The sequence below is a fragment of the Gymnodraco acuticeps genome, unplaced genomic scaffold (assembly GCF_902827175.1).
Source record: "Gymnodraco acuticeps unplaced genomic scaffold, fGymAcu1.1, whole genome shotgun sequence".
In the NCBI taxonomy this organism is placed as follows: Eukaryota; Metazoa; Chordata; class Actinopteri; order Perciformes; family Bathydraconidae; genus Gymnodraco; species Gymnodraco acuticeps.
The window spans coordinates 1,903,582-1,971,845 of NW_022990346.1; the positions used below are offsets into that span (position 1 = coordinate 1,903,582).

The 68,264-nt window shown below is 40.6% G+C and overlaps 2 protein-coding genes across 5 annotated transcripts; both read right to left on the reverse strand.

Moving 5' to 3' along the window:
- Nucleotides 1-14,362: 14,362 nt before the first annotated feature.
- Nucleotides 14,363-55,240, reverse strand: rad18 (RAD18 E3 ubiquitin protein ligase). Of its 4 annotated transcripts, none has more exons than XM_034223913.1 (13): nucleotides 55,078-55,240; nucleotides 52,887-52,965; nucleotides 52,407-52,468; nucleotides 52,167-52,237; nucleotides 36,047-36,483; nucleotides 35,156-35,255; nucleotides 32,640-32,827; nucleotides 32,083-32,153; nucleotides 31,176-31,236; nucleotides 27,083-27,214; nucleotides 26,274-26,388; nucleotides 18,139-18,183; nucleotides 14,363-14,767 (listed from the first exon to the last, which is right to left on the reverse strand). In XM_034223913.1, exons 1-13 carry the CDS (start codon nucleotides 55,126-55,128, stop codon nucleotides 14,662-14,664), a joined length of 1,518 nt encoding a protein of 505 aa, XP_034079804.1. In that variant the 5' UTR covers nucleotides 55,129-55,240; the 3' UTR covers nucleotides 14,363-14,661. The 4 variants fall into 4 exon arrangements, with proteins under 4 accessions (XP_034079804.1, XP_034079805.1, XP_034079806.1 ...); XM_034223914.1 differs by having other exon boundaries at nucleotides 52,887-52,981; nucleotides 55,078-55,204; XM_034223915.1 differs by lacking the exon at nucleotides 27,083-27,214.
- Nucleotides 23,488-26,190, reverse strand: LOC117551172. The gene has a single exon (XM_034223917.1). The coding sequence runs from the start codon at nucleotides 24,151-24,153 to the stop codon at nucleotides 23,533-23,535; it is 621 nt and encodes a 206-aa protein (XP_034079808.1). The 5' UTR covers nucleotides 24,154-26,190; the 3' UTR covers nucleotides 23,488-23,532.
- Nucleotides 55,241-68,264: the final 13,024 nt, after the last annotated feature.

The window sequence follows — 68,264 nt, forward strand, 5'->3', positions numbered from 1 at the left end:
GAAGTTTAAAAGTGAGACAATCATCAAGCCAGATACCAAGGTATTTGTAACAGGTAACCACTTCAAGTTTTATTCCTTGCGTAGTTACAATATCTAAAAGAGGCTCTGGTGTCTTTTTAGCTTTAGAAAAGAGCATTACCTTGGTTTTCTCAACATTTAAAAGAAGCTTTAGTTCAGAGAGCTGAGTCTGAATAGTGTTAAAAACAGCCTGTAATTTAACACCAGCCTCCTTAATGGAGGGACCTGCACAGTACATCACGGTATCATCCGCATACAAATGTAAAGTAGCTTCATCCACATTTTCACCTAAACTGTTGATGTAGATGGAGAATAAAAGTGGACCTAAAACAGAACCTTGGGGAACACCATTTGCAATGTTCAACCACTCAGAAGACAATGAACACATTGGGACCTTTCAGAGAGGTAGTTTACAAACCACCCCACTGCATGGCTGGACATGCCTATACTGGCTAGCCTCTGCTTTAAAATGTGATGATCGACGGTGTCAAATGCTTTTGAAAGGTCAATAAATAGAGCTGCACAACTCTGCTTATTATCTCAAATACTCGCCACATCATTCACCACTTTCATTGTGGCAGTGATGGTGCTATGTTGCTTTCTGAAGCCTGACTGATGTTTAGACAGGATGTCATTTGTACATAAAAACACCTTTACCTGTTCACTCACTAAGCGTTCAAGAACCTTAGCCAGAACTGACAACTTAGAGATTGGCCTATAGTTATTTAATAAGGTGGCCTCCCCTCCTTTTAGCAAAGGCAGGACATACGCTGACTTCCACAATTTTGGAATTGTGTTTGAGCTGAGGGAGAGGTTAAAAAGAGTAGTGAGAGGTGGAGCAATAAAATCTGCAGCTATCTTTAAAAAGAAAGGTTCTACGTTGTCCGGGCCAGCCGGTTTCTTAGGATCTAAAATGAGATCAATTAGGGAGGATTTATTAGGGGACTTAATGTTAGGGTGAGTAGGACAGTCCACAATCTGAGTAGCATTTAAAGAGATACAAAGGTTTTTAAAATCCTCTGACACTGCAGTTAACCAGTCCCAGTTAAAATCTCCAAGTAGCACTATTTCCTTGTAGTCTAGTTGAGATAAAAGATTTGCTAGTGAAGACAAGGAGTCTTTGACAGCTGAGGGGGGTCTGTAACAACTCACTACCAATACATAATAAAAATATAATTTAATTTCACTGCCGATATGAAAATAGAAAATAGCTTGGTTATTTCCACATTCTTCACATCAAGAATGATGTTAATGCTGCAGGCACATTATGCCTAGTGGAGGCACAGGAGAGTATAGAATGACTGGAATAGCAAAGACTTAACAGAGAAAGATCCGGCAATGCAAGGCAAATATAACATACAGTGAGTTAAGCTTGACATTGTATATTTTAATATCAAAACAGCATATTCAGAAGGACCCATGTGTTATTGCTCGTTTTGTAATACCAATCACTGTAATGCAGATGATATAATGTAGAACTCTGTTTGTACATGGCTGTATTACATATTGCTCACATATAAAACAACCCTTCAACACATCTATACTGTAATTATATATAAATGTGCATCACTGACCAATAGAAACCCTATATTAACCCTTATTGTGCACTTTAATCATATAAATGTGTTATTTTTGTAAGAGTTCATCACTCAACTCACAATGATATGGTTATCGTTGATTGTGAATGTATCTCATTTGTACTGTACAACTTTGGTATTAACACTTTTGTCTTGCGTTCGGACTCCAGGAGTAGAAGCTGAACTCGTGGGGATCCTAATAAACACAAAATGAGATACAAAATGCACAAATCGACGTAAAGTGCTTTAATAGCTCATTTTGAAATAAAGATGGCTGAGGGAAAGTTGTGCTAATAGATGGATTGGGAACAGTAGATCTTCTCCAGTGTTTATTTTTAAGCATTTCATTTCCCCTTCAGTGCTTATTTGTCTATGGTTTGAAAGATCTTGCATCTTTTATCCAATCAGCAAGGGGTAAAAACTGATTGGTTTTAGAGATTAAAAAAACCTTGAGGACAATGTATTCCACCTCTAATTAACTACTCGTCTGCCTCATTAGCCAGTGTTACGGCTTATTCAGTGAAATTCTCTCAACATATTAAACATGCTAACAGGCACTGAGGGGAGATTAGGAGAGAACACATGTTGTGGTGTAAGACTTTTTGACAGTGTGTTGTTAGTTAAAACCACAGAACCACTCAGAACTGTGGGTTAACTACGGGGTCGTGCCATACTGCTTCAACACTCCAGACACAAACAAGTCAAATGAAGGTGATGTTTTGAAATATTATTGATCTCTGAAATGTCATCTTTTGCTTGATTTCCTCTGCAGGGAGGTTTGTGACATGTGAGTGCTGCACGATGTGTTGTTCACATTTTCCAGATAGAAAAAAAGGTCTCTCAAGTCATTACACAGCCTGCTGCTGAGCGACCTTTTCATGTCTCTCAAAGTCAAAGAAGGACATCAAAAGAAATATGGCTTTCTAATTCATTTCAGTAAACTTTGACTTCTCTCAGAGGGATAATTGAATTTCTGGGCACCCCCTGGCAAAGAAAACACAAAACCACTTAGCAGATACAGTACATTACCTTCAAAGTTATACAAGCATGGCTGGGAAAAATGTGAAGATTGTTTTAATTGTCAAGAAAAGTACTTAAATTAGGTCAATGTAACAATTCTATCCAACAATATTTATTTTAGCTGTTTGTTAAATATTGCTCTGGGCAGTTTTGGCATTCATTGGCGTTGCCAACTTCTACTGAATTACCGCTTTATCCTACTGCTTAAATAACTTTTGTATGAGTACGCCGTATTCAAAAATTAATCTCATCCAATGTTAATTGATTCCTAGTTTTGTATAAACACAAAAGCCAAAGATAATTTCAGTTAATTCAATGGGATCTCACTGAACATCTTTGACAGATTTAATGTTGATATCTATTGAGTAACGCTGCATTCACATTTTTGCATAGAGGAATCTTTTTCTTTATGTATGCATATTTCTGTGTCCGAAAATGTTACAATAGCCATTGTACTCTAAAACTCCCATAAAGCTCTGATCATGATTGTAAGGGAAACTTCTGCAGCAATGGAGAGTCAGGATTCAGAGAGACACGAGGAGAGTTGGAGCTTTGATGTCAAACAATGATAGTTTATTGCAAGGATACGGCCGGAGAATTCATATCACAAGTCACAGCAGCAAAAGGTTCTGACTGCACGGGTGGGTTGCCATGTCAATTCTGATCAGCCTCACATCTTGGTAGACCTTTTAACTAGTTTACAGAGAGTCAACCCACATATTGGGGATGGGTGTAAACATCTGCAGACACAGGAGATGTCTCTCACATCTGTGGAGCTTAGAAAGCCAGCGTTCTCACACTCACAAAACCCCCCTATGTCCGCTAGGTCAAGCCATAAAACGTATAGTATCAAAATACGACTGCATTATCACATTCCTTACGGAAGATAAGAAGCAGGGCTGATCGTAAATGTCAACACACAGAAAATGTTTAAATATTTAGGAGTGAAGACAGAACTATTCTCTAACAATGATGACACCAGCCATTGGTGCAGGAAACTGATTAGATCATCTGGTCAGATCTACATAAAGAAGCCTCAATATCAAGTAGAACTAAATGTTCCAATGCAAGGCAGGTGTCTACACTCTGTTTAACTTGCACAGGGCATCTACACGTACATGTTTAAGTTGTCATTTGTATAATGATATTTTGGGCTAATAGCAACGTTAGATCAAAGTGTGCATCTGTGCTAAAAGGCAAATTCCTGTTGAAACTGCAACAACAGATTGAATTCACCATATTGTTGACATTATTATGGCTTTTCTGAGCATTTTCTTTGAATCTAGCATCTGTCAGTCCACATTAAACTTTTTCAACATGCCTGCATTGCAATTGCACACCTGATGGCCTATTCCTCTTACCTGGGGACTAATTCACTAAATTGCTATTCACCCATCTGGTACAAAATTGAAATGCATAGATTCAAGTTGTGTTATGCAACGACTGCTGACTGATATACATTAAACTGTAAGTATAAATTCAACTGATGACAGGACTTGATGACCATATCTGAACAGTTTAGGCTTACATGACAAGGCAGACTCAAACAGGCAACACACTTTCCAATGTCTAACAATCACAGTTTAACATAACTTAAAGTTGGGCTTTGTTTAGGAAATAATCTAGCGATTTCTTACATTTTATAATACTGGGGTCAAGATTCAATATATTGCGACACTGTAAGAAAGGTGATATATTGGGTTTTAAATCGTGTTTTAGGAAAACTGTCATAGAATAAAGAGCACAGCATAACATCTGAGTCAAAATAATAGTTTAAATCAGAATTTAGGGAGAAGCATTTGCATTTCTCAAAGTCCCTGTCACTACGACAGTGCACACTGAGAGTGCATTTTTGCAAATGAAATAAAGTATTGACTTTATTATAGAAATCTTGAAGCATGATATAAATAAAAAATCTATTGTGTTTTTGAGAATCAGTACAGTATAACAAAAATGATATTGCAATACTGTATTGATATTTTCTAACACAGAAATAAGAAAACTCAAAGTTAGAAAAGTATCTTATCCAACTTTTACAAAAAGAAGCTGTTATGACCTGGCTCAAAAGGCCACAACAAAAAGGAGACACACCATGTCAACGGTTATCAAAATATGTTTATTTAAAGGAAACAATCCAAATTAGCCAAATTAAATGAAGTGCAACAATAAGTAAGGCATGAGGTGTGGACGTCAGTGGTATCAGTAGTGTAAATGCAGGGTGAGGGTTGCATGAATGTGTATGTGTGAGAGTGTTGAGGTGCACAAAGTAAAGCAACTAAAGTAACAACAACATATACTCAACAAAACCGGGAGCCTGTAGGGAAAAGCAGAGAGCCCACAGAGAGGAGCAGAGAGGCTCTAAATAGCTGGGCAGGACACCAAACCCAGGTGCCCTGAGTTACTGTAATCTACTGATGCACCCACAGGGGCATCACAAGCCAATAAATCAACTTTTAAAATCTATTGTAAAATAAACATCCTTGAATAAAAGTACACATTATTCATATATACTTCACAGACAGTTTTGTTAATGGAATGGGTGACTTTTTTTTATTATCATTATTAATATTAATATTGTTATGGTTATAGTTATTATTTTAAATACTTTTTTTCAGTTTCTTGGTTTTTACAACTACAACAAAATACGTCTTTCTTGCAACCTTGATGTGTGAAATTGTGAAGTGATGTCTACTGATGTTTTTCTAGAGAGGAAAATGAGGCATCGAACAGGACTCGTGTCTCCCTTTTAAACTGCTAACACTTATGATAAAAAATAAGCACTCTCAGGAGTACTCTTGAGACCTTTCATTACTGCGTACTTTTGACAGCGTTCAATAGTTACCAATCGCAAAAACTAAAAGCAGGTATATACTCAAAATAAGTGGGAAAGTGTCTTGAATCTCAATGTGTTTGTATTGGGAAAACCAATATTTTTGAGAACCCTCAAGGATGCAGGGAGCAGACAAGAAGGCCAATACTGCCCAAAAAGAGCACACTTAAGGTGGTGTGGGTCCTTACAAAAATAGTAATAGCCCAAAAACACAGGAAGAATCATAAATGTAAACAGATCAATCCCTTTCACAAATAACAAGCGTGCTAAAGTTTAATATAGGCACATGCTGTCTGGGGAGATTGAGTAAAATGTTGGCTCATCTCTAGAGACTCTGTCTCCTCTCGCTTTTTTGTGTCTAAAAGTGCTGCTGGTGTTACATCCAACAAGGTAGGTAATTGCATTAATTTGGCATGTGTCTTAATCATTTCCTTTTTGATTGCAAGGAAGGGAATAATCACAGCTCCATTGCTGGATCTACTGCCAAACTACACAAATTAAACCATATTTCATACTAAGCTAAATCATTTTTGTTGTAAGGAAGTTCAATAAGTTAGAAGGAAAAGAGACACGGGCCCTCATAACTGGATTAGATCTTTCCACAAAGTGAATACTTGGATGTGTCACAAAGTTTAAAGCTAATAATGCAGAGCATTAAATTAATCATAATGGAACATTCCTTTAATATGAAAGCATGGATCTTGTTTTATTAGTTTGGATCATCATTCCTTTCCATCATGGTTGCATTTTAATCATGATTCTTATTGCTGAGTTCTTGATTCATCTTGGGTCTAAAACTTAACAATAAGGGTCCAAAACAGAAAGAAATGCAATGACAATAAAACTGATTTTACCCATATCAGATTATTGTTATTGTTTAGAACAGACTCATATCTCCGTATCATGTGATTTGACTTGTTTGGGGGACATATCCTACAGATGCTATAGAATGAAAAACAGTACAGTAAATCTCCAATAGAGTTGTTTCATACACAAGGCTCAAGAAGAGACCTTATAAAGCCTTTTACAAAATTACACTACACATGAGTATTTCCTCACACTGCTGTGAAGGTATTATCCCAGATTGCAAAATGGTCTGTTGTCTCATATGAATTACATTCTAATGTTCAGCTTGGTCAATTTTATATATAGTAGCAATGTATGGTGTTTTACATTGATTTGAGCTGAACTTTTAAAATTAAGTAATCCATTTTTACTTTTCAAGTAATGAAAGCTTTAGCGCAAGTTCAATAAGGAAGACCTAACTCGAGTCACTCACACGTCACTCTATGGCTCCCTTCCCCCCTCATTAAATACGAGGGCGTCAGCCCTCAGCAGCCAATCGCTGCACATGCTAAATGCCTTAAATGCCTGCTCTTCCTCCCTGTCAGTTGTCATTGCAGATGATCACACGCAATGGTAGTTGCAATACAATACTCTTTCTCGTGAGAAAAACCGTAAGAAACAACTAGCTCAAGATATCCAACTCGGACAATTCGGAACACGAACCTTCTCTGGAAGTCTCCGATCCCGGTTCGGCTCCCCACAGCGGCTTATCAACAGAGGAAGACTTCCTCATCGCCCGGCTCCTGCAGCAGGGCTTTCCCACAGCCCCAGGCCTCACTCTCTCTCAGCGGCGATAGCTCTCGGACCAGGTCTCCAGCGTAGCTCCCCAGTCCGGGGCAGCAGCTCCAGCCAGCTTCCCAGAGAGCAGGACGAGGCCGCAGCCGCGGAGGTAAAAAAGGGCAGGAAGTCGAGCCCTCCAGGATCCCGTCCCCCTCCAAAAAATCCACCCCTTCTCAGGCTCGCCAGTCCGGGAGCGTCACACACCCCTATGGAGAGTAGCGCGGCCGGCTCCCTGCAATCCCTGGCTAGCTCCATGATAGCTATCGATGCTCGCCTCCAGGCTCTGGAAGACTCCGCCACAGGAGCTTCAACTTCCGTTGCACTCAGGTACTAGTTTTAACGAAAACGTTTGCACTCGACCCTTACACAGGGTTGGGTTGTAACGGAATACATGTAACGGTGTTACGTAATCGGAAGAGAAAAAAAAAGAAAAGAAAAAAAATCAGTATATTCAGCTGGCGTTACATTTGAAAAACGAGTAAACTGAGTGCAGTTACTTTCGTAAACCTGAAGTGAATACTTATTGGAATTATTGGTGGAAAGTTTCCTCACAATGTAATATTCATTACCGGCAGAACCGTGTGCACAGCGCTGCAGCGTATCTGCGAGCGAGAGATGCAGCGTGTCCGTGAGGCCCCGCCCCGCACGCAGATGAGAGAGAGAGAGAGAGTTCTCTTTCAAAACATATTGGAAGGTAGAAACGGAGATGTTTAGATAAAACGTGGAAGATAACGTTTATGTAGCATTTATTTATTGTCGAAATGATGACATTCATAACGGGATCAAATCTAACTGAATGGCCTGCTGCTGCCGAATGCATGGGGCAAGTAACTTGGAAAAGTTTTAAAAGTGATTACATCGTTTCAGATAATAATGATAATGTATTCTATTTAGGGGCGCCTTTCAAAGCACCCAAGGACACCTTACAATGCATAAACTTTTCCAAGGAAAGGTTTTAAGACAGTACAAAGAATGCAGTCTGGGTGAGTTTTTCTTTTTATGTGCGGTGCAGATGAGAGCTGTCAAGAATGACACTAAAATGTTGTGTTCGTGCTCTTCACAAGCCATTAAAACAGTAAAATACGTGTCTCCCGTTCACCAAAACATACCCATCTGTTATGGAAAAGAAAGTATTCTAAAGGGAAAGAAGAAAAAGAAGAGGAAAAGATAGAAAGAAGAGGAAAAGGAGAAAAGATAAAAAGAAGAGGAGGGAGGAAGAAAAAGAAGAGGAAAGGAAGTATTCTAAAAGTAATCTGCCACCGGTACCGGCGGGATCGTGGTTAGTTTCCGATGCGCAGAAGAAAAATCTGGCCCACCCTATATTTTTACAGGCCCACCCTAAAGTAAATTTCTGCCTACGCTACTGGTCCGCATAGCAGCAACAACCAATCACATGAATCTCTTGCCCCCGACACACAAAGCAATAGCAATGTTAAAACTAAGTAAACTGAAAAAAAAAAAAAAAAAAATCCCCAACAGGCGAAAACCTACCAGTTTCACCCACTGTCTCTGCCTCCTCCCTCCATGCCTCGCTCCTCTGGTTTGTATCCCGGTAGATGAACAGAGGACTGATCATACAGCACCGGGTGATTCACTACCGCCATAATGAATTTTCCCTCACATTTTTGGAATATGAGGAATTACCTGCGTAGTCTCTCCCAACATACACGCGGTCTGATTGGCTAGCGCTTGTACCGGCAGATTTGCATAAACGGGATTTCATTGGCTGACGCTTCTGCCGAGGCGCCAAAAGTTGAACATTGCTCAACTTTTTGAAGCGAGCAACGCCAGCAAACGCTCCACGTCGCTTCCCAAAATACAGTTCTACTAAAAGTGACGTCACCCCATTCAAAGTGAATGGGCAGAAGCGTTTGGAAGCTGTAACGCACGCCACCGTGTGGACGGGCCGTCACAGTGGCTCTGCGCCAGAAACATCAACAAATAAATAAATAACCAAAACATTTAAAAAAATAAAACATTCTGGAATATCACCCCTCCACTCCCATTAACATCCCTCAACTAGCAGCTGCGCTATCTACAGATTCCGTGTTTGTTGACTATCTCCCGTCAGGGCTCTCCCAAGGCTTCAGGGTAGGGGTCCTCCCATCTCCCACAGTGACTTTCGTAGCAAGAAACTTACAGTCAGCCGCTAAAGAACCCAACATAGTTTCCCAGCTCATCGACAAAGAACTTCTCAAAGGATATATAATCGGTCCTTTTAGCTCCTCCCCCTTCTCAGTGTTCCATTCAAATCCCATCGGAATAGCCACACGTAAATAAAAGGCTGATTTTCGATCTGTCCGCTCCCTGCTCCGGCCCATTCTGCAGCGTCAATAGCATCATCCCTCCAGATCAGTTTCTCCCTTCACCATGCCTCAGTGGATAATGCAATAAAGATGATCAAGTTCACAGGGCACGGAGCTCGGCTCTCCAAAGCGGACATTACCGATGCCTTCAAATCATCCCCATTCATCCGTCTCAGTGGAACTTGTTCGGTATTAAGTGGGAGTCCAAACTCTATCTTCGCGTTCGCCTGACCTTCGGGTGCAGAAGCAGCCCCTGCATCTTCAATTCCTTCTCGGAAGCGCTCTATTGGATCCTGCTGAACATCGTCAGAATCCCCTCCGTCCTTCACCTACCGGACGACTTCCTCCCCATAAACCCCGCCACAGGACAGCTCAGGGATCTCACTGGCCAAGCTTAAACACTGCTTCAGGAGTGAGGTGTCCCTCTCTCCAAAGAGAAAACGTTAGGTCCCGTCACACGCTTAGAGTTCTTAGGCATCATCCTCGACTCCATAGACATGAAGGCGTCTCTCCCCTCAGACAAATCACAGCGCATCCAGGACATCACCAAGTCATACTGCGAGCAACAAGTTATCACAAAACAACAGTCGCTCTCCCTTCTCGTACACCTCAACTTCGCCATGCACGTCATCCCCCAGGGGCGCTCGTTCATCTCCCGCCTCCTGGACGCAGCATCAGCGGTCGACAACCTCCATGACTGCGTTTTCTTAGACGAAGGCTACCGCTCAGACCTTCGGTTCTGGTCCCTCCTGCTCGCCCACTGGAACGGAATTACTTTATTTTACGATGGCCTCGTGCGTTCCTCTGACTCAATGAGGTCTTCACGGATGCCGCCCATCCATGGGTTTTGGGGGGTTTCTTCCAGGGAGAGTGGTTCGCAGGGTCATGGCCCCGTCAATTTCTACCTCAAGCAAGTTCTCACTAAATCCAGCCTATCACCCATATCATACCCGGGGCATTCCTTCAGGATAGGTGCAGCCACCTCTGCTGCTAATCAAGCTCTCTCTACCTCATCCCTACAACAACTAGGACGGTGGTCCTCCTCCGCCTTCACAACCTTCATTCGTCCGGACATCAGCGCCGTAAGGGCTTCCCAAAGATCTCTCAGACCCTAACTATGGTAGTTATACATATAACTGGTGGTGACTCAAACACATTCACAAGTATACATGTCTCACTAAGGTTCCCGATATTCAAAACTGCATTCCTGTCCTAATTCCGCGGGCCCCGCCCACAGGGAATAATGTCTCGTCTCACGCTGCAACCACATGTAACGGGCTTCATCTCCGGCACACAGGTATTTCATTCCCAGGCCTTGCTCAAACGTATCAGTGTAAAATGTATTTCCTGCAGTCCGCGTGGACTCGGGCCACCGTACACTCCGGTGTCAGTTACAAAACAAAGGAAATAAAGAAAGAGTAAAGAAAAATATATATATATAGCCTGCGAAGTCAGGCGTGGCGGAAGGCCACCGTACACTTCGGTGTCGTAGCGGAAGGCTACCGTACACTTCGGTGTCGTGGACGTTGGGCCACCATTACAAAACGAAACCGCTCGCTCCTCGGCGTAGTCAAGCCCTGCTGGCCAGGCATGCGACCCGCAGGTCGTTTTCAGGTAAGACCGGCACTGATTTCGGCAGTCAGAGTCTCAGCATGACCAGTAAGCTCCGGCAGTGATTCCGGCACAATGTCGCTCATATACGTGTTAATCTATTATCTCTCCTTCCCAGATCACCAGTCACCCCACAAGGTAAGCAACTCAGTTCATCTCAGTATTCATACTTCACTGGTTTTGGGGATTTCATCGGAGCGGTGCTTTCCCTCCTGAATGATTATCCTGCAAACCGGGGCCTAATCGCCAAACACCGTTACATTCTCCTGTTGTATTATCATGGCAATCATTTCATTCATATGACGTGTAAACAATAAATATGTAATTCTTACATCACGTCTCTCCGGTTTGAAATGAAAGTTTTAGCGCAAGTTCAATAAGGAAGACCTAACTCGAGTCACTCACACGTCACTCTATGGCTCCCTTCCCCCCTCATTAAATACGAGGGCGTCACCCCTCAGCAGCCAATCGCTGCACATGCTAAATGCCTTAAATGCCTGCTCTTCCTCCCTGTCAGTTGTCATTGCAGATGATCACACGCAACCCGCCTCCACCCCTCTCGCCTCCTGTCTCCTTCAGGACAAAGCTAAACCTTCCTCCTTCAGACCGGTCTCACCTACTCATCACCACCACCAGTGTCTAGACCCCGGGGATTTCATCGGAGCGGTGCTTTCCCTCCTGAATGATTATCCTGCAAACCGGGGCCTAATCGCCAAACACCATTACATTCTCCTGTTGTATTATCATGGCAATCATTTCATTCATATGACGTGTAAACAATAAATATGTAATTCTTACATCACGTCTCTCCGGTTTGAACTACATTTTGTTATCACAAATCACCCTAAGGGACGTGTAATAAAATGTCAAGACCTTTCCTGAACCACTATCAAGTGAATTGTCCTGGAAATGGTTTGGATGAACTGAGGAACTCAATCCTCAGCCACAAGATGTGGTACCTGAAGTAAGTGAACCTTTCATAGAGAGAACAAGTGTGATAGATTGTCGGAGGAGTGCTACTTCAAGTGCAGCTATCAAAAAGCAGGTGCTATTTAGAGGCCATAATGTAGACTGAAAAAAAAGACAAAAAATAACTTGACTTGTCCTTACAGTATAGCTTTTTGATCTATACGTCACAATCAAAAAATACGAAGGCACTCAGTGCAGGCAAAAAACATTTTTTTATTATTTGGTTATTACAGCTAGTCCAAGTCTTTTTTCGTCTTAAGCGTACATTGTGAGTAGACATGCAACAAAGTCCAACCAACTTAAAAAACATGCTTTTATTCTACAGGAAACTTAGCAGGCACACTGATCCATCAAATAACTGACACAAGTTGATTTAGAGCTGCTTTGTAATGTAGATGTAAAAACTGTACAAATGTAGAAAAGGGAAAACAATGATACCAGGGTGTGTTTCTTATATACTGTTGTACTCCATACAAAAAAAAAACTAGATGCCAAACTACAGGAAAAAAAACACGAGTAAGGGGTAGACTGTGTTATGGGATTGTTTGTTAATGTTAATTATAAAATGTTCGTTATCCATAGATTTTAAATGTATATGAGTCTCCTAGTGTCTTATTTAAGTTGTCTTATAAATATAAACCACAATCCAAATTACAGTGAACTTTACACAAAATAACCACTGAAAATGTCTACAGTAGTCTACTTAGAGGTTATTGTGCTGCTGATATTCTGAAACAACATTTAAAGATGGTAAAATGGAATTCTCTTTCAGCAGAAAGCCATCCAACACTGATATACAGAAATATCACTATTAATGTGAGAGCACCCCCTTCAACCCCGCCTCTGGATCAAGATAAATCAGTCACTCCATTGGCTGGATCTTTCAAATGCTTGGGGGGACAAAAGGATTTTAAGCACAAAAGGGCTGATAACACTGCAGCCATTTTCGTCCTCGAGGCTGAGAAGTTGAGAAGTTAATGCAGAAATCTCGGTCTTGATGGTGAATGTGCCATTGTAGATCTGATACTCTGACTTCTGATTTCTCACCATGACATTTACATTGGCTATCCCTTTTTAGTAGGGTGCGCAGTAAAATTTATTCACATAAGAATCCCGATTCTATCTAGTTTGTTTTTTTTCAAACCACATTTTACAGTCTTGCCGAAACGCTGTTTTCCATTTTCTCTATGGCGTGAGCTCCGTAATGTCCCGCTAACATGGCACTTTATGCAGCATCCAGGGAAACCCTCTTCACTCTGCCCGCTCTTCATGCCTCAAAGGGCGGACTCCTGAGCTATTTTGAATCGCCAATCGATTGTGAATCGACTCGTGAGATTTCCTGAATCGTGCACCCCTACTTTTTAAGTGCTTTGGTTGGCTATACAGGCTCTCACTCACGGCTGTACAGGACATTTAGAATGTGGGCACATTTGATTACAACCACGATGCAGTGACGTTACCATTTATAAGATTAAAATGTTGTTTCACCTTGCGTTGGAAATATGATGAATTTTCCCTTCTACGTTATCGCCAAGACACAGAAAAATAAGGGGACTGATTTCTACTGAAAGTAGGCAGTGTCTGTGGATCAATGTGTGTATGGAATCAGTGATATCACTGCGTGCTTCACTGCATTCCAAGTGGGGGCAGGAATAAGGAGCCACTCAAACCTCTCCTGTGGTTCCAGACAAGAGTCCCTGCTAATTAGACCAGAGACAAATAGCATCACTGTATTGGAAAGAGATGAGGACGCAATGGGATCAGACGTGTGTGTTATTAATGAGCATCACACACATTGAAAGGAGTCCAGCAATGTCTGTCAGTGCGTCTCTGCTTTGTCAGAGAGGAGGGAGTCTGGTCAGAGGCACTCATGTTTCTGACTGCAGGCTCCAGGCGAGCTCCGTTTTCAATCCAGGTCGGCTCCCAAATGTGTTCCCGCACACTCTCCCATGCAAGTTCACATAAACATCACCTCGCTACGTGTTTACACCCTTGCTTTCTTTGACCTGCGGTTTTCACAAGCATTATGTTTCATTGAATTACTTTTCTTTCAAAGAAAACAAATAATTTAAAAGCTCCAGATTTGTTGCATGCTTTGCAATTGCCATGACAGAGGAATCCTATGTGACTAAGCTTCTTATTTGCCAAAATATTCTAGGGTAATTTTGAAGATTGACGTCATAGTTTAGCAAACAGAAAGACATCCAGCTATTTGGTGAAAAAAAGTGCATATTAGGTATTTTTGGGGATCATTCATACAACTGCTAATTTATTATTTACACCACAGTGCCAAAGCACAAATGTTTAGATTTGTACACGTTAACATCAATTTGTGATGACATGGGCGGTGAATGTTGGAAGATAACGTTTTTATGTAACCAGAAAAATGTTCTAATACAAAACCACAGAATTCAACAAGTTTATTTCAGAATAAAATCCATATTACACTGAAACTTAGAACAAGTAACATTTATATAGTCCTCTTGGTCCTGGAAAAATGTGATGATATGGCAACAGCTCAACGTGGATCACAAGACCGTAAAGAATGTAACAATTCTAAACATTACATAATACCATAACATGATGTAAATAACGCAACTTCAGAAAGTCACACAAATGAAATGCCGGAACCAGAAAGATCATAAAGTGCATCACTTCATAATTTGCTTGAATTTCACTCAAAAATGTATTTAATTGACATCTTTTACATCGTTGTTTTCCGCCGTCGTTTTCCACTGACGGGCAAGGATGCTGCATCGTCTTCTCTCGTGCTCGATGCTCTCTTTTGACCTGGTTTCCCCTCCATGTCTCTATGATAGAACATTGTCAGAGGTGATCTTTTAGTGTTTTGTGTAAAGAAATAAAAATAAGCAATGTTAAGTTGATTGAGATGGTATTATTAGTATGCTCAGACTTTCATGTCCTGAAGTGTTGTTGCAGTAAAAACAAGGAAACAGTAAAACAACTATTACTCAGGGCTTTTAAATTGCACTAAATTGAAACAAAGGATCATCTGAAAAATCACATTTTGTGGTAATAGAGCCAATCCTTTTTGTCACGCTTCTGCTGCTAAATAATTATACATTTGCTGAGAACCAGCTGCTCTGTTTCAGCACAAAATCAATCAATTAGCAGTAAATGACCTACCGATCACGATGTTCCTTTCCAAAATATGCATCAGCAACAAGCCCCAGAGCCATAAAGACCACAAATGATTTAAATCAATCTCAAACGGTCTTTTTTTAAATTGTCTCCTTCTCTCCTTGATCCTGGGAGTCTTATTGTGTGTAGAATAAAAGAGAAAAAGTACTGTAGAATGTTCTTTTTGAATAATAGTAACAAACAATACAGCACTAATAATACTAATATTGTTGTATGCCCTGCAATAGTCTCATATTGTCAATCTGTATTAATACATTTTATTGATGGTAAGTAAACCCCTAATTAAATCTGTCATAGAATGAAACTACTGTACATTACATTTTTGTAAAAAGCTGGATTTTTGTTCACTTCAATAAAAGGGATTATTATCAGCATAATTTAATGCAAAATAAGTGAATATTGTCACACACACACTGGGATAATGATATTATTCTCACAAGTCATGTGATATCCCTTTCCTAAACTAATAAACACAACATGGGTAGCGTTTAATTAGGTCAGTGAACAGAATTGCCAAGATTTTTTCTTTAATAATTGTGTATTCTCCAAAATGTTAATCATGCAATGCACATTACTGGCATATTGAATTCCAACTCTGTTCATTATTTTTACATCAATATGACAGTTCCAACGTGGTAATAATATAGTATTTTATTTATTTATCTGAGACGAACAATCTGCATTTTTCATCATTAAAATTCCGAGTTTTATTCTGAAAGAAACCTCACTGTTGTCAGAGCAACATGTCTGCATTGAGCGCTCAATGCCCTTAAATAAGCTGTTTTCCCTCATTAATTGTCTCCTGACGCATCAGCAATTCTTGCTACAGCGTAAGCCCTGGTGGGCTTCACAGGTCAGCACGTGGTGTTGGGGACATCAGATCTGTCCCATAAGAGATGTTCCGATAACATGAAACCGCAGCATCTTCCATGTGGAACCACTTACAGCTTCACATGAAGGGCTCTCTTCAGCTGATTATACTACAGATATATATAACCCTCCAGCCACTTCTCTGCCTCTATCTTCACTGAATGGACTGGAAAAACAAAATTCCAGCCCTGGAATTTGGGTCAGAAGTCCACATGTGGGGAGAATGGGGAGACAACTAAGCATGCTAGATTACTCGTAAGCATGCTAGATTACTCGTAAGCAAGCAGTTTGCCTCTGTACAAAGTGCGGATCAGGACTAAACATTCAACATTTAAGTTCTCATGATTGTCAGACAAAGGCTGAGGAGAGGAGATAAAGCCTTGCCTGATGGGAAAATACATATATTTTCGCACTTGGGAAACTCACAGACTTGGCTTTTGGCTATTGAGTTGCTCAAGCATTTCAAGACCCAAAAGGACTGGTGTGCTGTGACTGACTATATACCGAAAATGAGCTGGTCATTAAAAGAGATTAGGAGAGGGTCTTGGTTAACTGCAAGACACACAAAGTTAGATCGCACCCCGGATATACAGCTCTGGAACAAATTAGGAAAATTAACCACCCTAAATCTTTCTTAAATCTCAATCTCTACATGTATGGCAACCCTTCCATTCCAGTGTCAGTTGAATACCATCAGATAAATGTTGTCTGTAATTAAAAAATCAAATAAAAATGTCATTTTACTCAAACGCATACCTATAAATAGTAAATCCAGAGAAACTGATAATGCCTCAGTGTGGTCTCTTAATTTTTTCAGAGCTGTATGTGGGACTGTTGTTTTGTTCGTAGTGTGACAGCAAAGATTTCTATATTTTAAATGTCCTTGAAACAAACTTGCCCCGTGAGTTATAATCATACAGCACAGAACAATGATAACAACTGTGATGTGCCACAGAGTTTGTAATGTATGCTTGTCCTATCTTCTGTGACCAAAAAAGAAACAATCCTTTTGTAATGCACAGTTCGCAAGAGAATAAGTACCAAGTGACCAGAAGAGCTTGCTGTTTGATTAAACTGTCAAAAATAATTTGATATAGATGACAGCAGTAAGAGTCCAGTAACAAAATGATTAATTAAAGAGAAAGAGGATAAACAGAATCCAGAAAATAGACTTCCAAATACTAGGTCTCAATATTAAGCCCACTTGACACAGCTATAATTGGTTTGAGTCATGGACAACTGAACAATTAAATATATTGCTTAAATAACTAAGTGTCCCTAGAAATATTGCCCGGGACGTTGTCAATCACTAGGAGCTCAGGGACACTAACTTCAAGAAAAACGCTCCACTTTTATTTGACAGGAGTGCTATCTGCTGCCTCTGATAACTAAGGTCCCCAAACATGAGGAAAAGCGTGGTATAACATCAGAAGAAACCAGGGACAACCTGTCCAACTTTAAGCTGCGAGTGAAAAACAACATCTATGAAAGCAGGCAGTCTTACAGGCTTACTGGCTCTTCTTGTTTTATTATGGTTTGTAGACCATTTTAGATGCCTCAACAAAAAGGCAGGATTGATCAATATCAATGACAAGGGAAGAATGTCAACGCCTTATTTCTGTCAGATCCATATCTGGAAATTTCCAAAACTTCCCCAGATATTCAGACAGGTCTAGACCTTAACTTTACATAATGCGCAATTCAAATACAGGGAGACATTTGTACTGTTGTAGAGGTCTGATAAGCTCTAACAAAACAACAAACATAACCATGATCTTTTTAACACTGGCTGTTGGGATGATTGCACTTATTACTCTTCAGTGATCTCAAATTAAACCTCACTTTACAGACCCATGTCGACAACCTCATAAAGCTTTTGTAAAAATTTGATTTTTGTATGCAACAATAAACACATCATGCTTCTCCTTTGCAAGTAGGAACACCAGTGTGTGATTATGTTTGCTCTTGATACAAGTTAGTATTGTGTATATTCATCTGTCTCTTTCCACTTTAAAGCCTCTAGACTCTGTAACAAAGTCCCATGTTAATCCATTACCAGAACTGTGTGATTACTTTTAATACAATTTTGTGGGGTGGCATAGAAAAACACTCAGATTTTGACAGTTGCAATAACAGCAGGGTTACTCACTGAGGGTTACTGACAGCCTCCGGACCAAAGATGTCTGAGATGGAACTGTGATGGGAGAAAGAGAGAGAGGAGAGCACGAACATGTCATTTACAAAGTTTTACTGATATAGGTTTTCTTCTGTTTCAATAGTCAAACTTAGTACACTGAATGTACTTTAGTAAATTACCTTAAAAAAGCTGCGTTAAAGACTGTGATGCCCTAAAATATATGGACGATGCCTATAGACAAGTGTTTGGACTGTATGACACAACTATCAGTGGACAAGTCATGCCATTGACAGGATAAAGAAAATCAGAAATAGATTTTTCATATTACCAAGAGGGTACAGTTGCAAAACTGTCTCATGCTGTCCCGCAGTGAGATCTGGGAGTTAAGGCAGTTGAAGTGCCTGTGCTTTTGCAGACCACGTATGAGACGTATCAGTCTGTGTTTCTAAATTGGGGTTTTCAATTTTCATTTGGTTTGTTATGTTTTTACTAGGGCTGTCAAACGATTACAATTTTTAATCAGATTAATCACAGCTTAAAATTTAATTAATCATGATTAATCACCATTCGAACTATGTCCAAAATATGCCATTTATTTATGCATATTGTTGTGGGAATGGAAAGATAAATGAAAGAAGGCGGATATATCCATTTAACATACAGTATCTATGTTTATTATAACATTTTTCTGCGTGTCAAAATGAAAGACAACCCACACACCTATCAATCATCAAACCGTGGGGTCTTAATTCATTACGTGTTGATTTCTATCAACGGGGGAGTACTTCAGGAAAGTCGACAGAGGGGGGGGGGGCGGCGGCGGCTAGTGGAGTATTTCGTGACCACAGAGTGTGAAGGTTGTGATCAGCTGTTTTAGCGCAGTTCTCCAGTGAAGCCCCCCTTCACTGGAGAACTGCGCGAGAACTGAGTGTCTCCCTCCGCAGCCGGTTGGCGTAGTTTTCCGTTGTACAGACCGACGTTAACAGCAGCCCTGTCTGTGCACACGGAGACCGACTGTCGTCCGGTGATCTAACCGCCTTCTGGAAAAGCTTCACAAGTACGTCGGTACGCAAATGCGCTTTGTGACACAAGTGACGGTACGCATTTCAGATTACGCACATAACCTGCGTACCAGTTATGTGCACCCCGTACTACAGCTAAAGTATTCTCCGTCGGGACTTCCTGCAACAACACCACGCCGTTATCAAAGATGTTCTATTGAGAGGACGATCACTACGTGACAAAAGTTTTCAAAACCGTGGCTACTGAAATCAATCTTACTAACTGCTGTCTGTGCAATTTACTACGCGCGAGTTGGCAGACTTTATTTTGCTTACTTTAACATCATTTTTCATGGTGGGGCTAAGCCATTTCTTGGTATGGGTGTAGCCTACCCCAGCCATACCCTGGCGCTGCCACTGGTGGCACGTATGGGGCGGGCCATTCTGCATATGTGTTAAATGAGTTAAATATTTTAACGCAATTAATTCAAAAAATGAATTACCGCCGTTAACGCGATAATTTTGACAGCACCAGTTTTTACATCATGGATGAGGGTTTTCCGTCTGTGGCTATAAGGATGGTTTTATTGTCCCGTGCTTTTACATTAGTTTATTTTTGTCCTACCGTTTTTCTCTAAATGTATGTATGCTGCTTTTTTATATATGTATTGATGTACAGCACTTTGGTCAACTCTGTTGTTTTTAAATGTGCTAAATAAATAAAGTTGGATCGGATTGGATTGGATACAGTTTCCGGCCTGTCCATTTCCCCCAAACTCCCAATATTGTAATGAGTTCCCACCAGCAAACAATACGCAAAGTATGTCACAACACCAACAACCACTCTGGAGTTTGCAGCTGTGCATTTTGAACTGAACAGCATGAGGCTGATCATGGTGGTGTTAGGATCAAACTGGTATGAGCAGGTCAATTATAACAATAAAGACATAGTGATAATGTACTTAAGCATTTGCCAAATCAACATGCCAATGGGTTTCATTTGCAGCTTAACATTGTTAATGTTAAATAATTTTCCAAAATGTTAAACCAAACAGTAAAAATGTAAATGTTAAACAGATATGTGCTTGGATAACCTGTTTTAGAGAGAGAGCAAACACATTTTAAGCCAACAAGTTATTTTGTGGACGTAAGCAACAGGTGAGTTTTTGTGAATGAGCAGTAATATATTGGTTGTATTACTGATTGTTATGACCTGGCTCAAAAGGCCACAGCAAAGAGGAGACACACCATATCCACATTTAACAAAATGTGTTTATTTAAGCAAAACATTCAAATCAACCAAATTAATTAAGTGCAAAACAAGTAGAGTATGAGGTGTGGATGTCAGTGGTATCAGTAGTGTAAATGCAGGGTGAGGATTGTATGGACATGTACAGTGGGGCAAAAAAGTATTTAGTCAGCCACCAATTGTGCAAGTTCTCCCACTTAGAAAGATGAGAGAGGCCTGTAATTTTCATCCTAGGTACACTTCAACTATGAGAGACAGAATAAGAAAAAAATCCAGAAAATCACATTGTCTGATTTTTAAAGAATTTATTTGCAAATGACGCTGGAAAATAAGTATTTGGTCAATAACAAAAGTTCATCTCAATACTTTGTTATAATACCCTTTGTTGGCAATGACAGCGGTCAAACGTTTTCTGTAAGTCTTCACAAGGTTTTCACACACTGTTGCTGGTATTTTGGCCCATTCCTCCATGCAGATCTCCTCTAGAGCAGTGATGTTTTGGGGCTGTCACTGGGCAACACAGACTTTCAACTCCCTCCAAAGATTTTCTATGGGATTGAGATCTGGATACTGGCTAGGCCACTCCAGGACCTTGAAATGCTTCTTACGAAGCCACTCCTTTGTTGACCGGGCGGTGTGTTTGGGATCATTGTCATGCTGAAAGACCCAGCCACATTTCATCTTCAATGCCCTTGCTGATGGAAGGAGGTTGTCACTCAAAATGTCACGATAGATGGCCCCATTCATTCTTTCCTTTACGCGGATCAGTCGTCCTGGTCCCTTTGCAGAAAAACAGCCCCAAAGCATGATGTTTCCACCCCCATGTTTCACAGTAGGTAGGGTGTTCTTTGGATGCAACTCAGCATTCTTTCTCCTCCAAACACGTCTAGTTGAGTTTTTACCAAAAAGTTCTATTTTGGTTTCATCTGACCATATAACATTCTCCCAATCCTCTTCTGGATCATCTAAATCAGTGGTCCCCAAACTAAGGCCCGCGGGCCGGGTACGGCCCGCTTCCACATTTGGCCCGGCCCCCTGAACAATACCAGAGACGCATTATGATTTTTTTTATTATTTTTTTTTTTCAGTCTGGCCACGCGAATCCTAGACTAGCCCCTGTCAAAATGTTGTGACCTGCTCTATCGAAATCAGTCGCATTGACCCGAAGACACCTTTTGAGTTGTATACACAGTTGGAAAGAGGATATTCCTAGCTTTCTAATGATATCAGGATTGTTTTTGTACTTCAAATATTAAGCGAAATATGTCACATTATATAATGACTGTCACCGAGTCATAATTTTGAGAAAAAGGCCTTCAAAGTTGTCTCTTCTCTGGAATCCATCGATCTGATTGATTATTAGCGGAGCAAATGATCAAAATACTACCGAGGGAAGATATTTTCGTTTGGAGGGGAAGCTCGCGAGTGTGTGTGTATACGTGTGCGTGTGAGTGTGTGTGCTTGTGTCATTTTGCGTTTGTGTGTATTGTGTTTGTTTCCCAGGGAAAACACTCACGAGAAACACCGGCTGTTGTTATGCCTGCCGTTCTCCGCTTGTAATTATGCCGAAGCTTCAAAGTTGTATTTATCATCTGAATTTGCCGAAACAAGTTTAATATTCTGAAAGCCAAGACTTTGTTTAATTGAAATCAGATGAAAACAAACTGTAACGGACCCTGCAGTGTTATCTATGATTACTATACTCTTACATTCATAATTTCAGCGGAGTGAGGGGGGGGGGGCGGCGCTGCGGAAGAGCAGATTGCGAGTGAGAAATAAATAGGAAATAAAAGTTTAATATTCTGAAAGCCAAGACTTTGTTTGTTTAAAATCAAACAAAACACCCCGAACCCCGAAAAAATAGTTTTTTTTACGTAAATCCACGTTTATTTTGAGAGATTCTGCTCTGACAACTAAGCTAAACTTTTACCTGTTAAGATTGTGCACGGCACAACAGAAAGTTACAGTAATTTTCAATGGACTTTTTTCTGTGAAGAACCCAGAGAGGGTTATTTGGTTATTATTTATTTCATTAATAATGTTATTATTTATTTCCTGACTTTTTTTCTGTGAAGATCCCGGAAAGGGTTATTAATATTTGGTTATGTGTGGCTTTCTAGAAAACAATAAATGTTTACGTTTAGACACCCATGCGATCGTCACACTTTTTCTGTTACAAACTGACCAGGCCCCCATCAGAGAAGGGAAAAGTTATGTGGCCCTCACAGGAAAAAGTTTGGGGACCCCTGATCTAAATGCTCTCTAGCAAACTTCAGACGGGCCTGGACATGTACTGGCTTAAGCAGGGGGACACGTCTGGCACTGCAGGTTTTGAGTCCCTGGTGGCGTAGTGTGTTACTGATGGTAGCCTTTGTTACTTTGGTCCCAGCTCTCTGCAGGTCATTGACTAGGTCCCCCCGTGTGGTTCTGGGATTTTTGCTCACCGTTCTTGTGATCATTTTGACCCCACGGAGTGAGATCTTGCGTGGAGCCCCAGATCGAGGGAGATTATCAGTGGTCTTGTATGTCTTCCATTTTCTAATAATTGCTCCCACAGTTGATTTCTTCACACCAAGCTGCTTACCTATTGCAGATTCAGTCTTCCCAGCCTGATGCAGGTCTACAATTTTGTTTCTGGTGTCCTTTGACAGCTCTTTGGTCTTGGCCATAGTGGAGTTTGGAGTGTGACTGTTTGAGGTTGTGGACAGGTGTCTTTTATACTGATAACGAGTTCAAACAGGTGCCATTAATACAGTTAACAAGTGGAGGACAGAGGAGGCTCGTAAAGAAGAAGTTACAGGTCTGTGAGAGCCAGAAATCTTGTTTGTTTGTAGGTGACCAAATACTTATTTTACCGAAGAATTTACCAATTCATTCATTAAAAATCCTACAATGTGATTTCCTGGATTCTTTCCCCCCATTCTGTCTCTCATAGTTGAAGTGTACCTAGGATGACAATTACAGGCCTCTCTCATCTTTTTAAGTGGGAGAACTTGCACAATTGGTGGCTGACTAAATACTTTTTTGCCCCACTGTATGTGTGTGAGAGTGTTGAAGTGCACAAAGTGAAGCAACTGAAGAAACTCATAGCATACTCAACAAAACCGGGGTGCCTGCAGGGAGCAGCAGAGAGGGAGACAGAGAGGGGCAGAGGCTTTAAATAACTGCAGGCCACCAGACCCAGGTGCCCTGAGTTACTGCAATCAAGGAGGCTGGATGCAGCACAGCCACACCCTCTCCAGATGAATCCACAGGGGCATCACAGCCCCCCCCCTCCTTAAGACGGGGCCCCAAAGGGATCCACGACAAACCAACATCCTCCTGTGTATATTGACCATCAGGTGTGTGTCCAGTATGGACTTTTTTCATGTGTCTTTTCATGAACGTCACTTCTTCCATGTTTCTGATCCCATAGTCCTTAAGCCTCATCTTATCATCACTGGCCTTCTTCAGATCCAAGACGGTTGCATTTTGCACCACAACTATGGGCATAATCTCTCCATCTGCCTTTAAAACCCTGACAATCATGGCTTGGCCATACTCCAAAGCAATCTGGGAATTAACCTCCTCCAAATGTACCTGAATTGGCAGATCACAGAGTAAAGGGTCCTGAACAAATTGAGCAAGACCTTCCTCGAATATATCCAGGATCTCTGAGTGAAGAAGAGTCTCCACGTCTTCCTCCTCCTTTGACACAGACGAAGGGAGATCAGGCAGTGAGACCACCTGTTCAACACCACTTTTTCTACACTCCGAAACAGGCGGGTCAGCAGACATCCACGGCTCTGCGCACGCGTAACAGCACAAACTGGAAACACACTTGGAAACTGCAAACCGCTCTCACCTGGCTCCCCGGATGCCAACGGCCTGGAAACCGCCACAGGCGGTGGCACACCAGCCCACACAGCACTACCAGCGAGATTGTTGCCCAAAATCATATGTACCCCATCAAGTGGCAACGCGGGACGCACGCCGATAGACACAACTCCCCGCACCAGCTCACAATCCAGCACTATTGTATGACGTCGCACAGGAATCAAGCTCATCTCCATGCCCCTCATCACAAAATCCCCAGTCTCTGTCTCTGACGAAAAAGGCAACACTGACTCAACAATAAATGAGCATCGAGCTGCTGTGTCACGCAACACCTTAATCAGAACATACTTGTCACTACCGACTACTGATACAACGGCTTCCGTTATGAACGGCTCAAAACCAGAACCCACATCCAAGTCGGCACAAACCAGCTTCTTATCAGGCACCATGCCCGATCCTACACCCTGCAGCTTTTTAACCAAAATGGCAGAACAACACATGGCTGGAGCATGTGATGAAAAATAAGGCTTCCCCTCAGGTTCCAGCAACGGACACTGATCCTTCCAATGACCCTCTCCTCGGCAATAATGACATAGGCCCACTTTGGCCCCCTCGGGTCGCCCCGTACCTGCAAATCTACGGGAGGAGCCTGGTGAAACCTTTGCACCACCGCGGGCATAGCCACCATCTTTTCCACGTCTCCAATCACCCCTAGAAGACTTCTCTATAAAACTACCCTTATGCGTCAACACAAAATCATCCGCTAATTCAGCAGCTCTAAGCGCGGTGGAAGGTTTCTGCTCATTTACATAAGTGGCCACACGCTGAGGGATAACATCGTTAAACTGTTCCAATACAATGAGTTCACAAAGACCGTCAAAACTGGCAACCTTTGCTGCCGCGCACTACCGCTGAAAATGAGAAGTCAAATCACGGATAAACTCCACATTTGTCTGCTTATCCCCCTTGACCCAACTTCTGAACTTTTGACGATACGCTTCAGGAACCAGTTCATATGATTTTAACACCACTGATTTTACTCTATCATAGTCCAAAGCATTTTCGCCACAAATAGCTGAATAGGCCTCTTGTGCTCGCCCAGTGAGTACACACTGAAGTAACAGCACTCTGTCCGAATCTGACCAGTTTCTTGCCGCAGCTACGCACTCAAATAGGGTGAAAAAAACGTCAGGGTTACGCTCATTAAACTTTGGCACCAACCGCAAGTTAGAAATAACATCGCCACTACCTGATGCCGAACCATCAGATGAAAGCTTGCCCTCTCCAATCAGCCGTAATCTAGCATGTTCCACCTCACATTTCATATTTTCCACCTCCAGCACCTTCTCCACCTCTAAACGCTTCTTTACCTCCTGCTGCCGTAACCTCACCTCCAACTGCAACTTCTCCTGCTCAAACTCCATGGCCAAAAGCTTTTTGCTGCTCGAACGTCAAACCAGCTGTCTGAACCACTACCAGCACAACCCCTGCCGCACCAGACTCACTCTTCTGCAACACCCCCTGCTCAAACAAAAATGACACGATGACAGCTTTAATCTCATCTTTCCGGTTGCTCCCTACAACAGCAATTTTATAATGCTCTGCTATTTCGACCAACTGCGCCTTCTTGCAATCGTCTAAGAAAGACAGTGAGGGCCAGTGTTTCCGCCAGACCAGGGCTGAGAGGGCGTCCACCCCGAGAGCGGGGCCGTCCCTTATAGATACTGTCTTTTTACATTAGTGAGCCGGATCATTTGGCTCGGCTCTCTTAAAGCGTCGTCTGTTTTGGCTCCCAAGCGGCTCTTCATGTTACCACAGTTAACCAGGGAGCCTCAGTTTCGCCACTGCGAGGCTCTGGTGCTCGCAGCTCATGCGCGAATGAAAATAGTGGGAAGTAACACTAATGTTATGTCTAGGTTTCCCTAGACCAGAGGCATACCAATCAGTGTGAAATAGACCTTTTTCACAGACAGATTCAAACTGTAGAAAAATAATATAACAAAAATAAATCCCGCTTTTCTGTTGCATATAAAAGGTCTGACTTCTGAGGGTGTCTAAAGTGTCCATTATGTAGGGCTCACCTGCTGATGGACACTTCACTGTGGGCGGGGCTGGAGGACCATTCCATTATTTTTGCAGGTGGCTCCTCGTCAGATTCTTTGTCTTCTGCTTTCATCACTGAGCCCTTTATTGATCCTGCGACGTGATGAGGAGGGGGCAAAATAGACATCATTATGTCAGACACCCAGGAAAAATCAGGGTGGTGTGCATATAAAGGATGCCTCTGACAACCTTGGTATCCCTTAGAAACCACATTTTTACATATTCTCAATGGAAATGGCATTTAGGTCCTGTTGGCAGCATCACAAAAACCTAGCCTCTCACACAGTGGACAGTGTCAGGTTTTTTGGTGTGTGCCTTTTCATTTGATTATTGCAAACCAAGCAAATTAGCAGCATGCAACACCAATATTAAATCATTTAGTTAGTGTATTTAGGCAGTGAAAAACTGTATGAACACATGTTAAGTATATGGTTGATTACAGTTACAGAGCAACACAATCATTCATTGATTCTGGACACCTGGTAAATGAAAGTAGAAAATTCCCTTTGCACTTCCTCTTCAACATTCAACATTTCTGATGTGCCCAACAATGAAGTGCAGACGTGTTGTGAATTCGGCAAGGATGGAACAAGTAAATGAGTGAGCTTCATTTACTCTCCCACACACTCACCCACCACATTGAGCTGCATTGCACGCCTCACTAATTGCAACAAAGCAATTAATAACGTTAGCATGGGGATCAGGTATCAGAGTCCCTATATTCCTTTAAGTCTCCTGTTGCTAAAGTACATTTTATTCCTTGATAGAGTTAAAAGTATTGCAGTACCTGCAGCCTTTGTTTTCTGTGCATCGTCTCCTTCCACAATGTCTTCCCGTTTGATACGAGTCTGCCTGGTGGTCTCTAAGCGACCCCGAACCTGAGCAATCAGGCGTGAAAAGTCACTGCTGTGCCGCTTCCCTGCAGTCAGAAATAAGGTTGAATATTTTAAAAAAATACGCATTTTAAAATTACATTTAAATGTATAATAAAAAATACTATACAGAAATAACATCCCACAAGAATATCGCTGTATAGAGTGTTGTTTGGGAAAAACTGTTTTCATATTCATGAATGCAGACTCATTTTCTTTGGGAAAGGTTGAATAGCTTTGTAAAGATACATGGTTTTATTCATTGGCTTCTGTATTTGAGGTTAAACACCACCAACGAAAGGAGATTACTGTAGTAACAAAATCATCTTACTCCTGTGGTGGAGGCCGAACAGTAATTGAAAAGACAAGCGACGCGGGCAAAATAATAATAAAAGTTTGGGCAGTGATCCAAACACAAAAAAACAAAAACAGGAGTATGGAGACAGCACTGAGGGAAAGAGAAAAGGACCAAAACACTGCAATTAACACTAGAAACTTTGCTATCTGAGCCTTGCCTCTGATATTGTCGTGAGCAAAAGATGAGACACAAAGATGAGACAATGCTGTTGCAAAGCTTTTCCTGTGAGTGTGGCTCCCAATTCACATCGGTACACATGTAACACTTTAGTTTTGTTTGCAGGCTTGTAAGGATTAGACTAATGTGTGCATTTTGTGAGTTACACATGATGTTAACATCTCATGCACCAGGTACATTTCACAGACATAAGGGATGCAGCACACAGCTTTAAAAGGGAATACATCAGGCATTGTAAGATGCAAAATAGGGGTTACTGCATTTTCAACATTGCATTGCTAGTGGATTTACTATCCCAGTAGCATTGTATGTTGTAACTCCAATCACAACATTTTTTTTCAGTTGTTAAGCTCAAACACCCACATATCTTATTATCACTAAAAGAATGAGTCATTAAAGGCTGCATCACCCGGTGTGTTCACTGTGTGCATGTTTCTGTGCTGCTCTTCCCCAATTCCTAATGCTGGTGGAGTGAGTCATCCACATCCTCCACTGATAAATCAAGAGGTTATCACAGCAGTGCGGCTATTTATAGAACCTTCCTCCTGTGAGTCACAACCATTTTTCAACCCATTTTTAAGTTAGAACTGAGTTGTTTCCAACAAGCCTTTTATCTTGCTCAATCATTACAACATAATTTTGGATAATGTTTTCTAATCTGCTATTTTATCTTGACCTCTACCCTGAGAATTAAAAGACCTGGTATTGATTTCTGTGAGTAATAGTACATAGCAATGGGGAAAAAACTCTTAGAAGGACACTTAAATAGCCAAGTAGCACTATCGAATCAATTTCAAACAATCTTCAGTAGCATTTACAGACAGTATCATCAGTTTTACATTTCCATTCCACCCTTTGCTGCAAAATTACTCACTGAAGATAGCAATTCTGTTGCTGGTAAATTGTTATGGAAGGTATATGAGGCTGGCTCTAATGATGACTTCTCGACTGAATTTATTTTCCTTATAGATGTGATGTTTTGGTGTTGTTGTTTTTTGTTGTATTGTTTCTTTCCGTTAACCGTCAAGTGGGAAATAAGTATTTTTTGTTGTGTTTCTCTTAGTATCCTAAGATACTGTTTGGCTGTGAAAAAAAATTATTATGAAGGGCAGACCATCTATTTGTATTTATTTAGTTTTTTTTAGAAAGGGGCACGTCACATAAGATTTTATTCTTCTTCCTGCTCCTTTTCGCTCAATGGTGTTTTGGTAGAGTCATGTTTTCTTGGCAATTATTGTACATTTGGTTTTGCGTACCATGAGCGGGACAAATAAAAAGGAAATGAAATGAAAATGAAGTAAGATTGAGATTACAAATCGTGAGGATTTTGTTTGACATGAAAGTATACTATGTCTTCAGTTCCCAGAAGAACAAACCCTACTTCTCAACTGCATTACCGTACTATAATTAGTCAAATTGACAAAAATAACATAATGCACTTGGATTACCTCTCAAGCCAAATGCATGTCCCTTGAGGATTTTCCTACTGAACTAGAGCTGCCTGGAAATGGAAAAATAAATGCATTGATGGATCTTTGGAAAACGTGTCTAGTCTTAAGGCATTTTCTGAGAGGTCCTTTTCTTAGATATGACTTTTAAAATCATCCCAGACCAATTTTTCGCCTGATGTTAATAACTCAAGGACAGACTTGCCTTTTGGTACTTTGAGGTATTGTAACAGAAAATCTAAATCATCAAACAGGATTTCCAACAGAATTTCAAAGCAGAGGTGGGCTGCCAGGCTTCAAATTGCCTCAGAAGTTAGAAGGAAAGGAATAAAACACAAACCTTCAGATAAAAAGAACAACATTTTTACCACCTGATGTTGCCTGTGGGGAAATCAAATCAGAGGTGCTTCATTTAAATCCTGTCATTGTCTCATGCTATATTGTACATCTCTTTTAAAAGGAAAAAGGCCTAACAAAAAGAAAAGGCAATGAAAAGGAAATACAAGATTCTTTGAGCGAGTGTATAGAGAATGTCTTAAATGTCGAGATGAACTGTACTGGAGAACCAAAGTGGAAAGTAATTGTCTAGCTATGCTGCCTTTACTGCTTTGCCTAGCATCTTCTTTTAAGTGGTGAACCCAATATGACTCCCATCTCCAAACTCACTCCAAAAAGTAGAATGTGATAGAGTACTAACGGCCCATCCACACACAGGCACGAAAAAAATCTTTCAAAATCTTGATGCTGGGCGTGTCTGAAGCTTGGCGATGTTTTGCGAGCAACGCGACCAACAACCAATCACATGAATCTCCCGCCCCCGACATACAAAGCAATAGCAATGTTAAAACGAAGTAAACTGGATATAAAATCCCCAAACAGGCGAAAACCTACCAGTTTCACCCACTGTCTCTGCCACCTCCCTCCATGCCTGGTTCCTCCGGTTTGTATCCCGGTAAATAGTTCTGGTCGTAAAGAACCGGGTGATTTGCTACCGTCATTTCTCGTTTGGAATATGAGGAAATGAACTGCTTGCACGCGGTTTGATTGGCTAGCGCTTGTACTGGCGGGATTTGCATAAACGAGATTGGATTGGCTGATGCCAGCTTCGAAAGCATCGGGAGCATCAAAAGTTGAACATTGCTCAACTTTTGATGCTCACGATGCTTGCAAAGCCATGCTCCGCTCCCCACAATGCAGTTCGGCGAAGATTCAAAATCTTCTACGTCACCCCATTCAAGTGAATGGGCGAAGCTTTGAAAGATTTTTTTCATGCCTGTGTGTGGACGGGCCGTAAGAGTAGCCCTCCTTAGTCTTACAAGAGCAGGAGTTTACACCACTTTATTAGAATGGAAAATCCCACCAAAGTGTTTCCAAGTACTAGTAGCTGTGAAATACATGGTGTCACTCAAAAGAAGAAAGCAACAAGCAGTTACCAACCATTTCAGTGAACAAGATGTGTCAATTTGAATTATATTAAGCGGTCCACGTCTTTCAGATAATAACTTGCATTTATGTTTTGTCTGATGCTGCGGGTCTAGATTTTATAACTTTGAAATGGGGATGTTAACACCAAAGCTTTAATGCACACAGTAAATGAGGGAACTGTAAAAAAAAAAAGGAATAATACAAACTATATCATTACCAAGTTTGACTCAAAGTTGCTCCTGTATTTCCAGCAAGGATCATTATCATGAATTGCATTGAAGTGAAAAGGAACAGAAAGCAGAGGAACTGCCACAAAATACAAGAATAGCACGGACCACTGGACTGCACACCAGCACTTGTTCTCAAGACGTGTTGAAAATAAAGGAAAGGCATTATGCTGAAGCATGCACTAGCCAGTTCACACATGTATTTATTCTATCTACAAATACTAGTATCTCAATGAGTAGATTAATCATGATAAATCACAGATTATTAGGTCCAATTATAGATATTTCCTGACAGTTTCATCAGTTGACAGCAGAGACAAACTCCTGAAGTGTCAACAGATCGAAAGTGTCTGAAAAAAAACAAAAATCTTACTGTAGTTGGAGTGAACGTCATCAATATCCTTCTCAGACTGATTCTTTGTGAAAACCATGACCTGCAAGAAATTAGAATTGAGAAAATAAGACAGGATGATTAGCATTGACTAACAGTCCTTAAAGAAATAAACATATGATAACATAATATTTAGAAAGACCTTTCCTGTAGTTTGGTTTAAATTATCAATGGTAGTCTGTATTGTTTTTTGCAAACCTGCATGCAATGCCATATGTAATGGCCCATTCTAATAAATCAAATAACATGTCATTCTAGTCCAGGGTTCATACACTTTTTCACCAATGATTTTCAATTACTTTTCCATGACTTCATGACATTTACCTAATTTTCCATGACCAAAAAAATTACTCTTTCTCAGCGGTACCACTGAAAATTGTTTATTTTAACATGGAACAGGAAAATAAGGTCTGAAACATGTTGTGCCTATCTAAAACAAATCAAATAGGCTTACTAGCTTCTACAGGCTAAAGCCACTAAAATCTCTCACCAGCAAAATACCTTGACAGTTAAATGCCATTTTACGTTTCATTACTATACGATACAGTATTTATTATCATTATAGTATTACTATTTAGGCGATTAGCTAAAATATAAATTATATTTGATGCAACTTTAGTAACATTTCCATGACTTTTCCAAAACCTTGGGAAATATATTGTTTTCCATAACTTTTCCGGGGCCTGGAATTTGCATTTAGAATTTCCATGACTTTTCCAGGTTTTTAATGACCGTAAGAACCCTGCTAATCACCAACTGTCGATTAAGTGACGATACCTCATTAAAATGTTCATGTTCTACAGTCGCATAAGTGGCATATAACATTATCTTGAGAAAAATAACATGTAATTCTAGCCCACACAAAACCCAGTAAACAGTTACTACACACAGGTTTGGTTTTAGCCTTCAGTTGATTCCTGATCTTCTCGTTGGACTCTAAATCTTTGGCAATATCTTCAGCTGTTGACAGAGGAAAGCACAAATATTGTCCTTTATATGAAATGTGCACTCAAACAAATAAAAAGCCTTTGACCAATTAGGTCGCAGTTCAAAAACACCAGTGAGATACATTTTGTGCACACATCTTAAAATGTTCTAGTTTTAATAAAAAGGTTTAAAACACAACAGTGATCTCAGACCTCCATAGGTTGAATCTTGTGGAGGTGGCATGCTTATTCATCATATATAAAGTGTCTAGCCAAGCATATTGCTGTGGGCTGTGAAGATTTCACTAAGTGGTGTGAAACTAAGATGCATGTATAATGAGAACTGTGAGGGAATGTTTAAGTGATTCAGTCAACACCATTTTCCTCACACTATATCATTGTGATTGAGTTTATATAATACAATTAGATGCATAGACAAGTCATGTAAGTCGACCTATACACGCATGAATGCAAATAAATACAGTATCACCCCTATGGAATAATGGACAAATGCCCTCACCTGGTTTTGGGTTTAGTGAATCACACTGGGCGTTGTATATCTGGACGAACTCCTGGTATCTTTTGATCAGCTGGTCTCGAGGACCCTGCATTGAGAGATGGCACTTCTTCAGCCTCCTCTTCAGCTCCTGCATGGACAGCAGGTTGTACACCACCTTCGTCATTGGACGTCTCGTATTGCATAAAGAGCTGCAACAGACATATGGATAGGATTTTTTTTATTAGATTCAATTATCACCAGATACAACTTGATAATGCCTGATGGTGGCTGATGGCTCAGAAAAGCATTTGATTGTACTACATGAAAGTATCATATTTTTCTAAAAATGATATGACTTCGGCAGAGGTCATAACAAAATGAAATGGGTGATAAAATGAATAAATGGAAGGGAGTTGCAATTCATCAGCCGAGTGGAGGAACAACCTCTGATACTCTAGAACCCTGTTAAATTCAGAAAGGTTGTCAAATGTGTTATTTTATATTATATACTTTGCAGGGGTAGACATTGGGTAAAATTAACCACAATTCCACCGGCCGGTGGAATTGTATTATCACTGGCCCCACCATTGTAACCACTGGCCCGGAGCATTCATCCAAAAAAAATCGTCTAATAATGAACTAACTACATTACATGTACTACAACATTTGAATCATCAGTTCTTCCTAATTTTCCTCAATTGTTCATATTTGGTTTATTAAAATAATGATATTGTGGTCATTGTTAAAAAATGTCTGCTATTATTACGAGTATTATTATTTGTATAATGCGCTTTCTGCCTTCCTGTCATTAGGAGTTAGAAATGTAATGGCTATGTAGTAGATTAGATTAGAACCTTCATTATCCTAAACTGCTGGGACATTTGCCTATAGCCAATACCTTTATCTTGTCTACTCTTCACTTACTTGTCAGCATAGGTCGGCATTGATGTACAGAGCCGACAGAAGACCTTGTTTATATTGGCATCATATTGAGAGGTGCAGCCAGTGACGCCTCCTAAAACCAGGAAGTAAGCTGCTGGTTTCCTCGAAAAAAAGCAATGGGATTTCTCCACAGGGTTTTGGAAAATAGCTGGAAATAAGGTCCTGTTTGATAAATGCACGTTTTGTTCAGCCGGATAATCTCCACATGCTACCATACTTTTATAATTTTTTAATCATAAATCTAATCGATAGATTATAAAAGGGTTTTAGGATGCGTCACTGCACCACTGGAAGCCAACTCCATCGATCAAGCTGGCTGAAACTTTCTTTCCCTCTTCTTCTCATGCTCCCTGTCACTCTCCTTTAACTCCTCCGGTGACTTTCTTTTATTTGAAGATTGTTTTTTGCCTGGCGTTGGCCGGTTACCGCTGGTATTAAAAACATTTTGGCGAATGGTTAGGTGGCGCGATACTCTGTAGTGAAGGAGCGCGCTCCCGCTCACGGGAGCCTGCTCGCGCTGCGCTCACGGGAGCCTGCTCGTGCTGCACTCCGCAGCAAACAGCTGTTTGCTTTTCACCCAAGAACGGCAACTGACTCACGAAACGCTATGTTGTAGCGTTAATAAACGAAACAATTTAACACAATTGCTAGTCACAATACCAATACCACAGGACCATTTTTTTTTTTTTAAACCAATATTTTTAGTGGCCGAGGGGGCAAGTGGAAAGTAGGTTATGCTGGCCCGGGGGGTCTAAATAGTCCCGGGGGGTCTAAATAGTCTAGCTTCCAGGCCAGCGGGCCATTTATAATGTCGAGCCCTGCTTTGTCTTGAATTTAAGACATTTAGTGCACGTTATTAAGGTTGGTATCAAGGGTAATCCCCCTCATGCAGGCTGGTTAGATATGACCAGAATATAAAAACTTCAGCAACTCATTGTGACCTGAAGGTTTGCTCCAGATCAAGTATTTTGCACTGCTTCAAAAATCACCTACAGTATGACAGAACCTCTTATATGATGCATGGACATCTTGGATAATGTTTAAAGGCCAGTGACAAGGATCAGTCTCTCAAATGATGTCACAGACACAGTCTAATAAATGATGTACATCAATTACTAATTTGTAACCTTGAAGTGACAGTCCAATACTTAGCAATATATAATTTTACACTGAGACACAAAATCAAGTGTCATCTCTTTATACCAAAAGGAATATACAAACTGTAGATCCAGGACATTTAAAGTACATCGTTTGGCATATACTGTATACTGGAAGTAAGGGAAAACTGCTGGTGTAGCCTCATCAACCCTGAAAAAGTAGTTTTCCTTTTTACACATTTTTGCGATGCAATCTAACGCCACTACATGTGCAAGTAGGTCCAGTCTAAACATTCATACAATACATAAATAGATCTTTATATGTTTTTTTAGTAATTGTGACATGGCATCTTTATAAGATCAGTGCAAACCTTTACACCTCTCTCATCATTCTAATTTTCCAAAAATCTTAAAAATGTCTTTTGTTTGACAAATAGAGACGATAGAGCATTACAGCGGAAGATAGCTTTTGCTTAAGTGTTCAGTTAGGTATGTTACCTCCTCATGCTTTCCTTCCTGTCTCCACTGGTCAGACACGTGTCCAGATGCTTGTTGATAAACTGTTGCAGCACACTTACAGAGCACACAGGGCACTCCACTGAAAAACAAAATGGTAAAGATATTACAAGCAGCTTAGTTAGAAAAAAAGAAAACATTTTAAATCCATATCAGATACATTCCGATTCCAATGATTTTTAAGGATTGCACCAAACGGACCCTTTCTAAGTTCTGTATGCAAACACACGAAAATGACTTACACAAAAGTAAAGATGGTTATTCTTCAGTGTAATGGCTTTAAGCAGGAATGTATTAAAAGGAGTTTTCTTTTTAAATAGAAGCAAGAGTAGTGGGCAAGTAATGGATTCAGTGAATGCTCACAAAACTGCATATCGATAACACCCACTACTCTGGAAATCCTAACCAGGTATAGAACGCAGAGGTCAAACAACATTAAAACTAAAGGTAACATTTACTCAGTTTTTTGTATGAAGAATGTAAATATTGTATAATGATTGGATAATTAGCTTTAAATAAGTTAGTGTTGACCATCAAGTTAAGACATAGGCCTTGTTTCGCCTGCTTTGTACACACGAGACACATTTTTGAATTGAAAAGTGAATGTAATCCATAAATAGGGTCACAGTAAATGACATCAGCTTTTACATTATTCCCATGTAGTATGTGGCATCATCAAATTGTTCTGTAGTCTCTTCTGCTCATGTTACGGTATACAACTGATCTAATGCAATAATTACCAAACAGCTCTTCCATCGTTGTGGTCATATTGAGTAAGACTGTGAATTTGGGAGTGAGTTAAGAAGCTAACTAGATAGGGTGAGTCACACTGGATGATGCAGCGCTCTTCATCTACAGGTAGAAAGGCTTCACCTTTGATTACGGGCTTTATGTCATTCGATAGTGACGAGGAATGTGCCATTGCATGCCCGGTGCTGATACTGTGCGGGACTACTGCAGCCTCCTGTTTGACTGACATCAATTTCTGGATAGATGACTCCTCCTCATAATCATTCGGCTCTTCCTTCACAACCACTGGAAGTCGTGCATTTGCTGAATGTAGGTCAGCGTCATTTGCATTGTCGGTGCGTACAGTCTGTATTTTCCCCCGCCGAGTTAAATGAGAATCAGAAGCATCGTGCCGGTTTTTTTTGGCGGGAGATGTTTTAGGCATCTTTTGGAAAAAGTTACTCAAAACAGCACGGTTACACTTCTGGCCCCTCCGTTTGGGAGTTCTGCATTCGACAGCTGAAGCTGGGGCACTTGGGGATATTGGAGAAGTGTCAAAATGTGCTTTTGACAACTGCTGCCTGGAAAGAAGAAGAAAAGGCAAAGTAAAGTAAAACGAATGCACATTCATCACAGACACAAGTGTATCATTACATTGAGTATAAGGTACAGCAGTTATGGCTCTCTTAAAAAACATATTGAGCTCATTAAAATGAGAAGAGCCAATGAACACTGGAGACAGTAAAATAAGCTCTTTGACGTTAGACTGCACCTGCTCAATTATCTCGCTGCTTTTCTACAGAGTGAGAAAAAGTGGGCAGTTTGGCTACACTCCTGGAAATGAGGAAAGCAAACAAATTGTAGCTAGGCCATTACTCTGCACTAAAATGGAACCAACTGTTTACTTTAAATGAGAACTGCACTCTTACTCAAACAACCTGAGTATTTCAAATCATTCTACATTACAGCATTCTGAAGCATTGCATTGTAGTTATGTGTGACAGTTGTTTATTACAATACCATGACGCATGATCATTTTGTAACATCTTCGTCTGAATTCAATTTTCCGACTTGTCTCTAAAAACTTGTCTTTACATTAATGCACACAATGTACAACATTACTTTGTATTACAGCTGATTTTTATTCCATATTTTATTCCTCTATTTCATTCCATTGCAATGTAAATACCGTTATATTTTGCTATATATTTTTAATTATTTTTAATATTTTCTAGTTCTCTACCTGTGTTTTTAATTCTTGTTTTTATGCACCATGACACCAAGTCAAATTCCTCGTACGTGTAAACCTACCTGGTAGGGTTGGCAGGGCTCGACATTATAAATGGCCCGCTGGCCCGGAAGCACTATTTAGACACCCCGGGCCAGCATAACGTACTTTCCACTTGCCCGCTCGGCCACTAAAAATATTGTTTAAAAAAATGTTTCTTGTGGTATTGGTATTTTTACTAGCAATTTTGTTAAATTGTTTCGTTTATTAACGCTACAACATAGCGTTCCGTGAGTCGGTTGTCGTTGTTGGGGGAAAAGCAAACAGCTGTTTGCTGCGAAGCGCAGCAAAAGCAGGCTCCCGTGAGCGGGAGCGCGCTCCTTCACTACAGACTATTTGCCAAAATGTTTTTAATACCAGCGGTAAAAAATAATCTTCAAGTAAAAGAAAGTCACCGGAGGAGTTAAAGGAGAGTGACAGGGAGCATGAGAAGAAGAGGGAGAGAAAGTTTCAGCCAGCTTGATCGATGGAGTTGGCTTCTAGTGGTGCAGTGACGCATCCTAAAACCCTTTTATAATCTATCGATTAGATTTATGATTCGAAAATTATAAAAGTAAGGTAGCATGTGGAGATTATCCGGCTGAACAAAACGTGCATTTATCAAACAGGTTTGTTTTCCACAGACCTTATTTCCAGCTATTTTCCAAAACCCTGTGGAGAAATCCCATTGCTTTTTGTCGAGGGAACCAGCAGCTTACTTCCTGGTTTCAGGACGCGTCACTGCACCTCTCAATATGATGGCAATATAAACAAGGTCTTCTGTCGGCTCTGTACATCAATGCCGACCTATGCTGACAGTAAGTGAAGAGTAGAACATATAAAGGTATTGGCGAAATGTCCCAGCAGTTTAGGATAATGAAGGTTCTAATCTAATCTATAGCCATTACATTTCTAACTCCTAATGACAGGAAGGCAGAAAGTGCATTATACAAATAATAATACTCATAATAATAGCAGACATTTTTTAACAATGACCACAATATCATTATTTTAATAAACCAAATATGAACAATTGAGGAAGAATTGATTGTTCAAATGTTGTAGTACAAGTAGTAATGTAGTTAGTGCATAAATTACTATTGTGTTAATTTTCTTCATTATTAGTCGATTTTTTTTGGACGAATGCTCCGGGCCGATTCTACTTTTCGATTCCGGTTCTTAACGGTTCTCAATTCCGATTCTTTGAGGGGCAGGGTAAAAAAATGATACATGCTTCTTCCACCAAAAAAATTACATTTATTCGAGAAACTTTTACACAGGTTAGTTTACAGTAATATTCACATTAATCAGTCTGTTTATAATCACTGCTATGTAACTGTAACCTGAGAACCACTGAAGCTACAACAGTGCAACAGCCACTCAGTCTGACTGGAGAGGAATCTCCCTCCACATCATTGTAGAAACATCTTCTTCTTCCGTTAGAGCAGCTAGCACCAGATGTTAATAACAACAGCGCGTACCGGTGCACCCTCCCTTTCTCCCTCGCTCACTCGCACATTGGCTGTGAGCTGCGGGTGCCAGATAAGCCAACATCCCCCATTTTCATCGCCCATCGTACAGGGCAAATGAAAAGTGTAACCGGGATGAAAAGGGTGTTACATTTACTTAATTATGAATGTTGTTACATCAAGGCCGAACATTAGGGTGAGCACCAACGGTCAAAACATTTTGTTTCCTCCCAGAGCTGTCAGCGCAGCACCTCCACAGATCTGGCGCCCTAGGCGAACATCTATAACGCCAGTGTGATGGGCCGGCCCTGGTCTCAGGTTACGCTGTAGGAAGTGTAGGTACAACCAGAGCCATATAATAGCATAATATAATATGGCGCTGGGTACAACCATAGATATATATAAACACGTGTTTATATCAAGCGGCAAACTCTGGGGAACAGCCGGGAAGCCAATACGGAAGTGCCTCGCTTTTGGAAGTGCAAGCATTCATGCATTATTAACTGCAAACCCGACGCGAAAGTACTTACCCCCGTTAGGCAAACTAGACCGAAGAAGTATGATCGTCTTGGTCTTATTGTTAGCGGGAGACATCCATCTGAATCCGGGCCCGGTACAGACAAGAAGCCAGTCCTGCAGGCTCGAGGAGCTAGCATCACAACTAGCATCTCTTCCGCTGCAGCGACAACTATGCGACGACAACAGAGACCGTGGAGACAGCGGAGACCGAGGAATAAACGGAGACTTCGACATTCCCCCGGGGACGCCTCGGCAGACAGACACGCATGAGGCAGTGACGAGAGGAAGATAACCGATATCCGAGGGAACAAATATCCGCCATGTTGTTAGCCACCCTGCTAGCATATCAACGGCTAAAGCTACAACGGAGCCTCCCTCCCCCCACCACCCCACCGCTCCAAACACCACGGCAGGCCGCAAGCCGGTTGCTGTAACGGACAAAGACAAATATCTGCAAGCTGACAACATTGTACATTTAAGCAACAAAAATGGACTACATATTTTTCATCTGAACACTAACAGCCTGAGACACAAACTGGCTGAACTCAGGCAGCTATTCATGAACGGTAAGGCAAGCATATTATGCTTTTCTGAGACCAAATTGGACAATTCCATTACAGATTCAGAGATTGAAATTGAAGATTATCTTGTAGTGAGAAGGGACAGGAACGTGAATGGAGGTGGTGTCTGCATGTATATACATAAAGACACCAATTTCAAAAACCGTACTGACCTGCATCATGAAAATATTGAATCTGTGTCGGTTGAAATTCTTTTTGACAATGCTAAATCTGTAATAGTCGGGACAATCTATAGACCACCGGAACAGAGTGACTTTTATGATACATTAGATGGATATTTGGCTGATGTGGGGGATGTAGAGACAATTATTATTGGAGACTGGAACACGGATATGCAACGTAAAGACACGTCCGTCTTCAAGTCCTTCAGTAGGATTTGTGATCTGCACGGCTTCAGCCAGCTAATCACCCAACCCACCCGGGTATGTGAAACAACACAAACTACCATTGATCTCATTCTGACCTCTGACAAGTCCAGGATCTCCAGTAAAGGGGTTATAGCATGCGGTTTAAGTGATCATTATATGATATTCTGTACCCGCAAAAAGCTAAAACAAAGGGCCGGCTGTCACAAAACAGTCATATCTAGAGACCTCAAAAACTACTCTAGCGAGGCCTTTAACCTAGAACTGGAGAGCCTGGACTGGTCAGATGAGCTCAGTGGTACACAAGTTGAAGAAACATGGCTTGGTTTCAAAAACAAATTCTCTGCAATACTCAATGATTTGGCCCCCCTAAGAACAACCAGGATAAAAAAATCGCGCTGAGCCGTGGATGCACTCCGGCATACTGACCGCCATGAAAACCAGAGACAAAAAATGCTCTGAGTTTCATAAAAGTCAGTCAATGCTTTCCAAAAGCACGAGCAGTAGGGGTGTAACGGTACACGTACCCGTACCGAAATTATTCAGAGTAATTTGGTCACATTGGGTTCAACGCGTCATAGAGCGAGCAAGTCATTTCATTGGATAAGAGGCATACTATGAGAGCTGGTCAGAGGGATGCGTTCAAATGTAGTCAGTAATTTGAGGAACTGTCGAAAATTAATGGCGAACGCAGATAAAGTTGAGCTCGAAAATCCTCCAGCATCATTGAAGTCTCCGGTTTGGGAACATTTTGGTTTCGCAGTTACGTACAAGGATGAAGGACAAAGACAGGTGGACCGAACCAAAGCTGTTTGTCGGCATTGTTCAACTAAAATTGGTTACGCGGCTGGCAATACATCAAACTTGCACACTCTTGAAAAGGCATCACCCGAACGTGAATATCACCGGTACCAAAAGAAAAAAGACTGAAGTGCAAACCCAACTCCCACTAGCATGTAAGCCTCCACCACTCGCAGAGAGTTCAGACCGAGACAAAGCTATTACAAACGCCAAATATCCTTATGTTGCCATGTTAGCAAAGCGCTACCTGGCTGTATCTGCTACCTCTGTCCCTAGCGAGAGGGTGTTCTCCACAGCAGGAGACATTGTTAGTGCCAGCAGATCTGCCCTTTCGGCAAGCAATGTGGACAAGTTAATTTTTCTTTAAAAAAACATGAAAATACAATGACAAGCAAGTCATAATGTCAAGCTGGCTGCTTAGGAACTAGTACAGTACAGTTCAAATACAGATTATTTCAGTTCATCGAAAAGCTGCACCTTAATGTTTATTTTATTATATTTTGTATTTATTTGAGTGAATATTCACAGTTTAATAATAATTAAAAACCCAAAACTAATAGTTTATGTTTTGTGAGTACTAGTAGCCTACAGTAAAGTTCAAATACAGATTATTTCAGTTCATCGAAATGCTGCACCTTAATGTATATTTTATTATATTTTGTATTTATTTGAGTGAATACATTATTCACAGTTTAATAATAATAAAAAAAATATATATATATATGTTTTGTTTTGTGAAAAAAAATTCTGCTGTACCGAAAACGTACCGAACCGAACCGTGACCAAAAAACCGAGGTACGTACCGAACCGAAATGTTTGTGAACCGTTACACCCCTAACGAGCAGTGAACTCCAGGCCCACGTGACTGAACTAAAAATTGAAAGAAACAGACTAAGAAATGACGTAAGCTCCATGATCAAAACTGCCAAAAAGAATTTCATCAATGTCAAAACTGAGGAAAACAAAAATAAACCCCGTGAACTTTGGAAATTACTCAATAACCAGCTTGGCTGCAGTAAAAAACTTAAAACGAGATTTTCGAACTTAAACATAAAGACAGATAACAGGCTCATCACAGACAAACTGGATGTGGCCAAGTACTTGAACATTTTTTTCACAAACATAGCCACAACTCTTGTAAATAAATTACCCTCCCACTCAGGGCTTTTTGGAGTAGATCACATCATGACCTACTACAAAAACCTAGGGGTACACTGAGCGCCCTCCAACCTAACAAGGCCACTGGCCACGACAATATCCCCTACAAATTCCTCAGAGACACAGCAACCGCCATCTCACCAGTCATAGCTCACATAATTAACCTCTCCATAAAACAGGGAAAAGTACCCAAAGACTTCAAAATTGCAAGAGTAACCCCCCTGCACAAAAAGGGCAGCAAATTGGACCCAGGCAACTACCGCCCTGTTTCTATACTTACCTCCATCTCGAAAGTCATGGAAAAATAGTATATGAACAGGTCGAAAAGTACCTCGCGGAAAAGAAACTAATCTATGAATTTCAATCTGGCTTTAGAACATCCCACTCCACTGACACATGCCTTCTTTATTTGAGCGACCACATCAAACAAGAGGTGGACGAGGGCAAGTACTGCGGCATGGTGATGCTGGACCTACAAAAGGCTTTCGACACTGTCAATCACCCCATTCTGATTGACAAGCTAAAAGCAATTGGTTTTGATAAACTATCGGTGAGCTGGATGCAATCCTACCTGGAGGGGAGAGAACAGATGGTGGAGGTAAACGGTACTCTGTCCCCCCCCCTCCCAGTGAGCTGTGGTGTTCCACAAGGAAGCATATTAGGTCCGTTACTGTTCCTACTTTATGTAAATGACATGTCATCAGCATGTGACTGCAACTTGTTCCTGTTTGCGGACGACTCAGCCCTGCTGGTCTCTGACAGGAGCAGATTGTAGGTTGAAAAAACCCTCAGCTCCAAGCTCGGCAGAATCTGCACCTGGCTCGCCGATAATAAATTATCATTACACCTGGGTAAAACAGAGTCCATTCTCTTCGGTTCGAAACATAATCTCAGCAAATCCGACGACTTCTCAGTTGCAGTGGGTGACATTATTGTCACAAGTAAGAAGGAAATTACATACCTAGGATCTATTCTTGAGGCAAACCTCTCATGTGACAAAATGGCATCCAATGTAATAAAAAAAGTCAATCAAAGAACTAGATTCCTATACCGGATCTCCTCTCTGGTAAACAAAAACACCCTGAAAACTCTGGCAGGAGCACTCATTCAAGGGTACTATGACTATGCTTGCACGTCATGGTACCATAGCACCTCCAAGGCGCTAAAAATAAAACTTCAAACATCGCAAAATAAACTGGTCAGACTACTGCTTGACCTTTCATCTAGAACCCACCTCACCTCTGCCCACTTTGACAACCTAGGATGGCTTAGAGTAGGACGACAGAGTACTAGGGGTGTAACGGTACACGTACCGAAATTATTCGGTACGGGCCCTTCGGTTCGGTACAGGTGTGTACCGAAGTGTACCGAACGAATATAACGTTAAACGTAAAAAATTGAGAACGTGAATAACTTTTTGGAAGTAATCTCAGGTGCTGCATCGCAGCATTCAGAGTAATTTGCTCACATTGGGTTCAACGCGTCATAGAGCGAGCAAGTCATTTCATTGGATGAGAGGCATACTATGAGAGCTGGTCAGAGGGATGCGTTCAAATGTAGTCAGTAATTTGAGGAACTGTCAAAAATGAATGGCGAACCCAGATAAAGTTGAGCTCGAAAATCCTCCAGCATCATTGAAGTCTCCGGTTTGGGAACATTTTGGTTTCACAGTTACGTACAAGGATGACGGACAAAGACAGATGGACTGAACCAAAGCTGTTTTTCGGCATTGTTCAACTAAAATTGGTTACGCGGCTGGCAATACATCAAACTTGCACACTCTTGAAAAGGCATCACCCGAACGTGAATATCACCGGTACCAAAAGAAAAAAGACTGAAGTGCAAACCCAACTCCCACTAGCATTTAAGCCTCCACCACTCGCAGAAAGATCAGACCGAGCCAAAGCTATTACAAACACCAAATATCCTTATGTTGCCATGTTAGCAAAGCGCTACCTGGCTGTATCTGCTACCTCTGTCCCTAGCGAGAGGGTTTTCTCCACATCAGGAGACATTGTTAGTGCCAGCAGATCTGCCCTTTCGGCAAGCAATGTGGACAGGTTCATCTTTCTTTAAAAAAACATGAAAATACAATGACAAGCAAGTCCTAATGTCAAACTGGCTGCTTAGGAACTAGTACAGTACAGTTCAAATACAGATTATTTCAGTTCATCGAAATGCTGCACCTTAATGTTCATTTTATTATATTTTGTATTTATTTGAGTGAATATTCACAGTTTAATAATAATTAAAAACCCAAAACTAATAGTTTATGTTTTGTGAGTACTAGTACAGTAAAGTTCAAATACAGATTATTTCAGTTCATCGAAATGTTGCACCTTAATGTTTATTTTATTATATTTTGTATTTATTTGAGTGAATACATTATTCACAGTTTAATAATAATAATAAAAATAAATATATATATGTTTTGTTTTGTGAAAAAAAATTCTGCTGTACCGAAAACGTACCGAACTGAACCGTGACCAAAAAACCGAGGTACGTACCGAACCGAAATGTTTGTGAACCGTTACACCCCTACAGAGTACAGCTACTTGCAATGGGCCTGGTCTACAAGATCCACTACACCTCTATGGTACCCATGTACATGTCAAAATTCTTCCCAAAGGTCAAGGAATACCATGATCATAACACCAGAGGGAGCTCCACAAATCATGTGAAACCCAGATTTGGCACAAAAAAGGGGGAATACACGCTTTGCAATTATGCCACATCAAGGTGGAACGCTCTTCCCACAACTGTAAAGGAAAGTAAAACTATACTTACCTTCAAAACCTCTCTTAAAGAGCACCTTCGGGGGAGAGCATTGCAAAACTGGCCCCGGTAATGGTACAAATCTCAACCTGTCGTACAATGGACAGCTTCCCCCCCCCCCCCATCTATGTATATACTCGCATTTTAGACTCTGTTACTAACTGTATATCTGTAGACTTGGTATGTCTTAAATGTCCGGTTAGGATGTATTAGAACGAAATCTAAAATGAAAATTGTAAATAAGCAATCTGTATGTAAAAAATCACCTGTATGTCAATTGTAAATAAGCCATCTGTATGTCAAATATGTCTTATAGGTCTTAAATGATATGATGAATTGGAAATGGGGGACCCTGATGTAAACAAGACGAAAGTCTTTCTCTGGTCTGCATCCCCTTAACAAATGTATGTTTTGAGCTGTACTGTACTGTACCCAATATACAAGCTGTTAATAAACTTTTCAATCAATCAATCAACACACTGCAGTTCATACATGGGCCGCTAGGGACTGGCTGCAGAAAGGAGCAATTTCCATAGACCCCCATGTTAAAATGCCCAACTTTACAGCAGAAAAAAACATGTTTCTACCCATGGATGCAATAAATATTATTATCGATATAGTTAGATTCCACCTTCATGATTATGAATCTGTGAGTGAATTGTTTTCTAACACGACCCTTTTATTTATATTAGGTCTTAAAGTTGTTGCATAAATTAGGGCGTGGTCACGTTGATGGACACGTACATGCCTCACTGTCAGCTAACAGCAACTTGTCCACTCTGCTAGGCTACAACCATAGAGGCTACAACGTTAGTTAGTCATAGTACTGTACTTGACCCTTTAACATTAGCCGTGTTCGTGGTGATTGTGCCTTTTAGGGAATATTGTTACAAATACCAGACAATTAAAATGTCGTGCTGTGCGCTTGAATGTACTAACAGAACTTCCAAGAAGTCTAAAATGATAATATTATACATGTTAACCCCGTTCGCAGGTGTTTGTGTGCTTGGTAGCTTAGCTTGTTTGTTTTTTTTACCTTTATGCATACATAGAGCCTTTTCTTATCAAGCTCCACATTTGTAGAATCAGCTTCCAGTTTGTGTTCGGGCGGCAGACACCCTATCCGTTTTTAAGAGTGCGCTTAAGACCTTCAAGCTTATAGTTAGGGCTGATTAGATTCAGCCCCTAGTTTTGCTGATATAGGCTTAGTTTGTCGGGGGACATCTTACTTCTTCCTTCTCTCTGTCTATACCTGTGTACTCTCATGTTCCGATTAACCCAGCTTCCCCAAATGTCTTTCTTTTTGGTGTCTATATACGCCGGGATCCGGAGTCATGGATGATCCTGCGCTCCTCTGTCCTGGATCGCGAGCCCTGGATCTTGAGTCGTGGCTGTGGTCCTGGATCATAGGTCCTGGATGGATATCCTCGTGGATTCATCTTCCTATTATACACACATGCATTTCCAAACATTTGGACTACCTATGTTGCAAATGTATTATCTTTTCAAATTTACACACGGCATCTATTGCACGTCTGTCCGTCCTGGGAGAGGGATCCCTCCTCTGTTGCTCTCCCTGAGGTTTCTCCCATTTTTCCCTTTAAACTGTGGGTTTTCTTCGGAAGTTTTCTCCTTGTACGATGTGAGGGTCTAAGGACAGAGGGTGTCGTATTGTCATACTGATATTTTGTACAAACTGTAAAGTCCACTGAGACAAATGTAACATTTGTGATATTGGGCTATATAAATAAACATTGATTGATTGATTGATTGATATACATTTTAGTTTATGATTCAGCCTTGGGTAAGACTTTTATAGTCTATGGCTATGACGCCCATAATGCTAAACTGGAGCAAATGTTAATAGGGGACCCAATTATCCCAGTGGTGGCCGCCGGAGCTAACGGAGCCGCAGGGGGCTAGCTCCAGCCGGCGTCCCGGAGCTAGCCCACTGCGGCTCCGTTAGGTCCGGGCGGTGGAGTCCGTTTTTTCTCAACGTGTGAATGACAAGCATTAAGAATAACAAAATATAGCTAATTCTCTGGCAGATTGTCTCATTTGATTATGAGTGTAACGTTTATATAGGGGAACTACACTGTTAGCAGTAACTTGGTATGCATGTATTTCATGTTAGCTTAGCTTCTTAGCCTGAGCTAGCTCGGTTTACTTCAAGTTCGGAGGCAGCAGGTCCCGCCTCGGCTCCGCCTCTTTGCCCTTATTTGGACCAGGCGGGATTAGACTCCGACGTCACAGTCGAGCCGTTAGTGGCCGACTCCGCCTCCTAAGGGCTTCACGGCAACTCTGCAGAATCCTATGGGTGACGTCACGGACACTACGTCCATTTATATATACAGTCTATGGTTTATATATATATCTATGGGTACAACGCTACATTTCCCGCCCCGCCGCAGTCATACAGTAGGCTACGGAGAGCGGCGAAAAACATTTCCTCAGGCATCGAAAAGCGGAACCGAAATTCACATTTATAAATGATGCCGTTGGAATCGAAATGTTGGAACCGGTTCCGAACCGGAACCGGTTCTCGATACCCAACCCTACTACCTGGTAATAAACCTGTTTCTGATTCTAAATAATGGGGACAAGCAGCTAATGCTTTGCTACAGCCAGGTGATAAAAACACTACCAACCAAAGACATCTTTATATCACCATACTAATTCAATTTCAAGTGGCTTAAAAGTTCCTTTCTATCAAGCAATACAAATCAAGATATACCTCGAGCTTTTCTGCCTGGTCCATTAAGACAAGGTAGGTAATGGAAATACCAACAGAAAGATTGAACAACTTTGAGCCGTTCCATTGTTATTGCCTTGTTCTAGCATTGGCACCGTAAAATAAACATTCTATCACTCCCCCTCAGAAATAAAATGTAACGTGGGATTTTAGGTGGAAATGAAAGAGCTGATTTAACAACACATGACAGTTCAAACTGATAGTATCCACAATTCATTATTTAGCAGGAGGAAGGAGACTTAGGCCATTCATAAATAATAAGCCACCTCGTTTCCGGGATTTAAGAAAGAAATTGCAAACCAATGCGTTTGAACATGATCAATTATCAATGAATGAGACAGGACAAAAAAGCATTACAAATCTGTAACAAATTAAGCTTAGCGCAAGTTCAACCAGGAAGACCGTCTTTACTCATTCATTCACATATTCCCATGTTACTACTCTCTCTCCTCTCAATCAGTGATCGGGGGCGTCACTCCCCAGCTAAACCTATCACTTTGCCTCTATTCCCACAAGCCTATGCATTGCTAAACCTTTAAATCTGCTCTCTCCCCTTCCTCACAGTTGTCATTTCAGATGACTTAACGCAGGCCTCCTCCACCCCTTCCACCTTCCCTTCTTCCAAATTTAGGGTCAAGATAAACCACTCCTTTTCAGACCGACAACCATCGATCCCTTCAAGCCTCCACCACCACCAGTGTCTAGACCCCAGGGGGATTCATCGGTTCGGTTTTTCCCCTCCCGAACGGGGTCTAATCGCCAAACATCATTACATGCATCTGTGTATTCCTGGCAATAAATATATATCGTTATATCAAAAGAAAACCTGTCTCTCCTGATTGAAGTAGACATTTTCACCTTTGGAAACACATCAATATTCACTATTTGAGCGGGATACTGTTTAAGAGAAAGGAAGACTAAGCCTTTAGTTTGATGTCTCATTGATGATACAGGTCCAAGGGCCTCATTTATAAAGCGATATACGCTCAAAAAATGGCGTACGCGAGTTTCTACGCAATGTTTGCGATTTATAAAATACTAACTTGATGGGAAAACGTGCGGTCCTCCGCGCAAACTCTAACCCATGCGTACGCACTAATCACAACAACGGGAGAGACGAGAAACTGCGACACCGTTGGCAGAAGGAAGAATGGAGAGAAAATATGTGGAAATAATACCATCAATAAAATGTTACCTCTCATTTATCATATATGAAGAATTCATTTTCAAACATTGATTAAAGCCAATCTTAAAATGATTAAACAAATGCCTGTTTGAGACTCCTCAGTGCACACAAAAACATAACTTGGAGAAATAAATAAATACGGATATGTTATTTAAAACCACCTTGAATATGTTGTGTTAATGTTATGAAATGTTTTCTCATAAATGATGCGGTAAGCAGGAGGACAGAATTACGTCTAAACTGACGCCGTGTTGCATTTCTATAGGTTGTAGATACGAGCATGGTTTTATATACTATTACGTTTAATCGTGTTTTATGCCGTTTGCCAAGACTTGATAAGTCGCTCGTAAAACACAGGAGGTATGGAAGCTAAGAACACCATATGTGGTAAATTGTACAGCTGATATAACACAACACATAAGTTGTATTTCCTTTAACTGGTGGATATAGGGTTGCTGCAGGGGGGGGGGGGGGTTGAGATGCACAGGCTGCAGTGGAGACGCTGCTGTCATGACTCCACTCCGGAGGGATTCCCCGATCACTTCTTACAGTCTCTCATCAAGGGGGGGTCACCTGTCCCCGGTACACACACACTGCCTGAGGAAGGCTATGTGTATTGTTTTTGTCATTAACCTTTTTCGGGCCATTTATTTATTTATTTTGGTGACGATCCGACCTCCATGCTGCTACTCTGGTTCAAACTGCATCCACCAAACAATATGATTTATCTCCACCTCCCCAAAATAACCCACATCTGACACGGTGTGAGATGTATTTTTTAACTGTTCTGTCGTCATTTCCTGCGATCTTCTTCATAAAGTCAGTCAGAATGAATGAAGGAATGGGCGTTTCTTTGACTATTTATAGGCAAATATGGGCGTTACGTGAAGCCCGCAAAAGCTGCACCGCATTTCGAGTCGGTTGTGATTTATAAAGGGAAACCGGCGTAGGAAGTGCCATACGCACTTTCCTTGCCGGTACGCAATGTTTGGTGAATCGGGAAGTGGCGGAAAATGTATGGACCTATTTTTCGGATTTCTACTACGTAAGCAACCTTCCCACGTGAATCCTACGCACGGCGTTATACATGAGGCCCCAGGTCTGTAGTGAACAAAAGAGCAAGAAAGTCAATAGCATCTACTTCATTTACATACTCTAATTGAACCTAAAATCGTCCCAGACATTGATTCCCTCTACAATGTGAAGAATAATCTTTTATAATTGGGACTGGGAGCAAGAATAGCGACCATAGCACTTTTGGAGTTTGTGACTTACACACAAACTTATTGACCCCAGTCCTTTGGGTGGCCTCTGTGGATTGCCAATCTCATTCTATGATTACTTTGTCCACATTTATTACAATATCTCACTAATAATTAAACTCTATTGAAGTGAATTATTATTTAATTTAAAACAAACAGTACTACTATGACAATTATATGAAAAAGTCCATTTATATCCATGTAAATAGATTCACTGAATGAGGAGAAACGGCAAGGTAATTGGGTACTGCAGTCATATGCATTAATGTGTAGCAGTGCAGTAAGAGCTAAAAACTTGATTAAAGAAATTGGCATCTAGTTTAATGGCAGTAAATTAGTGCCGTTAGCAAACAGCTTCCACAATGTTTTACGGTGAGAAGGTTTAGTGGCCCAATGAAAGAAACAATCCACAAACCCTTTGAACCAACATCAGGAAACATAGCAACTGTATTGACAGATGCTGGGGTTATCTAAATATTTTTTTCCTGTATGATTCTGTACAGGCACATTTTTACACAGGTCAAAAATGTCATTAAGAGTTTCATAAAAATCTATGAAAAAAGGTTTTAAATTGTAATATATTTAGCAAATGAACTTTTCCTAAACAAGTATGTTTGAGACAACAATGCTCAATGACAAAGTCACCCAACAAGGAAAACCATGTTTTCAGGCGCTCAAAGCTAGACAGGAACAGGAAATTAAAATCCGGGTGAAAGAGCAGCTGTGTTAGCTACTCATTCATAACAGTGATGACAATCAGAAAGTCTACAGTTTGAACGGAGACCTTCAGAGTGTTGATTATAACATTGAGGTGATTGATAGAAGGGACAAGCTTACTGACTGATAACAGCACTTGAAGAAATAATTTGGCTGATTTTTTTCCAGGATGATGAGCCAGTTAAGTCAAGGAGGTTTACTATCATCTATTTTACATGGCAGGTGCAAAAAGTTCACTTTAAACAGGGATTACCCATAAAAGGTATGTTTATAAAATGTTTTCTGTTCCTGAAATAGCTAGACTAAAGCAAAGAAGACATTTTTAAGGAGATGTTTATGTGTTTTACTTCTGGTTTACTCTTGTATTTGTATGTCTTAATTTATACAGAAAGTAGACTAACAGTGATACAGAGTGTGAATGATAGGAAGAGAAAGATGTTAGGATCCCAAACTAGCAGGGATAATTAATATCATGTATCAACTTGAACCAAAATGTATCAGTCTGCCTAAGACAAATCAATGAGTGCAAGCAAGTGCCTAGTTGCCACCATGTGATCAAGTTAAAAGGAAATGATTCCCTACGCAGTGTCAATAGAAAGAAAACAACAACTCAAATTCAAAGCTCAGGACACCGCTTCCTATGCCTACATCCTGCTGTAATGAAAAGAATATGTGCTACACAGCACACAGAAGAGCAATACAAGGACAAGCTTTAGTGACCTCAGCTGATGAAAACCAAATCCCCATTTGATTTAAAGAAAATCCCTAAATCTGAAGAGGATTTTTGGAAGGCAATTATAAGTGTTTCTCTAATGCTGGTAAATTGCAATAAAAAGAAATTGGTTCCCTTGTGGACATATTGTAATCTTTTCAATAACAATGAAATCCCCTGAAATCACCAGAGTAATCGTTTCTCTCTTCAGTCCTATGAACCATGACGATATAGACTAGAGGGACGCTCAGGCAGTGCACCTGTGTTCATGGGGAAGAGGTTTTTCATGGATTGTGGAGTAAGTTGTATTTCCTGCTGTGCCATTTCTATTATTCTGTTGATCCACCTCTGAGGGCAAATATTAACAATAACTGTAAGAACTATTGTTTGCTGTAGATGGTATTAACAACAGGAATTGCTTATATCCTTGTTTTCTATCTGAGCTTGTGTGCAAAAGGCCAAACAAACAGTTGGATGTAACGGTGCTTAAAGATAATTAAAGTGCCAAAAAAGGTAATTTAGTGACCCAAGCATAATTTATTAATGTTTGCGTATCTTTTATGTGGACTCCAAACAATACTGTTAAACAAAACCAAAACAGGCTTTACTGTTTTGAAAAACTGGCTACCAATGATGCAGGGTACACTGTGTATTTACAGACAGCTTACTGGTGTCCTTTTATAATGTGTTGTATGGTTACCTTGCAGCCTGGAAGTTAACAACCAGCTCGTCCAATAAACGGTTGGTTCTTAGATCTTGCTCTGTTGCTTGCTGAAAGGAGAAGAAGAAGCAAGTAAATAAGGATTTGTCTCATTTATCAAATTCATACAACTAATTACAAGTGATTATCTGTAATCTTTCATCAAGGGAACGACCATGATGACTATGCAAATGTATTTGAGGCATAATAATTACGCATCCAAGTCAAGTTCATACTTACTGCATTGCAAACAGGACACTGCATCTTATAGCAAAGACATTTCCTGATGCATAAGGAGCAAACTGTAAAATGAAATGTAAAAATACAGTGCGTTAAGAATTAGTCCGTTAGACATCAGGTAGAGAATGTATTTACTTTAATCAAAAGTTGGTATTTAGTGACAATTCTTGTTATACAATATAATGCATCTGTAGGGCACAATTGTATTCAATACTCATAAGAGGAGGGTCTAGTGTGGTTTTATCATAGCTGCTCATTTGAGTACCTCCAGCCAAATAGTGCTCTCATATTTGACAGAATGCTAAATTCTAGAATAAAAAGGCATGTACATTCTAAGCATCTATGTGCAAGCAAAGATACACCCATTTAAAATAAACTTGAACCATTTAAAATCTTCAAAAAGTCAGTCAATGGTCTTACATTCATGTTCTCAGTGGTTTGCTTCTTATCATAGTACCATAGCTACAACTTTGTACTTACAGTTGTGAGAGCATTTCGTCATCATTGAAATGTTGAGAAAGTCAAAGCAAATAGGACACCGAAGAAGGGCATCCACATTCTGCAGATAAGAAAAACTACAGGGATCAGCACAACTATTAGCAAACTGGAAACAACCCGATAATAGCTTTTTTTTTTTTTTTAAATGTTTCACATGTAGGTAGGCCCTTACGCAGCGTCCACACGGCGGCGTGCGTTGAAGCTTGCCGGCGGGCGTGTCTGAAACTCGACCAACAACCAATCACATGAATCCCCCGCCCCGGACACACAAGCATGCGGTTTGATTGGCTAGAGCTTGTACTGGCATATGATTTGATTGGCTGACGCTTCCGTCGAAGCTTCAAAAGTTGAACATTGCTCAACTTTTGAAGCGAGCAGGCGAGCAAAGCGAAGCGACGGAACCACAATGCAGTTCGGCAAAGCGAGACATCACCCCATTCAAAGTGAATGGGCAGAAGCGTTGAAGCTTCAACGCACGCCGCTGTGTGGACGGGCCGTTACCCCTTGATTCCACCGGGTCTGTCTGCGTCGCGTCACGGCTGCGCCGCGGTTTTGGTCCGGCCTCCTCCGGCGTCATACCCTACCGGGCGCGTTTCAGAAGCATTTCAGAAGCGGAGCATCTTGCCTGCCGGCTCGCAGTTTTTGTTGATTTAGGCATATTTCCTGCAAAGGCTACTTTGTACAGACAAAGTTAATAATAATTGTAATATCCCAGTTATAAACGACACAAATCAAAGATGTGTTGCTGTATTTTAGTGGTAAAAAAATGCATTCATCAACATAATTATTCTATATATATAATTTACACAGTGCCTGTAAACCGGAGAACGCTGGCATTTCTCCTCCTACTTGAAAGACTACTGAGGGATAGGGTCTGCAAAATGTGTTTATTTTGAGGATGGCCCGGATGCTGTCACCGTTCCACTTCCTGCCCGGCGCCTCTGCAACGCCTCGCGTTAGAGTGGATTCCTGGTATTTCTCTGTAGTGCTAAACATTAGTTTATGAACCAAAGTTAGTGACGTACAAGCGTTACTTAGTGACGTACAAGCGTTACTTACAATAGGTTAAAGGTATCATACACACAGATCTTCAGGACCAAGACCAACTGCAAGAAGCGTCTGACCTCTGTCTGTCCAACAAGGGTTTCTCCACCAAGTACTAAGACATGTTTTGCAAGGATCAAATACTTATTTCCCACAGTTAAATGCATATCAAAAATTGTATATTTTATATAAATGTCAATTTCTGGATTTTATTTTTGATATTCTTACTCTCACTGATAAAATAAACCTACCATTACAATTATAGACTGTTAATTTATTTGTAAGTGAGCAAACTTACAACATCTGCAAGGGATCAAATTATATTTATATTATTTCGTCCACTGTATGTCAGTGAGCGCCTGGTCAAACAGACAAAGCCCATCAAAGGTCCCATCAAAAGGAAAAACCTCCCTCTATTCAGCCAGCCTCCAGTCCGAGAGAAGTCCAGGTCCCAACAACAGCTCTCATCTCTGAAGAATGACTGTTCTCTAGGCTGTACATTGTATCTGAGATACGTGATTTTTGGGATTAATTATGTGAAATATAATAAACTTGAAAACCAGATCTGAGTACTTCTTCCACCTACAACAGCTAACCTACACCTTTTGTGAGGGGTCGTATTTCATATTGTAAGCTACAGCCGAAATAAAATACATCTAATTTACTAAATATGACCCAATACCTAACGTTAAGCACATTTAGGTAATCCTTTGGTTTGTTTCGTTTTTACGTAAACGTAACCTGAGTTGAAGTTAAAACAGATCGGACAGTCTGGATGGAAAGGGTTCGTTCATGGTCAATATTAACGTTAGTTACTAAACATTAAACGTGACGTTACTTCAGTGGCATTTTTCAAATTACAAATCTGTTACAGTATTAAAGCGAACATTGTATGGCCAACGTAGCTAATGTTATTAGCCCATGTTAAGTTAGCAAATATGTTTAGCTAATTGTAGGTACAATAAGTGGGTGTATAGAAGTTATATGTGTTTTGTATTTGAAATGCTTCAGAATTGTAACGCCAATCGATAGTTATCGTCCGTTTAAGTTCATATGATGAGGGTTTCATTAAGCTTTTACAGCTAACGGCCATGTAAGCAAAAGGTTTGTAAATAAACATACGACTTACTTTCAGACATGCAACTCCAGGTGGTAAATCTGCTTCAACATGTAGGGCCATGTCTGGTAAACTGAAAGAAACAGCTATTTAAGAAATGCACAAAACTTTTAGTTTTAGTGTTACGATTATAAATCTGAAATCAAAGTCCCGCTGGCGCCTCTTCCTGCGTCATATGACGACTTCCGCTGTGAGGCGGTGGATTCGAAAAATGTAATAGTGAAAACATAAATCAATTATAAAAACATATAAATATACAGTGGTATAAAGTAACGAAGTAGATTTACTCAGGTAATGTACTTAAGTAAAATGTTGAGGTACTTGTACTTTACTTGAGTATTTACCAGTCTATGGTATTTACATGTTATGCTACTTTGTACTAGGCCTAGGCCTACTCCACTACAATTCAGAGGTAAATTGTGTACTTTTACTCCACTACATTTATTGAATACCTTTAGTTACTTTACATACTTGGATTAATGATGTGAAATATAATCAATACTTAAATAAGACTTTAGTTACACCTGGAGTAAATTCACAAGCTACCCTGCAGCATACAAAATCATTACAACTACTGTATCATACCTTTACAACACCAACACTTAATGTATTTATTATATTCAAAACATATAATATAAATTATTCTGAAATTGGCCAATCTACATAATGAGTACTTTTACTTTTGTTACTTTAAGTTTGTTTAGATGTTAGTTGAGTAAAATGTTTGATTGCGGGACTTTCACCAATAACAGAGTTACACTGAAGTAGGCCTACTTCTACTTTTACTTAAGTACAAGATCTGAGTACTTTTCCCAGCTCTGTAAATATATACTCTCAGCCAGTCATCATGTAAGCTACATTAGAGAAGAGTAGCCTTTAACGCCAACATTTATATTGAATTTAAAAAGTGTTGGTATTTCTCTGAATTTCAGAGATATATGTTTTACACTACTGACACTGAAACCTCGTTTGTTTGATGAATTGTTCAAAGTTAGTCTATATGTAGCTTTTTCTCTACAGGAAATACATGGATTGGTCATAGAATTAAACATGTTTGATTTTGTGATGAATTGTTACCTTGCAGTAGGCAACTGTCTGAATCACCAATCTTTTGTATATTAACATGATACACTGCAGTTTCCCTAATATGGCTTTTGTAGCCTGTCACCATTTCCCTTGTGTGTGTTTTTTTCTATACATAATAAATTACTCCATTTTATGTATTATGATCAAAATGATGTGTAGCTCATTGAGGAAACTGAAGAAAAAGCACAGACAATATGTTGTGAGTACCTTAAGGTCTGTGTCGAATTGAGGAAAGATAGCATTAGACTACATTTGACTAGATGGGGTCCAAAACTAGCAAGCCACATGAATGTTTGGGAGCAAATGAATTGTATAGGCTACAAAAATGTGGCCAGGATCTGTTGAATTTTCAGAATATTGGGTTGCAGATTAGTATTTTCCAAAGGGGGCTTCGTTTTGCATGAAACACTTGAAATAACTAAAGGATAAGTTAAAAAAGAAAGTAGAAAGAAAGTGAGGTCAAAGAAAAATATTTCTGCTAAAAAGTTAGCAATGATTGAGAGTCAGCACTTTGTTGCTTTGTTGTTTTTTAAAGCCTTGTGTTGAAAGGTGCTATATAAATATACTTGCCTTGCCTTGCCTAGACAAAACCTTACCAGATGTTTGTTTTCCTCCTTTAAATCTCTGTTGATTCTAACCATGACACCAACCAGGAAATCTAAGAGTGGAAAATGGGTATTCCAGAACAACTGTCTTACTTCTGGTGCCTCTTCCGCGACAGCCTTGCTACTGTTCATTCAGCTGACCAGGAGACGAAGTTATCCTGGATGACACATTTAAGTATATAATACAAATAATAACAAGTATTATTTGTATTATTATTATTGCAGTGTATGGCTTTGACAGATGTTTCCAGGTCGTCATAGCTACTAATGGGAACATCTCTCTCCACATACTCTATGGGCCTCATGGAATATTTGTAACATCTTGCCCCTGAACTGGAAAATGCTTAGCAGGCTGAGCCTCGCTAACACTGAGCACATAGTGTTTTCTTTGAAAGCCTTTCACACCAGTGAGCTGTCACCATGAGCTTACTAAAACTATCACATATCTTACTCTCATTATCCCTTGTGCTATTAGTTCTGTATATTTACTCTGTGCCATGATTGTATTTCACATTAGGTTTCAAACTTGGCAGTTTTTGCCTATACCCTGGATTAATCAAGATTAGCCTTGACATTAAAGTTCAATTGAGTCTAAAGTGTTCTGACAAACATTTTATTCTCAGATTATTATTAAAGTGCTAATATATCTTCTTTACCAACAGAAATAACAGAATGGCTCCTATTTCACAAAATAACATAAAATAGAGTCATCTTAAACAGCAAAGAAATACAAATGCTTGAAAGATAGTTATGAGCCCCAAGATAATACGATGACCTAAGTCCTAAAAGGTAAAGATACGAGTATATTCCAAATGTAAGGCGACAGCTTTTGGCTTGTGGTGATTACAGTTCTCTATACAAACACATGTATTGTCATTGCATATGTACAATGACAATCAGGGGACACTTTAGTTTACATTTGTATTTTAGCCTTTAACATAGAAACAAAATGTATAAACAGAAACCCTGTCGAGATGGCAATGACTTGCCATCTTCAGATACAGAACACTCTTCCCTGGGTTGCACTGCATCAATATATGTTGTTGTAATGTAAGTTGTTGTACGTTTATGTAAGTGTTCCTCTGATATTCTACTAAATATAGAGATGTTGCTGTTTCTTTAAAACCAGGGAACAATTAATTATCCTGCAAATGTATTTATGTTGGACTATGTCACATGTATACTTGGATGTGATTATTAAGTCACATGAATATCCAGAGGCATTTATGTGCAATAATTAGATTTCTCCTGGTGGTTTGGAGGAGGCAACCCTCAGAGCATTTGGCCAGTTAAATAATTTCATGGTGTTTCCAAAGCATTAACCACTCTTTCCATACTGTACCTTGCAGGTGAGAATGAGACCACTTTCAGAGTTGTTTGGTCTTTATCATAGAAAGTATAACAGAAAATGACATACATTTATAATAGGCTGCTGTCTGTTATCATATGTTGTTGTTTTTTTGGAGAAAATATATAACAAAATATATTTTCACTATATATATCTATTTATATTTATTTATTATTTCACTATATTTTCAATATATTTATTTTTGATTTTTTTTGTGACCAGTCAGACACATTGGACTAATGTCCAATGTGTCTGACTGGTCTGACATTAATTTCTTGCATTTTAATAAATGCAAGAAATTAATGTTCAAAATGGTAGTCTCACAAAGCTAGACCCATCTCCACGGCGCTGTGTTAGCAGGATATTGAAAATGCCAAGGCCAATCTGTCCTCTCTGTTTCAATTGATCGTGTTGTGTCTGATTAATTGAGTCATTTCAGCCAAGATTATATGCAGCTGTGCTATGTCCAGATTTAGTTTTTCTCCTGATTGAAGTCTTTATTTTTTCCAACGACTCCTTCAGGTCTGTGTTTTTGATTAGGTGTTTTACATTCCATCTCCTCGTTTATTGTTTTTATTAAATCACAAAGGGCATGGCCCATGCTTTGAATTCTTTAATCAATAAATGCTTGAACTGAACTGTTTTAAAAGACCCCAGAATATGAACTACTGAAATACTGACGAAGAATATAAATAACACTGGCAGATGAATAGGGCATAATGGACATAAAATCTGGTTTGTCTGAGATGATTTCAGCTGGAGTTTGACCAACCGCTGTCCTCTTTCAGCACTTTGCTGAGACATTCTGATGGGTTTGAAAAATTGGAATGTTTAATCAGTGGATGCTCAGCCAAATCGTAATTATATGCTTGAATTAACAAGATGACATGATGTACCGAATGCCTGTGAGACTCTCTGTTAGAGGTTGCCATGAATTATATAGCAGATTAAAGATAAACACATTATCAGGTATTGTTCTTGTGGTCTATTTCAGTTTGAGCTTTTAAATGTGTTTTTTTTTAATGCCGAGTTGTATTACTGATTGTGTGTGTTTAAGGATTATTGACAGTATATTAAAAATGTTGTGATATTTTATTAGACTTAAACTGTCCTGAGTTTTTATTTTTTCTTTGCTACTCAGAGCTTCTTTTTAGAGTTTCTCTTCACATTGAGAAAACAGTATCATTAAAGATCAAGCATATGTTTAGTCAGGGAATGAGTTTGCACCATTATTTAAAAAAACAAAAAAACATTCAAGGTAATTTATTGAAAGGTGGTCAATTTGAGGGAGCCAGACTACAGTCAAATATAAAAAAAACCTTTAAAGGTCACCTATCATGCTATTTTTAGGCAATAGCATAGGTCTCAGATATATAAAAAAAATATAAAAAACATGTCTATGAAGTGTTTTGCTCAAAATACCAAACGAATCACCCATTCTAGCCATGCCTCATATCCATCCATTTCACTTCCTGTTTCAAAAGTGCTGATTTGGGGTAAAGTAAAGCTTTAAGATTTTTTTTGATAAAAAGTAAAAAGGAGGGGGCTGAGCTCATGCGGGAGATTCTACCCCCAGATACTGCGGTGATGAAACGCCATATCATGGATTATCAAGGATTATTTCTGAAACAGTATGGAGCTCAAAGGCCTTTTCTCCTGCCGGTTATACCACAAGGTGAGTTCCTTTTTATTTCCTGCTTCTTCACACACATGCTCTCTCCAGTACAGGTTGGCCCTGAGTGTTAGCGATGCTAATGTAAACATGCGCCTACCATATTACGTCCAAAACAGTCGGGCATTGTTTCTGATAGCAACGATTCTGGTAGGGCTGTGGGTGTAAAGCCAGCCTACATTTCCGATATTACGTCATATCGGACGCAAATCTGGATCAGCTCCGTTGTAGCCCCATTTTTAGAGATTTGGGTACGGAGGAAATGAGAGAGGGTTTTATTTTCTGATGCTGCGTGAGTTCCCCGACACACCGGGGACACATATTTATGTCTAAAAGACATAAAAAGTGCATTTTGCATGATAGGTCCCCTTTAAGACCTACTGTACCTTATTCTTAAAAGTTAATAACATTTATATTTACAAATATGAGATCTTGTTTCTTTCAGGACATGGGTTATGAATTCTTCATAGATAAACGGTTGATATTAGTACAACAAAAAGTTGTTGAGCACTACTTAGCTTGGGCTGAATTTATTAGCTACGTTCATGTGCTTGATTTGAAAGTTAAAGAAATCTATCCAACAGACCCCGACTCTTGGAAGTAAAAGCAGAACCATGTGCCAGAGCACCATCTGCAGAGCAACATGACACATCTGTGGAGAAATCTTGTTCAGCTTTTCCTTGGTGAAGTGTTGCATATAACTCTTTGAAGTATATTAAAACAAGCATCACATGAGCAATACATCAAGGAAACTGTAACAGAGGTTTAAAGACTTTAATTGTATGCAGCTTTGTCGTGGCCTCTTGCTGCTATTACAACGTATGCAGTGATTCTGAACTTTCACACTGTAAAATATTCATTAACTTTCTAATGCCCACAGGGAAACATGGGCATTCATGTGAAATCTAGGCAGCAATGTGTTTTATCCAAACTGTCTTTTGCCAATGCAGTTGCATGTGAACATACATCTTGGGATATATGATTGAAAAGCTTACATTTTAACCGATTGGCTGAGGAGACTCTCTGGTTCACCTGATCACATAAACTGTGTGAGTTTGTCGGAAACATCTGCACTTTGACATTCATGGAGTCAAAGGACTGTGCTGTGCTGTGCCCAATCAGTGTAGTATTGTTATTTGTTCGCGTCATGCACATATATTTCTATCTAATGAGGCCCTTAGCAGGTGAGTCATCCAGCCCCCTGTAGCCCAGTGCAAAAGGGCCGGACCTGTCTTGGATCTTAACAATGGCTGGAGCTGTGGGAAATTAGATTAAAGAGATGGAAGACTGAGCTTTCTCTAGGGTTAAACAATGGATTTAAACATGCCAGGTTGCTTTTTCTTTGGAGATGTTGATGACTGAGATCTGTTAAAGTCAGTAATTGTTTATTAATTTGTCATGTGTTCATAAAACAAAGTGCTTCAGTAGAATTTAGCAGGAGGCAAATGGCAGCAATAACCCCGTTAGTCCTTTGGATATAGTGATGTGTTAGAAAACAATTGCAATGACCCAGATCCAAATAAATATGAAGCTTAAAATATTTGGCATGTTTATTTATTTATTTATATAGTTGTAATGCTATTAATATTTACAACAGCATTGGCTATAGTGTGCCCTGAATTATTATGTTGTTCTTAAGACTACTTTTAGTGGTTAAGTTAAAAGTATTCTTATATATATATATATATATATATATGGACCAGTGGCTGGAAAAGACACAGATAGCACAGAGGCACTAATCATGGCAGAACAACAGGCGCTGAGCACCAGAGCCAAGGTTGTATAAATTGGCCGAGAGACAGTCCAGCACATAACAGAAGGATATAAGTTGCAGGCAGGCACGGCATGCATGCGCTATAACCAACTGGCATTGGATGGCACCTCCAAAGATGGCTGAGAATGACAAGGCTAATATCCTGTGGGACTTCCAGACAGACGGACAAAATGGTTATGGCTAACCAACTGGACATCGTGGGGCCTGGAGGAGCCCGAAGAAAGGAACAACAGACTGCCCAGGATGGGTATATAATATATATATATATATATACACATATATACATTGACACAGAACACATCAGAGAGAGAGGGGTTAATGTGAGTCCTTGTACTTGTCAGTCAAAAGGACTCTGAATCTAAATGTTGAGATACTGTTACAGGTCTTTCTTTCCAGGAATACTTTTAACTAACCCAGAAAATCTAAAGATATTTATTCAAAGGCACATTACAATAAATTAAATATAAACCCCTTCAGGCTCAATAACAAAAAATACTATCTGCATGGTGTGTACATGTGCAACATATCATGAATTATTCGGTTTGATTTGTGTGCATCTTTATTTATCATGCATGCGCCGCTGTACTCCTTATCCCAGGGCAGCTCTGCAGATCAGAGGTGTTGCCATCTACGTTAACCCTGAAGCTCTAATGATCATTAAAGTTACTTTCAATTCATGCTGGATAAACAAAGCATGTCATGGTGAGAGTCATGCATGAACTAAACTTAATAGATTTTCAGATTTACAAACAAGGTCTAAAATGTTTCTGATAATGCATCAAAGGGAAATGATTGGTCTATAGTCAAATAATTAAGCATTTTAGGGAGCTCTGTGGTACTGTGTGTGATGTCCGTCTGTTACACTGAGACAACAAATAAATAAAATGAAAACACTTGCTGTTTTTTTCATTGCAAATTCTCTTAACTCTTGCCTGAAAGCAACATTGTGATCTTTTACAGTCTGTCTCTCAACTGAGAAATCTCTGAGGTGATCCTCTAAATTAATGTATCATGACTTTGTATCCTTGAGCAAGGCACTACGGCCTTACTTAGTTATTATTAAGAGTATGTGTTGTTACTATGACTCATAATATTGCATATATTTTGAAATGAAGCCCTCAAAGAGTCCAAGATGCAGATGACACTACATGTAAAAAAAGATAATGAAAATGTGATTCCTTATTATAGTAATGAACAGCATTATAAGTATGTTTGTTTTTCTATCACCCTTTTAAAAAAAACAAACATAAAATATCTCAACATTTGCAGTAGCAACCATCATTTAAGCAGTCATGGTATACATATGTAAAATTATTGGGCATATTTGATAAATTCCCAGAAAGTTAAGGAGATTACAAGATTATATTGGCTTGAATAATGCACTTGTATTATTTGGATATGTTGTTAATCTGCTCAAAATAAAGAATTAACCCATTAAAGATCCACACCTTGGAAGAAATCACTTAACATACCTTCAGGAAAAAATGTAACCATTTGCATTGTCTTTCATGACAGGCTGTTAAGAACTCAGGCACTTAGGAGGTAGGACCCAATTGCACGACCCGGGAGACAGAGGTAAAGTATTGGTAAGATACATTATTTTCCAAAACAAAAAGCAAGATGAGCAAAACATTGTCACTTTCGAATCTCTAGCTGAGATGACAAAAAAAATAAGAACAAAATGAAAATCGCTCACGTGGTGAGGAACAAAACTTTACAATAGACCTGACTGTGGCAAGAGACAAGACCTTCCATGGCAAAAGACAAAAACGAACTGACACTGAACACTGGGAGACAGGGGAATTAAAACACAGGGTAACAAGACACAGGTGGGAATAATCAGGGGCGGGGCTGACACTGATGAGCACAGGAGACACAGAAGGGGTGACAGGTGAAAACAATCAGGAAATTAGACACACCAGGGAAACTGACAGACATGAAAACACAGGGGAAAAGACCAGACAATACACAGGGAGGAAAACATGACAAGGAGAACAGCAAAACACCCACTACCAGACACACAAAACTAAAAACTTGACACAACACAAGAATCGTGACAGAACCCCCCCCTCAAGGGACAGATTCCAGATGTACAAAAAAAAAAAATCCAAAAAGGGTGGGTGGAGGGGGTCCGGGACGACAACCCAGAGGCAAAGCACAGTCCATGATGGGTGTCTCGGGCGGACGACCCAGGGGCAAGGCAGAGTCCATGATGGGTGTCTCGGGCGGACTACCCAGGGGCAAGGCAGAGTCCATGATGGGTGTCTCGGGCGTACTACCCAGGGGCAAGGCAGAGTCCATGATGGGTGTCTCGGGCGGACGACCCAGGGGCAAGGCAGAGTCCATAATGGATCTCTCGGGCGGACGGCCCGGGGGCAAGGCAGAGTTCATAATGGAGTCCTCGGGCAGACGACTCAGGGGCAAGGCAGAGCCCATGATGGAGTCCTCGGGCAGACGGTCCGGGGGCAAGGCAGAGTTCATGGTGAAGTCCTCGGCTGGGGAACTCAGGAGACCGGGCTCTAGGGCGAAAGCCACTGGGAACTCTGGTGTCAGTGGGACCCACGACGGAGCAAGGGCTGGTGTCGATGGGACCCGAAACAGGACAGGACACGGTGTTGGCAGAAAACTCGGCGGAGCAGGTCTCGACGGGACCCCCAACGGAACAGGACATGGAGCTGGCAGGACCCCCAACAAAACAGGTGTCGGCTGGACCTCCAACGGCACGGGACATAGGGTTGGCAGGACCCCCGGCAGAAGAGTAGTCGGCGGGATCTCCAACGGCACAGAACATAGGATTGGCAGGACCCCCGGCAGAAGAGTAGTCGGCGGGGTCTCCAACGGCACAGAACATAGGATTGGCAGAACCCCCGGCAGAAAAGTAGTCGGTGGGGCCTCCAACGGCATAGGATTGGCAGGACCCCCGGCAGAACAGTAGTCGTCGGGGCCTCCAACGGCACAGGACATAGGATTGGCAGGACCCCCGGCAGAAGAGTAGTCGTCGGGGCCTCCAACGGCACAGGACATAGGGTTGGCAGGACCCCCGGCAGAACAGTAGCCGTCGGGGCCTCCAACGACACACGACATAGGGTAGGGACTTGAGAGGGAACTCGAGAGGGAACTCGAGAGGAGACTTGAGAGGGAACTCGAGCGGGGACTCGAGCGGGGACTCGAGAGGAGACTCGAGAGGAGACTCGAGAGGAGACTCGAGAGGAGACTCGAGGAGGAAGTTGAGGGAACTCGAGAGGAGACTCGAGAGGGGACCTGAGAAGGGACTCCAGAGGGAACTTGAGAGGGAACTTGAGAGGGAACTCGAGAGGTGACTTGAAAGTGAACTCGAGAGGTGACTTGAGAGGGGACTCGAGAGGGAACTTGAGCGGGGACTCGAGGGGGAAACTGAGAGGTGGCTTGAGAGGGAACTCGAGAGGAGACTCGAGAGGGGACTTGAGAGGGGACTTGAAAAGGACCTTGACAGGGGACTCGAGAGGGAACTTGAAAAGGACCTTGACAGGGGACTCGAGAGGGAACTTGAAAAGGACCTTGACAGGGGACTCGAGGGGGAAACTGAGAGGTGGGCTCGAGAGGGAACTCGAGAGGAGACTCGAGAGGGGACTTGAGAGGTGACTTGAGAGGGAACTCGAGAGATGACTGGAGAGGGAATTTGAAAAAGACCTTGACTGGGGACTCGAGAGGGAACTTGAAAAGGAACTTGACAGGGGACTCGAGAGGGAACTTGACAGGGGACTCGAGAGGAGACTTGAGATGGTCGGTAAGCCGACAGGGCACAGGAAGCTGGCATCGGCCGAAGAGCCAGTACTGGAGCCGAAACTGGAGTCGGGACCATGGCTACTGGGGCCGGTAGTGAAGCCGGAACCATGGCTGCTGGGGCCGGCACTGGAGCAGTACGCAGGTGAGGGATCAAAAGATTCATCTTTTCAGCCAGCTGTTGCAGCTGGGTAGAGATGTCTTCCTGAATCTCTGCCTGGCTTCTTCTCTGCTCTTGTATTCTCTGGGTGGCCATACCCAGCTGTTCCTCGCGGTGAAAAACGTTCACGCCGTGTGCTGACAGAGTGGCGTGAAGTGTTCTTGGGTCGGCTGGGTCCATAATGGTCAGTTTGTTCTGTTAAGAACTCAGGCACTTAAAAGGAAGGATCCAATTGCACAACCCGGGAGACAGAGGTAAGTATTGGTAAGATACTTTATTTTCCAAAACAAAAAGCAAGATGAGCAAAAAATGGTCACTTTCAAATCTCTAGCTGAGATGACAAAAAAATAAGAACAAAATGAAAATCGCTTACGTGGTGAGGAACAACACTTTTCAATAGCACGAAGAGAGCATAGACCTGACTGTGGCAAGAGACAAGACCTTCCATGGCAAAAGACAAAAACGAACTGACACTGAACACTGGGAGACAGGGGAATTAAAACACAGGGTAACAAGACACAGGTGGAAAAATCAGGGGCGGGGCTGACACTGATGAGCACAGGAGACACAGAAGGGGTGACATAGGTGAAAACAATCAGGAAATTAGACACACCAGGGAAACTAACGACAGACATGAAAACACAGGGGAAAAGACCAGACAATACACAGGGAGGAAAACATGACAAGGAGAACAGCAAAACACCCACTACCAGACACACAAAACTAAAAACGTGACACAACACAAGAATCGTGACACAGGCACACTGCCTGCTATGTTGTTTGAAAAAACAAGATATAAAATGGTAAAACTTGAATAAAATGAAAACATGACTTGCATATGTATATGTTGTTCAATTCATATATATGCTGTGACTCTTAAGAAGAAATAATTATGCTTTATTGAAAAGTTTGCTCTTATTTGCTTATTAATCATAATGTGCAAAATGGGCCATTGGAGAGGGCTAATGCAACTTATTTTCAAACCAGCTAGAGCGCCCGTTATTATTGATGAGGCATTCCTCATTCTAGAGAGGCAGACAACAATTTCAATGCCAGCGTAAGTAGCCGTGGTTTTGTTTGTTTTCTCTCCAAGTCATCTAATTGATTCATTAGACAATTTACTGGTTCATCTCAATTACTAGTCCCGTCTTTTCATGACACACACACACACACACACACACACACACACACACACACACACACACCACACACACACACACACGCACACACGCACGCACGCACACACACACACACACACACACACACACACACACACACACACACACACACACACACACACACACACACACACACACACACACACACCCTCCAACCTAGCCCTACAGTAGATCATTGGGTCAGAAGTGATGTGTTGGTAATAAAAAGGGAACAAATCCCTTCAAAAAATAACCTTAAAGGTTATCATGCAAAGCAATTCAAGAATGTTCTCATGATGTGAAATAATATTTAGACTGATAATATATACATAACACTCTCTGTAAACAGGCACATCAAAGTATGTTTTTTCTTTCTATTATTAATACAGTATATAAGCAATGCTCATGCTAGTGCTAATGGGGATCCTAATAAAGACATAAAGACATAAAGGATATATTTATTACATATACTGTATGACATATCTAAACATTTTTAATTGATCCTTCAGTTGAAATAACAGAATAATAACAACAACATTACTTTTACAGAATTGTTCTAGACAACATGGCCTCAATGCAAACGTTTAGACATTGAGATCACATATTGTAAACCTTAACTATCATAATAATAATAATTCCTTACATTTATTATAGCGCTTTTCCAGATGCTCAAAGCGCTTTACAAATACACATTACACATATCATACATGCAATGGTCACCACAGACATCTTTAGCTCAGGTGTCAGAAACAACAAGTTCAGCTCCAGTAGATCTTCAGTGGCTAGTCGTTGGTTTACCTTCCAGACTAATGAAAACTGTAAACACAGTGTCTTGTTTGACACGTCCTTGTTGAACAGTGGTTTCTCAGGTGGAACAAATTAAATTGTTGTTATGCTCCGTCAGAGTGAGCTGGTGGCGTAACACCCTCCGACCAATGAACTAGAAAGCCAATTTCAAAGGGAGATGTAATCATGTAGTTAGTACTTTTTGTAATGTATGTAGGGGCGGTTCTAGGGGGGGGCAGGGGGCCAGTGCCCCCTAACACTGACCTCTGACCCCCCTGTGGCCCCCCTAACAATGAAAAGTTTTTTAAATGTATATTTTCTGGTACTCGGTTTGCCAAAAACCGCAGGATTTTGTTGCTGTAATGTGAGATTGTGCAGACACCCTTATGTAAAGTAGAGATGTAACTCTTCATTGCCTTTATTTTTATATAAATATGGTGTGAGTGCAAACATTGCACTATAACTTAAGCTGAAGCTAACAGTAATAACTATAAGATATATCTGAAATAAATAAGTGTACTGAAACAAATACCAATAACTGTATTGCATTGTTTTCTTATGCGCAATTACTTCATACTGTCTAGTTCTCTTTTTCGTCCTGCGTTTATTGTGCCCCCCTCAGAAAATAACTGGCCCCCCAGTCAAATTGGTCTAGAACCGCCACTGAATGTATGCAAAACTCCGTTCTCTGCGTATCCATCACCACAGTGTTCCTAATCATTGTTTATAACTAACAGTGTGCTGACTACTCAACCATGGCCATCTAACTCTTTTGTGGTGCAGTTTCTCCATCATGTGGCAACAGAGCAAACTGCAGACTCAGGTTCACGTGATTTAAATAATTATTGG

Coding starts and splice junctions, on each gene's coding strand:
- rad18 (XM_034223913.1), bottom strand. CDS start 55,128: ATGGCCCTACATGTTGAAGCAGATTTACCACCTGGAGTTGCATGTCTG. Junction 31,237..32,082: donor TGAAGGCTAAAACCAAACCT/GTGTGTAGTAAC, acceptor AATTTCTTGCAG/GTCATGGTTTTCACAAAGAA. Junction 26,389..27,082: donor ACAGAAAACAAAGGCTGCAG/GTACTGCAATAC, acceptor ATCACGTCGCAG/GATCAATAAAGGGCTCAGTG.
- LOC117551172 (XM_034223917.1), bottom strand. CDS start 24,153: ATGTCTGCTGACCCGCCTGTTTCGGAGTGTAGAAAAAGTGGTGTTGAA.